The following is a 72,089-nucleotide window of genomic DNA, read 5'->3' on the forward strand; positions in this document are numbered from 1 at the left end:
TCACGGGCCCAGCCACTCCGCGGCATGTAGGATCTTCCCGGACCGGGGCATGAACCCGCGTCCCCTGCATCGGCAGGTGGACTCTCAACCACTGCGCCACCAGGGAAGCCCAATATTCTGATTTTCTATTAAATATTTTTTATTCACTTTTAAGATCACAGTTAAAGTACTTTAGCAGGTTATACACATGACTTACACGTGCAACTTTTAGAAATATCAAATTAAGTATAAGATTTTGAGGAAAGAAATTATATAAACGTGTATATTGACTTTTACTACACATACATCTAAGAAAGCAATAATTCTGTTGTACCATTAAGTGGAAATCATTTCTTACATGGCATGTTTACACCAACTCTAAAGAGAACCAAGCCAATTTCTGAAAGCAAGAAAAATGAGCAATTCGGTCATGCTGAAAACTGTCAACAGACTTAAGACCTGGTGGTCAAATGAAGCTGTGGTTAATTTATAACAGGTAAGTAAGCAATTCAAACCTATGGGAAAAGTTCATAATCTGGTAATGTGGACTCTCAGGTGGTTTTTATTCCTTTTCGACAGATTCCTGAGAGCAAGCCATGAATGCTAAGGAAATGAGAAACATGTTGCCGAGCATGTGCTGAGCTCCAGATCACAAACCTCCCCCACCCCAGCTCTGCCGCTACGAGCTGACACACTAAAGGGAGGTGTCAGTGGACGTGAGCACTCCCCTGAGGCCGCCAGGGGAGGTCATGGTTAGTCCACGAAACGCGTGCCTCTGTGATTTAGGTTAGAGCTTGTGAGGTAAGACGTGTGGTGCGGTGCAGTGGGAGGGTGTGGAGGCATGGAATTAGGTCCTTGCTCCTCGGTAACCAGTTCTGGCCCAAGTTATTAGAAAATCTCTGGAAAGAGTAGTAATGTTCACAGGAACTAATTCTGTGCATAAAGATCAACTTAAGGAATTGACAAACCATTAGCCAGACTCATCAAGAAAAAAAGGGAGAAGACTCAAATCAATAGAATTAGAAATGAAAAAGGAGAAGTAACAACTGACGCTGCAGAAATACAAAAGATCATGAGAGATTACTACAAGCAACTCGATGCCAATAAAATGGACAACCTGGAAGAAATGGACAAATTCTTAGAAATGCACAACCTGCCAAGACTGAATCAGGAAGAAATAGAAAATATGAATAGACCAATCACAAGCCCTGAAATTGAAACTGTGATTCAAAATCTTCCAACAAACAAAAGCCCAGGACCAGATGGCTTCACAGGCGAATTCGATCAAACATTTAGAGAAGAGCTAACACCCATCCTTCTCAAACTCTTCCAAACAATTTCAGAGGAAGGAACACTCCCAAACTCATTCTACGAGGTCACCATCACCTTGATACCAAAACCAGGCAAGGATGTCCCAAAGAAAGAAAACGACAGGCCAATATCACTGATGAACATAGATGCAAAAATCCTCAACAAAATCCTAGCAAACAGAATCCAACAGCACATTAAAAGGATCATACACCATGATCAAGTGGGGTTTATTCCAGGAATGCAAGGATTACTCAATATACGCAAATCAATCAATGTGATACACCATATTAACAAATTGAAGGAGAAAAACCATATGATCATCTCAATAGATGCAGAGAAAGCTTTTGACAAAATTCAACACCCATTTATGATAAAAACCCTGCAGAAAGTAGGCATAGAGGGAACTTTCCTCAACCTAATCAAGGCCATATATGACAAACCCACAGCCAACATTGTCCTCAATGGTGGAAAACTGAAACCATTTCCACTAAGATCAAGAACAAGACAAGGTTGCCCACTCTCACCACTCTTATTCAACCTACTTTTGGAAGTTTTAGCCACAGCAATCAGAGAAGGAAAGGAAATAAAAGGAATCCAAATCGGAAAAGAAGAAGTAAAGCTGTCACTGTTTGCAGATGACATGATACTATACATAGAGAATCCTAAAGATGCTACCAGAAAACTACTAGAGCTAATCAATGAATTTGGTAAAGTAGCAGGATACAAAATTAATGCACAGAAATCTCTGGCATTCCTCTACACTAATGATGAAACATCTGAAAATGAAATCAAGAAAACACTCCCATTTACCACTGCATCAAAAAGAATAAAATATCTAGGAATAAACCTACCTAAGGAGACAAAAGACCTGTATGCAGACAATTATAAGACACTGATGAAAGAGATTAAAGATGATACAAATAGATGGAGAGATATACCATGCTTCTGGATTGGAAGAATCAATATTGTGAAAATGACTCTACTACCCAAAGCAATCTACAGATTCAATGCAATCCCTATCAAACTACCACTGGCATTTTTCACAGAACTAGAACAAAAAATTTCAAAATTTGTTTGGAAAAACAAAAGACCCCGAATAGCCAAAGCAATCTTGAGAACCAAAAACGGAGCTGGAGGAATCAGGCTCCCTGACTTCAGACTATACTACAAAGCTACAGTAATCAAGACAGTGTGGTACTGGCATAAAAACAGAAAGATAGATCAATGGAACAGGATAGAAAGCCCAGAGACCAACCCATGCACGTAAGGTCAACTTATCTTTGATAAAGGAGGCAGGAATGTACAGTGGAGAAAGGACAGCCTCTTCAATAAGTGGTGCTGGGAAAACTGGACAGGGACATGTAAAAGTATGAGATTAGATCATTCCCTAACACCATACACAAAAATAAGCTCAAAATGGATTAAAGACCTAAATGTAAGGCCAGAAACTATCAAACTCTTAGAGGAAAACATAGGCAGAACACTCTATGACATAAATCACAGCAAGATCCTTTTGGACCCACCTCCTAGAGAAATGGAAATAAAAACAAAGATAAACAAATGGGACCTCATGAAACTTCAAAGCTTTTGCACAGCAAAGGAAACCATAAACAAGACCAAAAGACAACCCTCAGCATGGGAGAAAATATTTGCAAATGAAGCAACTGACAAAGGATTAATCTCCACAATTTATAAGCAGCTCATGCAGCTCAATAGCAAAAAAACAAACAACCCAATCCAAAAATGGGCAGAAGACTTAAATAGGCATTTCTCCAAAGAAGATATACAGACTGCCAACAAACACATGAAAGGATGCTCAACATCATTAATCATGAGAGAAATGCACATCAAAACTACAATGAGATATCATCTCACACCAGTCAGAATCGCCATCATCAAGAAATCTAGATACAATAAATGCTGGAGAGGGTGTGGAGAAAAGGGAACCCTCTTGCACTGCTGGTGGGAATGTGAATTGGTACAGCCACTATGGAGAACAGTATGGAGGTTCCTTAGAAAACTAAAAATAGAACTACCATATGACCCAGCAATCCCACTACGAGGCATATACCCTGAGAAAACCATAATTCAAAAAGAGACATGTACCAAAATGTTCATTGCAGCTCTATTCACAATAGCCCGGAGATAGAAACAACCTAAGTGTCCATCATCCGATGAATGGATAAAGAAGATGTGGCACATATATACAATGGAATATTACTCAGCCAGAAAAAGAAACGAAACTGAGCTATTTGTAATGAGGTGGATAGACCTAGAGTCTGTCATACAGAGTGAAGTAAGTCAGAAAGAGAAAGACAAATACCGTATGCTAACACATATATATGGAATTAAAAAAAATGTCACGAAGAACCTAGGGGTAAAACGGGCATAAAGACACAGACCTACTTGAGAATGGACTTGAGGATATGGGGAGGGGGAAGGGTAGGCTGTGACAAAGCGAAAGAGAGGCATGGACATATATACACTACCAAACGTAAGGTAGATAGACAGTGGGAAGCAGCCGCAGAGCACAGGGAGATCAGCTCGGTGCTTTGTGACCGCCTGGAGGGGTGGGATGGGGAGGGTGGGAGGGAGGGAGATGCATGAGGGAAGGGATGTGGGAACAGATGTATATGTATGACTGATTCACTTTGTTAGTAAGCAGAAACTAATAAAAAATTTAAAAATTAATTAATTAATTAATTAATTTAAAAGATCAACTTCAGGGCAGGATCAATTTTGACCACTGACTGCAACAAGGAAACAGTGGCCACCGAACTTCTAAGTACAAGGTTTCCTCTTTTCCGTTATTAGTATAAATCATACTACCACAAATAAAATTTGGCCAGGAGAGGAAACTTTTTGTATGTGTGAAGAAAATGTATGTTTATATTTTTAAGGAAAGCGTAGCACAAACAGATGGAGGTGTATGAGGGGAATCAAATGTACTTGTCTTGTTGTTCACTCTTTTGGTGCTTCTTTTTCTAAAATGTAAGATAATGTCCCCAGTGAAAAGGACAAGGTCATTTCATATGGGGTATAATAAACTTCATTATCACTTCCAAACTACATAAAAGCAAAGCAGTCCATCAGACTCTGAATACATCACCAGACATATCTGGTAAGATGAACTGAACCACTGTTTCTTTTTTTATTGTAAGTATGATGTTAGTCAATCTAAATAAGATAACTGTAAAACAAAAAATCCCCAAACTCAAAGAAACACAAAATCCAAATCTAATTCTTTGGGAATGCTTGTATAAATAAAAGCAACACCTAATTAACAATTAGTACACTCTTTATAAGGTGCAAAACAAGATCCTATGTGGGGAAAGCTCAATTTGAATTCCCACCTAGCAGTCACTCTGAATACTTTATAGGTCAAATGTAATAAGAGCATTTGCTTCTACTGCCCATTTTCAGCAATACATTGTTCTCTCCGGAGAAGGTGGTTTGGGAAGTCAAAACACTGCAGTGGAAAACAGTGGCACTGACGGTAGAAGCAAAAAAAGACAAACCTTTGAAACAGGACTTACTGGACTTAACCGTTAAAGCCGAGGTAGCCCATTAGGATTGGCCTTATCTGAGGGCTCTGTGGAGCAGTGCAATCAAAGGTGAACCTTCTCACAGCATCACGTACACCCCGACTTTCCCTTTACAAATGATGACTCCAGGCCTTGCACGACTTCCTTCCTTTTCCCCCAAGAAGCGGCGATGCTTCCCCTTTGCTGTATGGATGCTGGCCTCCAGCCTCCAGCTGCTGGTCTCCAGAACACTTAGGATTCATACAGTACTTTAGCAGGCAGCATGGTCCCACTGCTTCACATTAATGCCAAATGTCAAACTTGGAACAGAGTTACTTGATATTCCCCATCCCTCCCCCGGAACTGTCTAAACAAAACATGTCATTCAGTTTTCAGCTTACTCCTAGTGCTGTATTGATTTATAATCTGCTTGAGATTTTACATAGGTGCAAACACTTCCAGAGGATGAGCCAAGGACTACAGAGTGCAAACAAACTTTTCTATGACTCAGGCAGAGTAGCATCTGACTTGATAAGAGAGTGACAGGGATTACACAAGTTGGATTCTAAATAACCAGACCCGTTCAGATGCTCCTTTTTGTTCATAGTGTTCCATCCCTTTTTTTCTCTGCAGCAGTTTGAATGGCAGGAACTATAATAACAGTGATAACGTGGGAATGAGTTGAGCGTGGCTTTGACGGGGCACTGGTAGAAAGCTCATCTGACGGAATTAAATAAATATATTTTCGGGGGGGCAAAGACTGTCAGAATTACAATGGTATGATATATCCTTTTAAAAAAGAGGGCTTTAAAGAATTCACCATTTTGATCTAAAATCTGGGACCTAACCTAGTTTGGGGATAAGAACCTGTGTCTTCAAAGTGGCTGTGGGACCTTTTGCCTTTTCCTGGCCTCATTACAGTTATCCAAACAAATAAACACTTAAGAAGGGCGTCTTACAGTATTTTCTCTCTTTCACTCAGCTTCTTAGAGCTGCAGCTTCAGTAACTATAATATACTCTACACACTTCAAAATTACATAGGAAAATACCCAGAATAACTAAATAAATAAAAGGCTAAAGAAGACTGGAACAGTACTGTGTCTCCATCTGAGACTAAATCATCCACTTCCAGCAACACAGAGAAGGGCTAGGACAATTTTGTTCAAAAGATTTATATACAGGTTTGAATCTAGAAATTAAGGTAAAAGCATAAATATTGAGAATTTCAACTAGATTCAGAATGGTTTCAGAAAGATATGATACAACAATTTAGAATAAAACAAAGGCAGAAGAGCATCATATTTGGGTTTGCTTGAGATATACATAAGGTGCAACAACTTTTTCTCTTGAGGATGCTTGTGGGACAAATGTTAGTGTAGATGGTGTTTGCTGGCAGATTAAGGTACACACCATAGCAATATGATTTTCCAAAATAAAAAAGAATGAGAGAAGTGAAATGAAAATGATAAATGGGGGAGGGTACTACATGTTGGTCTGCAATATGTGTGCTCACAAATGTTGTTACCTGAAAATACCAACACCCCTCTCCAGTGGATTCAGGGCATGAGAAAAGCACTATGTTTGAAATCAAGACATTACTCAGAGAAATGACAAGGTGAGTGTCTAAAAGACTATAAAGCTTTGCAGGATTTCTGCTACTCTCAGTGCCTAACCGCTTAAAAATTAAGCATGTCTACAAGAAGGTGGGTTTTTTTTTTTCTAAAGTATCTGAAAACAGTCGTATCCAGTAGGTTGCCCTCCACCCCGACCCCTGCCTAAGGGAAAAGCCACTGAGGTTTAGGAAAAGCAGATCAAGTAAGATATATTAATCACATAGAAAAAAGTCATCTTTTGTTTTGCTTCTTTTTAAAAAAGGTCCCATGAATATACAGCACTCTGTTAAGGAACTCTAGTGAAATGTAATCAGAGGACTGGAGGAGAGGGCACTGGCAAAAATAGACCTATTCTAACATGTTCTAGAGGATAACAAGTTAGTGCCATTGTCAAGGTGCATGTTCTGCACCAAACAACTTTTTTTGTTGATTTTATTTTTTTTTTTTGGATTTTAGCTAATTATAATTTTTAAATCACTGCTAGCAAGTGGTCCAGAAACTCCAACAGCCACCAACACTGGGACCCAGCAATGTTCAAACATTCACTTTGTGTTTCGAAATTTAGAAAATATGAATACAACAGCATCATAGTAAAAATATCATGCTAAAATCTGGGGTTGCTCACCTGATTTATTTCTGTGTGAATGGGGCTAAGCTTCTGCCTCTGATTAACCTTGCTTACTAGTTCCTTCTTCCTCCATGCCCACAAGGAATATGCATTTTTGAGGACACCGTTCCAATGCCCTGATGCCCTCTTTACCTGCTTTGAAAAAAAAAAAAGCCCAAATCTCTCTGTTCTTTTTCAATTCTGTTAGTATGTTGTACATAGTTTCCAGCAGCGAAACTGAAGTAACATCTACAACCGTGAAAAGCTAAACCTAGTCAGTACTAATAGAGTCAGTTTTTGGTATGGCTATTAGGTCAAATTACGATTAGAAAAAAAATCATCATTACAATTCAGTCAAGTATAAATAAGATAGCTAGATAAAACCTTGTAAACTGTCACCATTTAGAGATCTAATTCAAAAGTTTCAACCTTGAACTAACACTATCAAAATTCCGCCAGTTTGAAAACCAGTAAAAATTATTGCTGGAATCCAATACTTAAAATTTGGTAGTTTGTGCTGTGATGCAAGAGTGGGGAAATACTTTGTGCTATGGAACAAATACCCTGTAAAATCTGTAGCCGCCGACTAATTTTGATTTATCACTTTGCATCTGTTGCTAAGAAACAAGATACTGTGAACGGCAGGTGATGGAGTCAATATGTTGAATGTTCTAAGCCAGTTAATCCAGTTGCACTGGCATATGTATAGTTGGTTTTATGTTCAAAAGCAACAAAACATGAAAAGGAAACAGGAAACTTGCAGGTGGATCTATAACCGCGAGTCCCACTCTGGTCAGGCACACCTCCCTCATCAATACCTCCGTAACCACAAAAACTCAAAATGGCTCTAAAAACCTGCAGTGCCAATTACGCTGTGCATAGCAATTGCTACCCGTCCAGTCTGTCTGGGATGGATGTAAAAGGGCTGTAGCTCAAAGACCACACAAAGTGAGTGTGTCTTCAATGTGTTCTGAATAGTGAAGTAATACTAAGGTCACTTCTGAATACTATTTTTCTTTTTTTGTCTGTATGAACGATCCATTGGTCACTCAGACCCTTGTGTAAAAATAAAAGAATCCTCAAGGCATGAAAACATCAGTAATCTGTAATCTGCTGGACTCTTCCCCTGTCTGGGAAAATATTCGCCACAATTTGACCCAAGCAAATTCTTCTTGGTCACTCAAGGCTAAGAAACAATTTCTGCTTGTAAGAACTGTAATTTTTCTTCTTCTCTCTCTTTCTCTTTTTGCCAGCAAACTACCACTCTCTTGGCAAATATAAAAGTGCAGAATATATGGACCACAAGGCCGAGCATACACCGCTAACAGCGGTACATCTGCCTGCCCGTGCTGTTTGGGAGTCTCTGGAAGAGGCTTTTTAATATTATTCTACAATATAAATGTAGGTATAACCTATTATATAAACCATCTTAGAACATAAACCTCCACGTACAAAAAAGACCAAGAATATCTAATAATAACTAGTGCAGTGTGTCAGTTTTTGTTTTTTTGCTGTTTGTTTTTGTTTTGAAAGAATAACTAGGTAATATATGAAACTAGTTTCACACTCTCTGGTTGGTAAAAGAGACGCTGGATGAGCTACAGTAAAGGCAGCCTTTTACCAAGTTACCACCTATTACCATCAAAAGCCTTCAATAGAAAGCAAAGCTCTAGGATCATCCCATTTCTGCTCATTATCAGACAGACAACATCACCCTCAAAGACTCTGGGTTCTGAAAGAACAAACTGGCCCAGGGTGCCAACTTCTGCTTCAAGTGAATCTGGGCCGTGTAGGGCAACAAGCCCTTGTTTGCTGTCTGTATTTGCCACCACATGGACTCACTCGCATCTCTCAATAAAGACAAGGCTAGGGTAGTAGGTAAAGCACAATGGTTTACAAGTAAAGGGTGCTTCACTGGTCGGCGCAAGAAATAAGTACAGGAGTCTGGGGCATTTCTTTTGGCTGTCCATCATGGGTGAGCGGAGTTGATCTCTGACTTCTATGCATGTTCCATGGCGGCCACTTCGGCCAGCACAGCGAGGCTGAAGAACGCAGACACGGCGGGCATCTCCGGGGTGCTGCTCCGCGTCTCCGTGGACTCTCGGTTGTGTGAGCGTTCGTCATTGCAGCCTGTCTCGGTCACCTTCACAAGACTCCTCTGCAGTTGTTCCTTTGGTTTGTCATCCAAAGTACCTCCTGCTGGTGATACCCGGCCATCTGCTGTCCTGACAAGGTGTGTGATCTTGGTTTTCCTGGCTTTTCTCTTTTGACTGCCCACCAAGGGCTCTTGCGCCGTTGTTGGCTCTGGAGTGTTGCGAATGGATGGGGCATTTTTAACCTTATAAGCAGGCTCTGTGGTGTTTCTGTCTTCTGAAAATATGGCTTCTGTAGGGTGAATGGCAGCCAAGAAGAGTTGCTTGTTTGACCATTTATCCCCACTTCCTTTTTCCGGAACATTAGGCTTCTCCTTGTTGTGCTTGTATTTGCTGACAATTTTGTGGAATAAGTTCTTTTTCTGAGACTGGAAAGGACCTTTGCTGGTTTTGGTCGGTTCTGAGCACATATGTCCGGTCTTCTTCTTTTTTCTTGGGACAGGTACACATTTCTGGTCAAATGTAACAGGACTATACTGAGGGAGGCTGTTGAATTTCTTTTCAAATTCTTCATCCAGCTTTGCTGAGCCAAGGAGAGAGTCTTCCTCTGGCTTTGTCTTCTTGAACTTCTTGCTTCCACTGGTCCCACTCTGGTGAAACGTCCAGCTTTCTTCATGCCAACACTCTTCATGATCAGAGGACTTTCCTTTTCCTGACCTTCGTTTCCCTCTGCCAACATTAGCTCGCAGAGAGGTGAGCATACCCTCAGACACCAGGGTTTTATAAAGAGCACCTTTGCAAGACCTCTCAGATTTCCGGGAGCCACAAGTCTCTATTTTTCTGTGACACTCACTGTCCTCAGGCTTGGCCTGTCCCGATAGACTGGGTGGTAATGCATCCTCCGTAGGGGTCAAAGGTTCTGCTTTTATACCCTCTGGGACCTCACCAGAAATGTTCTTGCTGGCAGAAATACTGATAAAATCTTGAGGTCTTGACTCTTTGGTGGTGTCTGAGGATTTCTCCTTTGACATTTTCTTCTCTCTTGATTTCACTCTCTTCTTTGGTGGCTTGGCATCCAAAATGCTTCCCTTGCCACTCGAGGATGTATGGACCTGCTTGCGAGGGGTATCTCCAAGCTTCTCGATGCCCCAGTCTCCCTTTGCAACAGCTTCAATGGTGTACATGACACTCTCGATATCAGATTCCGAGGACTGCCTCTTTTGGCAAGTCTTCTTGGGTGTGGATTTATCATTTCCATGTCGATCCATTTTGGTTTTCTTCTTTTCCTTTTTTAGCTTTTCTGGTTTGCTTAATGCTGTGGGATCCTCGATGATCCTAATGCCATGAGGATGGCACATGTGATCCTTTCTACTGGGAACATCGCTTATTATTGTCTTGCTACTGCCAGAGTAAGAAAAATCAGGGAAGTGACTACCTTTTTGATCTTCCTCTAATTCTTCCTTTTTAATTGCTTTAGGAGCTTCCATTTTTATACCCATTATATCATCCATTCGCAGCTCCTCAAAATTTCTTAATTCCTTAGAATCTCTTACATTTTCCTTAGCTGATTTTTCAAATTCTGCTTCTTTCTGGAACCTGGCTTCATCTATTTTCTCCATTTTCATTTCTCTTTCTTCCTTGCCCTTCTCCAGTTCTTGAATTCTTCCGCCATCTGATTCTTTGGCTTCTATGAGCTTTGATTCTTCCATTTTCACCCCCTCTGATGCCAGGCACATCTCTGCCAGTTGAAAGAGTGCAGACTTTCCACAGCGTTTTACAGGTTCAGCACCACCCAACTGTGAAGTCTTCGAACAAATCTCTGCAAACTGAAACAAGGCTGATGCTTGACATTGTTTTGACGGAACATCGGGGTGGGAGGTACCTGAAGATATCTCGGCAAACTGAGATAATGGTGACTTCTGACGCAATTCAGAGGATTCTGAAACATCAGGCCTGCAAGTGCCAGAGGATATCTCTGGTGTACCAAGAACATGTTCTCCAGCTAAAAGCAGCATGCTCAGGCCTCCCATTTGAGTAGGATCGGCCATCCCAAAGTTAAGCTGAGGCATTTCTTCAGGCTTTGTTTTCTTGGGGCTTGGCGAGGCTCTTGAAGAGTCAGATGGGAAGGCCCATAGTTTCTCCCGTGGATTGACAGTGGATGTTGGGGAACTCACAGGCTTGTCTGTGGTAGCACACCATTTGTAGCCAGGATTTGCTTTCATAAATGCATGTTTATACTCCTTGGCCATGTCTGTGTATTTCTGCTTTTCCTTTGGATCGAGAACAGCCCACCAATCAGCTAGTATCTTGGTAGCACCTCGGTTATCAAGCCTGGGGTGTTCCTGACGTACAAGAGAGCGATGACGTTTGCAAAATAAGAGAAATGCATTCATTGGTCTCCGGGCTCGCTGTTCTGGTGATTCATCATCTTCAGTTTCACCATCTTGCTCTAGACCAGCGGCCCCAAGGAGTTGAACCTTATCAATATCCTCCTCTTCGTCTTCCTCTTCTTCCTCTTCTGAAAAGTCAAGAAGTTTCTTTGCTAGCAATGGATGCCACTGAAGGCACTTTCGTTTTGGTCGTTTTCCAGGTCCTTCTCCTTCTGCGGAATAATCTTTATTTCTATGACTGCCTTTCATGACTCTGACCGGTCAAGTCAAGACTTTCCATCGTGAGTTCAATGGAACATCAGAACTTCCAGCTTCTGTGATGCAGCAGAATTCCAGGAAGGCAAACGGAAAGTACACAGGGAGGAAGATGAACTGCAGCAAAGCCTGTGTCATATGATAGTGACCGCGCGGGTTCGCCGGGCGCGAGGGCGTGTGTGTGGCCCGCCCTCAGCGGCCAGTCAGGGCTTCTCTATGGGAAAGTGGAGAGAGAGGAGCTCGCAGAGCCACTCTGCCTCCGCTTCACTGTACACTCCAATATTCTGATGTTTAAAGAGGGACTCTCGTAACCAATAAGGACCTACTCTATAGCACAGGGAACTATACTCAATATTTTGTAATAACCTATAATGGAAAAGAATCTGAAGAAGAATATATATATATGAATCACTGTGCTGTACACCTAAAACTAACACAACATTGTAAATCAACTATACTTCAACTTAAATGATTAATTAATTAATCTAATTAAATACAAGTTCTTCCCTAAAAAAATAAGAATGACTCTCAACTCTTCTAAACATATAAAATATTTTCTTAAACCTTAATCCACCCACTCCTGACACGTTAGGACCTGAGGCAAGACTGCGCTGGGCTGGAGGCTGAGGCCCTGCCCTCCAGCTCTGGGTCTGCCCCGTGTCCTGTAGGGCCTTGCTTACGGGACGGAACGTGGACGCCCAGCCACGTAGCCAAGCTCCCGCCTCCCCTGCTGCACACAGATGAGCTTGGCCCCCTGGGGCCTGCAAGTGTCACATCTGTGGCTGGGCTCGTCTTCTAGACCATGGTCGTCACCTGGAAGCTTCTTAGAAATGCAGAATCTCAGGTCCCACCCAGACCTACTGAACAGTAGTCTACTTTTTCATAAAATCTCTAGGTGACTTATGTGCAAGTTAGAGCTTGAGAGCCTTTGCTCTCACGTGGGAGGCTGAGGTCAGAGGCACCCAACTCTTAAGTTTAAGAGACTCCCTGTTAAAATGCTTTGTTCGTCTTCTGACCTCTGAAGGACTTGAGAAGATTCTGGCCAATGATCAGTTCTGTTCAATTCCTTGTTGGACTTACGGTACATTCCAAACTATAGCTGATTTTTCCTCTTATACATTTCATTTTTTTCGGTCAGGTAATTTTCCTTAAGCTGTTTTCTTAGTTGGAATGCACCCCACCCACCCTACTCTGTCAATATCACCTGCATCAGGGTGGCCACCTCTTCCGTGAAGCCCACCGCAATACCCCCAAGGAAGAGCTTCCGTTCTGACCCCATCCTCCTTAGTTGAAAACTCTGGTAGCCCATTCACTGGGTCTGCTCTGGTTATACAACTGAATCCTCCATGAGACAATCAGCTCCCTGACATAGGAGCTGAGTCCCATTCAGATTTAGATTCTCCATTACCCATAGCTGAGTCTATCAGATTTTAAATACACATGTGAAATTAAATCTGCCTCTCTTAAGTTTATTTTTGTGGCTCCTGCAATTCTCTGCTTGTGCCAGAAAGGAGATTAAAATAGCCCTGCAATTTTAATGAAGGTGGGTTTTACTCCTGGGTCTTACCACATTTAGGAAAGTGTATACATTTTGTACTTTCATGCAAAATTGTGCTTGGCACCGACCTGGTGGTCACGAAGGGACGCAAGGGTGTTCTTCGATGAGAATTCTTGGGCAGCTGGGTCTAGTTCTGTTAGTGAACAGTATTCAAATGGAGGAATTGCTTTAGCTTGGAAAGTAGACCTCAGATATAGGAGGAACAGAGCAGAAGAAAAAGGAACTTATGAAAAACGGAATACAGAAGTGTAAAGGAAAGGTAAATTTCTATGACTGGCCCAGTCTTCTGATTCTCCGTGTCCATAGATCATAACTGGGGAATCACAGGGGTGCAGAGAAGGGGCAGGAACTTGCAACGGGGAGTCTGTGCTCTAGTTTTGGCTCTTCTGCTAATTAACTGAGCACCTGAGAAACTCACTAAACATTTGTGGGTCTCTGTTGTCACATCTGAAATATGAATAGTTGGTCAATGCTTCTTAACCAGAGAAGAAAGCTAGAAAAATGGGGGGGGGGAGGGTAGGGGGTCTTGTTTAAAGACACGTGGCCAGGTGGGACACCCAGAAATGCGTATTTGCTGGGTTTGTGATGGGCCCCAAGTATGAGGTGCCTTTCTGATATTCAGTTCTGGTTAAGCATCAGTAAATCAGATGCTCTCTTAACATTCCTTCTAGCTCAAATATTCCCCGATTTCATGACTACCAGCCCCGTAGTGAATGCATGGTTAGGAGTCTACGTGTCTGGCAGACACTGCTGGTTGTACCCCTCTTCCTTTAGGAACAAAACCCAAAGTTTTTGCTCCGCACACGCCTCCCAGAATAACTATTACATTTCCCAGCTTTCCTTTCGGTATGTCCGTGGACTAAATTCTGGCCAAAGGGAAGTGGTGAGTGTAGGTTCTGGGAGCACTCTTAAAAGACAGAGGTGTGCCCTCTTGCTTCTTCTTGCTGACAGGCATGCATAGATGATAGTGGAAGATGGGCCAGCTGGGTCAGTGCTGGACATGGGAGCTGCCATAGGAGATGGGAGGGAACCAAGACAGTGTGGCCTGGGTCCAGGACACCAGGGAGTCGTGTCAGGAGGGAACTTCCTACCCCCAGGCTTCCTTTATGTGTGAGAGAAAGACATTATCTTCTAGTTAAAGTAACTGCAATTTTGCTCTTACTCTTTCTTTCAGCCAAACCCATCTTAAACTAAAACAATATGGAGCATGGAAAAGACTTTACGGACTCCAGTTATGCTTCCCAATCTTCATGTCAGCACAAATTAAATGTCTGTTTACTGTGGCTTCTTGTTTTCTACTTCTTTAAGTGTAGTATGTTTATAAGACAGAGAATACTATTGTCTTTTACAGAGAGCACTTCTTTCACAGCCAAAAATTGATGGAGAGGTATCACAATTTTAGGAAGCACAGTTTTCTTTTTATGATTTTATCTTATTCTCTACAAACATATATTATTTCCTTAGCATATGCCATATATATATATATATATATATATATATATATATATATATATATAATTTTTGCCCTCAAAAATGGTCAGTCACCAGTAATTTTGTGTGAAATTTGGTAGGACCTGAACTACAGTGAAATACCAAGAACTGCCATTTAAATTACATATTATTGCTAATAATTGTTATGATTGGCAATAAGCAAACATGTGGTGTTGAGTTTTTTAAACGCTTCTACATTTTTTTTGAAAGTTTGGGCTTTGACAAGAGCTCATTAGGAAAACACCTTTAATTCTTTTCCTTCTTATTTATAGTTGAACAAAAACGCACACCTCCACACACCATATATGTATACAATAATGGAATTTGTTTCTTGTGAACTTGCATTTAGCCTGTGAAAATTACCTTTAATGACTTTGAAAGATATTGTGCTTTCTGCACATTTTAAGTTTCTCATGGGGGACAGGGATGAGGGGCAGTGATGGGAGGATGGTGAAAGAAAAATTATATATATACATATACATATATATATATATATATATGTATATATATATATATATATATATATAAAATTCAGGGCATAAGACCTGCAAAATCCTGGGATTAAAAGTCATGTGAATAATCGTTTCCATTTCCAAACCTCTCTTAATAAAGAATGGTAAAATGCCAGAGTAGATATTTCAGGCTATTTAATAAAACTCTCTTTCTCTGTCTCTCTGTCTCCTTTCTCTCATACACACACACACACACACAGCACACCCCAAAACAAACTCATTCTCACATACAGAATAGAAACTAAACCAAATCAAACCATAGAGAAAGATGATTGGGTGGGGAAAGGAAACGGGGACTCTTATGAAGAGCTCTCTCTGTTTACCTTCATTCCTCTCATCCGGGTCAGTGTAGATGGAAGCCAGAGTAGAGAGGGAAAAGATAACAAAAGCCAATAAAATGAATGCCATTTCCAGGTTGGTAAACGGAAGCTCCATGAAAGACCACAAACTTCTTCGCCTGCAATAGAAAGCAGACACTGGCTTAGTATACCCTGGTCCAGAGAGAACTTGTTGAGTAATTATTTATTGTAGAATGAGACTTACTAAGACTTTTTAAGATACTTCTGTGCACCTGGAACAACACACCTGGCACCAGCAGAAATGGAGGGTGCTCTCGTTTTTTGAAATTTGGCATCAGTCTTGGTGTAATTGAACTTAGACTTTGCTGTGTAGATTGGAGGAGAACATGGGAGTCTGAAGGTCAGAGTCAATTTATGTTTTATGAGTTTTTTGGACAAAACCCTGGGAGTAAAGATAGAGTATATTTCATATCATGAAGGAAAAAATAATGTTGGTTTCTATCTCACTGACCACACCCAGGTTCAGAGTAATGTTCTTGTGCCTGAAGTTATCCAGTGTTTGCCAACCAGGTGATAAATCTACAATGGAAGCAATTTTTAGTGAAGAAACCATAGTCTTCAGAGTAGCTGGATCAAACTCAACTCAAATAAAGAAAAATGTGTTAACAATTCAACCATGAGAACTTCCAATCTCAGACTCGAAAAAGGAGAGCTCATGTGTCTAGAAAGGAAAGCATAGTTCCATTGGGGGGAAAGGATAACATCTAGTTGGAAATAACCTCTGTCTTTCTGTCTTTCAATGTTTACTACATAAATGGAAAATATTTAAAACACTGCAGACATATGTGGGAATGTTATAATTTTAAGAAGACCCAAAGAAAGAGATTTCACATCTTTCCCCTGCAACTCATTCCAAATTCTTTATTTACTGTCTATTTTAGGGAAATAACTTATTGGGGTCTTTCACCTAAGGGCTCAGTCTCCTTTAAATATATTTTTTAAATGACTTCGTCATACCCTGTAGTTGAGAGACAAGATTTGAGGTGGGAGTTAGGCTTGCTCTCTTTCCTAGTTGCAGTCTTCCAGCGTTGCTATAGCAGAACAGAGGTGGGTGAGGGGATAATAAGTTCTTTAAAATCTGCTGGTTTTGAACAGATTTCTGATTCTTTTTTTTTTCTTTTGGACATACTTCTTACAATTGACAATAGTTTGGGGGATATTGATCAGAAGTCTGTAGCTTTTCGTAGGTTTGTAGGACAGAAAATTAGACATGGAATTTATGTGTCATAGGTATGCACATTTTAAGATATGAAGAATACTACCGGGGCTTCCCTGGTGGTGCAGTGGTTGAGAATCCACCTGTCAATGCAGGGGACACGGGTTCGAGCCCTGGTCTGGGAAGATCCCACATGCCGTGGAGCAACTAGGCCCGTGAGCCACAACTACTGAGCCTGCGCGTCTGGAGCTTGTGTTCCACACCAAGAGAGGCTGTGACAGTGAGAGGCCCGCGCACCGTGATGAAGAGAGGCCCCTGCTTGCCGCAACTAGAGAAAGCCACGCACAGAAACGAAGACCCAACACAGACAAAAATAAATTAATTAAATTAAAAAAAAAAAAGAATACTACCAAGGGGGTTAAGATGTATCTTGGAAATTTTTCACATCAGTGCACATTGGTCGAGCTTATTCTGGTTACTGGAAGCTGAGCATTCTAGAGTATGGCTCTACTGTCATTTAACCACTCATATTGATGGGAATTTGGGTTCCTTCTAATTTTTTGTCATTGCCAACAATGCAGCGGAAAATATTTTTTTGTAAATATAAATTTGCACACAGGTACACATATCTCTAGGAAAGATTTATAGAAGTAGAACTGCTGGATGTATAAACTTTTGAAATGTTCCTTCACAAATTTCCCTGAAATTTACAACCTTCTCAGTACTATATGTAAAGAACTGGTTCCCAAATCCTTCCTCAACACTCCCTCTTCCGGTTTTCCCCCCCAATTTGAAGTTAAAAATACTATCTCATGTTTAAATTGGCTTTTCCCTGATTTCTAGTGAGGTGGAACATTTTTTTATGTGTTGATTTATTATTTATACAGTTTGCTCTGTGAATAACTTGTCTTTATCTTTTGCCCAGTTTTAAACTGGGCATTTGTAATTTTCTCACTGATTTGTAGACACTCATTATAAACTTTGGATAAAAAATTCCCTTCAGGGCTTCCCTGGTGGTGCAGTGTTTGAGAGTCCGCCTGCCGATGCAGGGGACGCGGGTTCGTCCCTAGGTGAAGTAGGTGAAGCTTCCTTGCCCAGTCAAGATTTCTGTTGGGCTACATGTTTTTCTACAGTGACTGATTTCTGTTCTTATTTGGACTCATATTTGCAAAGAAGCACTATATGTTATGTTTCAACTTTAACTTTTAAAATACATCATATGGTCCAGAACAAAAGCAATGTTCTTCAGTACCTCTGAATGGTCAAATGTAGATGATCTATGTAAATTCAGTTAGGGATCAAAATAGCCAGACTTCTTCCAGTGAGAAGAACTGAACTGACAGTCTTTGAAAATCTTTCTCTGGAGACTTCTTACAGTAACAGGGAAAAATGTGGGTTCTTGGTCAGTTTCTCAATAAATACAATTTCCTGAAATATCTCAGGGCTTTGTCATACCTTATACCCTTTTCAACAAAGAAAGTTGTCTTAACTATTCCCTTATAAAAAGGCATAGAGTAAGAGAATTGAGAATGTTAATTACAAATGAGATAGTGGATTTACAAACTATTAAGAGCTGCAGAACTCTTGCAATACTAAAATATTCTGAGTTTTTTTTTATTTTTTATTTTTTTGCGGTACGCGGGCCTCTCACTGCTGTGGCCTCTCCCGTTGTGGAGCACGGGCTCCGGACGCGTAGGCTCAGCAGCCATGGCTCACGGGCCCAGCCACTCCGCGGCATGTAGGATCTTCCCGGACCGGGGCACGAACCCGCGTCCCCTGCATCGGCAGGTGGACTCTCAACCACTGCGCCACCAGGGAAGCCCAATATTCTGATTTTCTATTAAATATTTTTTATTCAGTTTTAAGATCACAGTTAAAGTACTTTAGCAGGTTATACACATGACTTACATGTGCAACTTTTAGAAATATCAAATTAAGTATAAGATTTTGAGGAAAGAAATTATATAAACGTGTATATTGACTTTTACTACACATACATCTAAGAAAGCAATAATTCTGTTGTACCATTAAGTGGAAATCATTTATTACAAGGCATGTTTACACCAACTCTAAAGAGAACCAAGCCAATTTCTGAAAGCAAGAAAAATGAGCAATTCGGTCATGCTGAAAACTGTCAACAGACTTAAGACCTGGTGGTCAAATGAAGCTGTGGTTAATTTATAATAGGTAAGTAAGCAATTCAAACCTATGGGAAAAGTTCATAATCTGGTAATGTGGACTCTCAGGTGGTTTTTATTCCTTTTCGACAGATTCCTGAGAGCAAGCCATGAATGCTAAGGAAATGAGAAACATGTTGCCGAGCATGTGCTGAGCTCCAGATCACAAACCTCCCCCACCCCAGCTCTGCCGCTACGAGCTGACACACTAAAGGGAGGTGTCAGTGGACGTGAGCACTCCCCTGAGGCCGCCAGGGGAGGTCATGGTTAGTCCACGAAACGCGTGCCTCTGTGATTTAGGTTAGAGCTTGTGAGGTAAGACGTGTGGTGCGGTGCAGTGGGAGGGTGTGGAGGCATGGAATTAGGTCCTTGCTCCTCGGTAACCAGTTCTGGCCCAAGTTATTAGAAAATCTCTGGAAAGAGTAGTAATGTTCACAGGAACTAATTCTGTGCATAAAGATCAACTTAAGGAATTGACAAACCATTAGCCAGACTCATCAAGAAAAAAAGGGAGAAGACTCAAATCAATAGAATTAGAAATGAAAAAGGAGAAGTAACAACTGACGCTGCAGAAATACAAAAGATCATGAGAGATTACTACAAGCAACTCGATGCCAATAAAATGGACAACCTGGAAGAAATGGACAAATTCTTAGAAATGCACAACCTGCCAAGACTGAATCAGGAAGAAATAGAAAATATGAATAGACCAATCACAAGCCCTGAAATTGAAACTGTGATTCAAAATCTTCCAACAAACAAAAGCCCAGGACCAGATGGCTTCACAGGCGAATTCGATCAAACATTTAGAGAAGAGCTAACACCCATCCTTCTCAAACTCTTCCAAACAATTTCAGAGGAAGGAACACTCCCAAACTCATTCTACGAGGTCACCATCACCTTGATACCAAAACCAGGCAAGGATGTCCCAAAGAAAGAAAACGACAGGCCAATATCACTGATGAACATAGATGCAAAAATCCTCAACAAAATCCTAGCAAACAGAATCCAACAGCACATTAAAAGGATCATACACCATGATCAAGTGGGGTTTATTCCAGGAATGCAAGGATTACTCAATATACGCAAATCAATCAATGTGATACACCATATTAACAAATTGAAGGAGAAAAACCATATGATCATCTCAATAGATGCAGAGAAAGCTTTTGACAAAATTCAACACCCATTTATGATAAAAACCCTGCAGAAAGTAGGCATAGAGGGAACTTTCCTCAACCTAATCAAGGCCATATATGACAAACCCACAGCCAACATTGTCCTCAATGGTGGAAAACTGAAACCATTTCCACTAAGATCAAGAACAAGACAAGGTTGCCCACTCTCACCACTCTTATTCAACCTACTTTTGGAAGTTTTAGCCACAGCAATCAGAGAAGGAAAGGAAATAAAAGGAATCCAAATCGGAAAAGAAGAAGTAAAGCTGTCACTGTTTGCAGATGACATGATACTATACATAGAGAATCCTAAAGATGCTACCAGAAAACTACTAGAGCTAATCAATGAATTTGGTAAAGTAGCAGGATACAAAATTAATGCACAGAAATCTCTGGCATTCCTCTACACTAATGATGAAACATCTGAAAATGAAATCAAGAAAACACTCCCATTTACCACTGCATCAAAAAGAATAAAATATCTAGGAATAAACCTACCTAAGGAGACAAAAGACCTGTATGCAGACAATTATAAGACACTGATGAAAGAGATTAAAGATGATACAAATAGATGGAGAGATATACCATGCTTCTGGATCGGAAGAATCAATATTGTGAAAATGACTCTACTACCCAAAGCAATCTACAGATTCAATGCAATCCCTATCAAACTACCACTGGCATTTTTCACAGAACTAGAACAAAAAATTTCAAAATTTGTTTGGAAAAACAAAAGACCCCGAATAGCCAAAGCAATCTTGAGAACCAAAAACGGAGCTGGAGGAATCAGGCTCCCTGACTTCAGACTATACTACAAAGCTACAGTAATCAAGACAGTGTGGTACTGGCATAAAAACAGAAAGATAGATCAATGGAACAGGATAGAAAGCCCAGAGACCAACCCATGCACGTAAGGTCAACTTATCTTTGATAAAGGAGGCAGGAATGTACAGTGGAGAAAGGACAGCCTCTTCAATAAGTGGTGCTGGGAAAACTGGACAGGGACATGTAAAAGTATGAGATTAGATCATTCCCTAACACCATACACAAAAATAAGCTCAAAATGGATTAAAGACCTAAATGTAAGGCCAGAAACTATCAAACTCTTAGAGGAAAACATAGGCAGAACACTCTATGACATAAATCACAGCAAGATCCTTTTGGACCCACCTCCTAGAGAAATGGAAATAAAAACAAAGATAAACAAATGGGACCTCATGAAACTTCAAAGCTTTTGCACAGCAAAGGAAACCATAAACAAGACCAAAAGACAACCCTCAGCATGGGAGAAAATATTTGCAAATGAAGCAACTGACAAAGGATTAATCTCCACAATTTATAAGCAGCTCATGCAGCTCAATAGCAAAAAAACAAACAACCCAATCCAAAAATGGGCAGAAGACTTAAATAGGCATTTCTCCAAAGAAGATATACAGACTGCCAACAAACACATGAAAGGATGCTCAACATCATTAATCATTAGAGAAATGCACATCAAAACTACAATGAGATATCATCTCACACCAGTCAGAATCGCCATCATCAAGAAATCTAGATACAATAAATGCTGGAGAGGGTGTGGAGAAAAGGGAACCCTCTTGCACTGCTGGTGGGAATGTGAATTGGTACAGCCACTATGGAGAACAGTATGGAGGTTCCTTAGAAAACTAAAAATAGAACTACCATATGACCCAGCAATCCCACTACGAGGCATATACCCTGAGAAAACCATAATTCAAAAAGAGACATGTACCAAAATGTTCATTGCAGCTCTATTCACAATAGCCCGGAGATAGAAACAACCTAAGTGTCCATCATCCGATGAATGGATAAAGAAGATGTGGCACATATATACAATGGAATATTACTCAGCCAGAAAAAGAAACGAAACTGAGCTATTTGTAATGAGGTGGATAGACCTAGAGTCTGTCATACAGAGTGAAGTAAGTCAGAAAGAGAAAGACAAATACCGTATGCTAACACATATATATGGAATTAAAAAAAATGTCACGAAGAACCTAGGGGTAAAACGGGCATAAAGACACAGACCTACTTGAGAATGGACTTGAGGATATGGGGAGGGGGAAGGGTAGGCTGTGACAAAGCGAAAGAGAGGCATGGACATATATACACTACCAAACGTAAGGTAGATAGACAGTGGGAAGCAGCCGCAGAGCACAGGGAGATCAGCTCGGTGCTTTGTGACCGCCTGGAGGGGTGGGATGGGGAGGGTGGGAGGGAGGGAGATGCATGAGGGAAGGGATGTGGGAACAGATGTATATGTATGACTGATTCACTTTGTTAGTAAGCAGAAACTAATAAAAAATTTAAAAATTAATTAATTAATTAATTAATTAAAAAGATCAACTTCAGGGCAGGATCAATTTTGACCACTGACTGCAACAAGGAAACAGTGGCCACCGAACTTCTAAGTACAAGGTTTCCTCTTTTCCGTTATTAGTATAAATCATACCACCACAAATAAAATTTGGCCAGGAGAGGAAACTTTTTGTATGTGTGAAGAAAATGTATATTGATATTTTTAAGGAAAGCGTAGCACAAACAGATGGAGGTGTATGAGGGGAATCAAATGTACTTGTCTTGTTGTTCACTCTTTTGGTGCTTCTTTTTCTAAAATGTAAGATAATGTCCCCAGTGAAAAGGACAAGGTCATTTCATATGGGGTATAATAAACTTCATTATCACTTCCAAACTACATAAAAGCAAAGCAGTCCATCAGACTCTGAATACATCACCAGACATATCTGGTAAGATGAACTGAACCACTGTTTCTTTTTTTATTGTAAGTATGATGTTAGTCAATCTAAATAAGATAACTGTAAAACAAAAAATCCCCAAACTCAAAGAAACACAAAATCCAAATCTAATTCTTTGGGAATGCTTGTATAAATAAAAGCAACACCTAATTAACAATTAGTACACTCTTTATAAGGTGCAAAACAAGATCCTATGTGGGGAAAGCTCAATTTGAATTCCCACCTAGCAGTCACTCTGAATACTTTATAGGTCAAATGTAATAAGAGCATTTGCTTCTACTGCCCATTTTCAGCAATACATTGTTCTCTCCGGAGAAGGTGGTTTGGGAAGTCAAAACACTGCAGTGGAAAACAGTGGCACTGACGGTAGAAGCAAAAAAAGACAAACCTTTGAAACAGGACTTACTGGACTTAACCGTTAAAGCCGAGGTAGCCCATTAGGATTGGCCTTATCTGAGGGCTCTGTGGAGCAGTGCAATCAACGGTGAACCTTCTCACAGCATCACGTACACCCCGACTTTCCCTTTACAAATGATGACTCCAGGCCTTGCACGACTTCCTTCCTTTTCCCCCAAGAAGCGGCGATGCTTCCCCTTTGCTGTATGGATGCTGGCCTCCAGCCTCCAGCTGCTGGTCTCCAGAACACTTAGGATTCATACAGTACTTTAGCAGGCAGCATGGTCCCACTGCTTCACATTAATGCCAAATGTCAAACTTGGAACAGAGTTACTTGATATTCCCCATCCCTCCCCCGGAACTGTCTAAACAAAACATGTCATTCAGTTTTCAGCTTACTCCTAGTGCTGTATTGATTTATAATCTGCTTGAGATTTTACATAGGTGCAAACACTTCCAGAGGATGAGCCAAGGACTACAGAGTGCAAACAAACTTTTCTATGACTCAGGCAGAGTAGCATCTGACTTGATAAGAGAGTGACAGGGATTACACAAGTTGGATTCTAAATAACCAGACCCGTTCAGATGCTCCTTTTTGTTCATAGTGTTCCATCCCTTTTTTTCTCTGCAGCAGTTTGAATGGCAGGAACTATAATAACAGTGATAACGTGGGAATGAGTTGAGCATGGCTTTGAGGGGGCACTGGTAGAAAGCTCATCTGACGGAATTAAATAAATATATTTTCGGGGGGGCAAAGACTGTCAGAATTACAATGGTATGATATATCCTTTTAAAAAAGAGGGCTTTAAAGAATTCACCATTTTGATCTAAAATCTGGGACCTAACCTAGTTTGGGGATAAGAACCTGTGTCTTCAAAGTGGCTGTGGGACCTTTTGCCTTTTCCTGGCCTCATTACAGTTATCCAAACAAATAAACACTTAAGAAGGGCGTCTTACAGTATTTTCTCTCTTTCACTCAGCTTCTTAGAGCTGCAGCTTCAGTAACTATAATATACTCTACACACTTCAAAATTACATAGGAAAATACCCAGAATAACTAAATAAATAAAAGGCTAAAGAAAACTGGAACAGTACTGTGTCTCCATCTGAGACTAAATCATCCACTTCCAGCAACACAGAGAAGGGCTAGGACAATTTTGTTCAAAAGATTTATATACAGGTTTGAATCTAGAAATTAAGGTAAAAGCATAAATATTGAGAATTTCAACTAGATTCAGAATGGTTTCAGAAAGATATGATACAACAATTTAGAATAAAACAAAGGCAGAAGAGCATCATATTTGGGTTTGCTTGAGATATACATAAGGTGCAACAACTTTTTCTCTTGAGGATGCTTGTGGGACAAATGTTAGTGTAGATGGTGTTTGCTGGCAGATTAAGGTACACACCATAGCAATATGATTTTCCAAAATAAAAAAGAATGAGAGAAGTGAAATGAAAATGATAAATGGGGGAGGGTACTACATGTTGGTCTGCAATATGTGTGCTCACAAATGTTGTTACCTGAAAATACCAACACCCCTCTCCAGTGGATTCAGGGCATGAGAAAAGCACTATGTTTGAAATCAAGACATTACTCAGAGAAATGACAAGGTGAGTGTCTAAAAGACTATAAAGCTTTGCAGGATTTCTGCTACTCTCAGTGCCTAACCGCTTAAAAATTAAGCATGTCTACAAGAAGGTGGGTTTTTTTTTTTTTCTAAAGTATCTGAAAACAGTCGTATCCAGTAGGTTGCCCTCCACCCCGACCCCTGCCTAAGGGAAAAGCCACTGAGGTTTAGGAAAAGCAGATCAAGTAAGATATATTAATCACATAGAAAAAAGTCATCTTTTGTTTTGCTTCTTTTTAAAAAAGGTCCCATGAATATACAGCACTCTGTTAAGGAACTCTAGTGAAATGTAATCAGAGGACTGGAGGAGAGGGCACTGGCAAAAATAGACCTATTCTAACATGTTCTAGAGAATAACAAGTTAGTGCCATTGTCAAGGTGCATGTTCTGCACCAAACAATTTTTGTTGTTGGTTTTATTTTTTTTTTGGATTTTAGCTAATTATAATTTTTAAATCACTGCTAGCAAGTGGTCCAGAAACTCCAACAGCCACCAACACTGGGACCCAGCAATTTTCAAACATTCACTTTGTGTTTCGAAATTTAGAAAATATGAATACAACAGCATCATAGTAAAAATATCATGCTAAAATCTGGGGTTGCTCACCTGATTTATTTCTGTGTGAATGGGGCTAAGCTTCTGCCTCTGATTAACCTTGCTTACTAATTCCTTCTTCCTCCATGCCCACAAGGAATATGCATTTTTGAGGACACCGTTCCAATGCCCTGATGCCCTCTTTACCTGCTTTGAAAAAAAAAGAAAAAGCCCAAATCTCTCTGTTCTTTTTCAATTCTGTTAGTATGTGGTACATAGTTTCCAGCACCGAAACTGAAGTAACATCTACAACCGTGAAAAGCTAAACCTAGTCAGGACGAATAGAGTCATTTTTTGTATGGCTATTAGGTCAAATTACGATTAGAAAAAAAATCATCATTACAATTCAGTCAAGTATAAATAAGATAGCTAGATAAAACCTTGTAAACTGTCACCATTTAGAGATCTAATTCAAAAGTTTCAAACTTGAACTAACACTATCAAAATTCCGCCAGTTTGAAAACCAGTAAAAATTATTGCTGGAATCCAATACTTAAAATTTGGTAGTTTGTGCTGTGATGCAAGAGTGGGGAAATACTTTGTGCTATGGAACAAATACCCTGTAAAATCTGTAGCCGCCGACTAATTTTGATTTATCACTTTGCATCTGTTGCTAAGAAACAAGATACTGTGAACGTCAGGTGATGGAGTCAATATGTTGAATGTTCTAAGCCAGTTAATCCAGTTGCACTGGCATATGTATAGTTGGTTTTATGTTCAAAAGCAACAAAACATGAAAAGGAAACAGGAAACTTGCAGGTGGATCTATAACCGCGAGTCCCACTCTGGTCAGGCACACCTCCCTCATCAATACCTCCGTAACCACAAAAACTCAAAATGGCTCTAAAAACCTGCAGTGCCAATTACGCTGTGCATAGCAATTGCTACCCGTCCAGTCTGTCTGGGATGGATGTAAAAGGGCTGTAGCTCAAAGACCACACAAAGTGAGTGTGTCTTCAATGTGTTCTGAATAGTGAAGTAATACTAAGGTCACTTCTGAATACTATTTTTCTTTTTTTGTCTGTATGAACGATCCATTGGTCACTCAGACCCTTGTGTAAAAATAAAAGAATCCTCAAGGCATGAAAACATCAGTAATCTGTAATCTGCTGGACTCTTCCCCTGTCTGGGAAAATATTCGCCACAATTTGACCCAAGCAAATTCTTCTTGGTCACTCAAGGCTAAGAAAAAATTTCTGCTTGTAAGAACTGTAATTTTTCTTCTTCTCTCTCTTTCTCTTTTTGCCAGCAAACTACCACTCTCTTGGCAAATATAAAAGTGCAGAATATATGGACCACAAGGCCGAGCATACACCGCTAACAGCGGTACATCTGCCTGCCCGTGCTGTTTGGGAGTCTCTGGAAGAGGCTTTTTAATATTATTCTACAATATAAATGTAGGTATAACCTATTATATAAACCATCTTAGAACATAAACCTCCACGTACAAAAAAGACCAAGAATATCTAATAATAACTAGTGCAGTGTGTCAGTTTTTGTTTTTTTGCTGTTTGTTTTTGTTTTGAAAGAATAACTAGGTAATATATGAAACTAGTTTCACACTCTCTGGTTGGTAAAAGAGACGCTGGATGAGCTACAGTAAAGGCAGCCTTTTACCAAGTTACCACCTATTACCATCAAAAGCCTTCAATAGAAAGCAAAGCTCTAGGATCATCCCATTTCTGCTCATTATCAGACAGACAACATCACCCTCAAAGACTCTGGGTTCTGAAAGAACAAACTGGCCCAGGGTGCCAACTTCTGCTTCAAGTGAATCTGGGCCGTGTAGGGCAACAAGCCCTTGTTTGCTGTCTGTATATGCCACCACATGGACTCACTCGCATCTCTCAATAAAGACAAGGCTAGGGTAGTAGGTAAAGCACAATGGTTTACAAGTAAAGGGCGCTTCACTGGTCAGCGCAAGAAATAAGTACAGGAGTCTGGGGCATTTCTTTTGGCTGTCCATCATGGGTGAGCGGAGTTGATCTCTGACTTCTATGCATGTTCCATGGCGGCCACTTCGGCCAGCACAGCGAGGCTGAAGAACGCAGACACGGCGGGCATCTCCGGGGTGCTGCTCCACGTCTCCGTGGCCTCTTGGTTGTGTGAGCGTTCGTCATTGCAGCCTGTCTCGGTCACCTTCACAAGACTCCTCTGCAGTTGTTCCTTTGGTTTGTCATCCAAAGTACCTCCTGCTGGTGATACCCGGCCATCTGCTGTCCTGACAAGGTGTGTGATCTTGGTTTTCCTGGCTTTTCTCTTTTGACTGCCCACCAAGGGCTCTTGCGCCGTTGTTGGCTCTGGAGTGTTGCGAATGGATGGGGCATTTTTAACCTTATAAGCAGGCTCTGTGGTGTTTCTGTCTTCTGAAAATATGGCTTCTGTAGGGTGAATGGCAGCCAAGAAGAGTTGCTTGTTTGACCATTTATCCCCACTTCCTTTTTCCGGAACATTAGGCTTCTCCTTGTTGTGCTTGTATTTGCTGACAATTTTGTGGAATAAGTTCTTTTTCTGAGACTGGAAAGGACCTTTGCTGGTTTTGGTCGGTTCTGAGCACATATGTCCGGTCTTCTTCTTTTTTCTTGGGACAGGTACACATTTCTGGTCAAATGTAACAGGACTATACTGAGGGAGGCTGTTGAATTTCTTTTCAAATTCTTCATCCAGCTTTGCTGAGCCAAGGAGAGAGTCTTCCTCTGGCTTTGTCTTCTTGAACTTCTTGCTTCCACTGGTCCCACTCTGGTGAAATGTCCAGCTTTCTTCATGCCAACACTCTTCATGATCAGAGGACTTTCCTTTTCCTGACCTTCGTTTCCCTCTGCCAACATTAGCTCGCAGAGAGGTGAGCATACCCTCAGACACCAGGGTTTTATAAAGAGCACCTTTGCAAGACCTCTCAGATTTCCGGGAGCCACAAGTCTCTATTTTTCTGTGACACTCACTGTCCTCAGGCTTGGCCTGTCCCGATAGACTGGGTGGTAATGCATCCTCCGTAGGGGTCAAAGGTTCTGCTTTTATACCCTCTGGGACCTCACCAGAAATGTTCTTGCTGGCAGAAATACTGATAAAATCTTGAGGTCTTGACTCTTTGGTGGTGTCTGAGGATTTCTCCTTTGACATTTTCTTCTCTCTTGATTTCACTCTCTTCTTTGGTGGCTTGGCATCCAAAATGCTTCCCTTGCCACTCAAGGATGTATGGACCTGCTTGCGAGGGGTATCTCCAAGCTTCTCGATGCCCCAGTCTCCCTTTGCAACAGCTTCAATGGTGTACATGACACTCTCGATATCAGATTCCGAGGACTGCCTCTTTTGGCAAGTCTTCTTGGGTGTGGATTTATCATTTCCATGTCGATCCATTTTGGTTTTCTTCTTTTCCTTTTTTAGCTTTTCTGGTTTGCTTAATGCTGTGGGATCCTCGATGATCCTAATGCCATGAGGATGGCACATGTGATCCTTTCTACTGGGAACATCGCTTATTATTGTCTTGCTACTGCCAGAGTAAGAAAAATCAGGGAAGTGACTACCTTTTTGATCTTCCTCTAATTCTTCCTTTTTAATTGCTTTAGGAGCTTCCATTTTTATACCCATTATATCATCCATTCACAGCTCCTCAAAATTTCTTAATTCCTTAGAATCTCTTACATTTTCCTTAGCTGATTTTTCAAATTCTGCTTCTTTCTGGAACCTGGCTTCATCTATTTTCTCCATTTTCATTTCTCTTTCTTCCTTGCCCTTCTCCAGTTCTTGAATTCTCCCGCCATCTGATTCTTTGGCTTTTATGAGCTTTGATTCTTCCATTTTCACCCCCTCTGATGCCAGGCACATCTCTGCCAGTTGAAAGAGTGCAGACTTTCCACAGCGTTTTACAGGTTCAGCACCGCCCAACTGTGAAGTCTTCGAACAAATCTCTGCAAACTGAAACAAGGCTGATGCTTGACATTGTTTTGACAGAACATCAGGGTGGGAGGTACCTGAAGATATCTCGGCAAACTGAGATAATGGTGACTTCTGACGCAATTCAGAGGATTCTGAAACATCAGGCCTGCAAGTGCCAGAGGATATCTCTGGTGTACCAAGAACATGTTCTCCAGCTAAAAGCAGCATGCTCAGGCCTCCCATTTGAGTAGGATCGGCCATCCCAAAGTTAAGCTGAGGCATTTCTTCAGGCTTTGTTTTCTTGGGGCTTGGCAAGGCTCTTGAAGAGTCAGATGGGAAGGCCCATAGTTTCTCCCGTGGATTGACAGTGGATGTTGGGGATCTCACAGGCTTGTTTGTGGTAGCACACCATTTGTAGCCAGGATTTGCTTTCATAAATGCATGTTTATACTCCTTGGCCATGTCTGTGTATTTCTGCTTTTCCTTTGGATCGAGAACAGCCCACCAATCAGCTAGTATCTTGGTAGCACCTCGGTTATCAAGCCTGGGGTGTTCCTGACGTACAAGAGAGCGATGACGTTTGCAAAATAAGAGAAATGCATTCATTGGTCTCCGGGCTCGCTGTTCTGGTGATTCATCATCTTCAGTTTCACCATCTTGCTCTAGACCAGCGGCCCCAAGAAGTTGAACCTTATCAATATCCTCCTCTTCGTCTTCCTCTTCTTCCTCTTCTGAAAAGTCAAGACGTTTCTTTGCTAGCAATGGATGCCACTGAAGGCACTTTCGTTTTGGTCGTTTTCCAGCTCCTTCTCCTTCTGCGGAATAATCTTTATTTCTATGACTGCCTTTCATGACTCTGACCGGTCAAGTCAAGACTTTCCATCGTGAGTTCAATGGAACATCAGAACTTCCAGCTTCTGTGATGCAGCAGAATTCCAGGAAGGCAAACGGAAAGTACACAGGGAGGAAGATGAACTGCAGCAAAGCCTGTGTCATATGATAGTGACCGCGCGGGTTCGCCGGGCGCGAGGGCGTGTGTGTGGCCCGCCCTCAGCGGCCAGTCAGGGCTTCTCTATGGGAAAGTGGAGAGAGAGGAGCTCGCAGAGCCACTCTGCCTCCGCTTCACTGTACACTCCAATATTCTGATGTTTAAAGAGGGACTCTCGTAACCAATAAGGACCTACTCTATAGCACAGGGAACTATACTCAATATTTTGTAATAACCTATAATGGAAAAGAATCTGAAGAAGAATATATATATATGAATCACTGTGCTGTACACCTAAAACTAACACAACATTGTAAATCAACTATACTTCAACTTAAATGATTAATTAATTAATCTAATTAAATACAAGTTCTTCCCTAAAAAAATAAGAATGACTCTCAACTCTTCTAAACATATAAAATATTTTCTTAAACCTTAATCCACCCACTCCTGACACGTTAGGACCTGAGGCAAGACTGCGCTGGGCTGGAGGCTGAGGCCCTGCCCTCCAGCTCTGGGTCTGCCCCGTGTCCTGTAGGGCCTTGCTTACGGGACGGAACGTGGACGCCCAGCCACGTAGCCAAGCTCCCGCCTCCCCTGCTGCACACAGATGAGCTTGGCCCCCTGGGGCCTGCAAGTGTCACATCTGTGGCTGGGCTCGTCTTCTAGACCATGGTCGTCACCTGGAAGCTTCTTAGAAATGCAGAATCTCAGGTCCCACCCAGACCTACTGAACAGTAGTCTACTTTTTCATAAAATCTCTAGGTGACTTATGTGCAAGTTAGAGCTTGAGAGCCTTTGCTCTCACGTGGGAGGCTGAGGTCAGAGGCACCCAACTCTTAAGTTTAAGAGACTCCCTGTTAAAATGCTTTGTTCGTCTTCTGACCTCTGAAGGACTTGAGAAGATTCTGGCCAATGATCAGTTCTGTTCAATTCCTTGTTGGACTTACGGTACATTCCAAACTATAGCTGATTTTTCCTCTTATACATTTCATTTTTTTCGGTCAGGTAATTTTCCTTAAGCTGTTTTCTTAGTTGGAATGCACCCCACCCACCCTACTCTGTCAATATCACCTGCATCAGGGTGGCCACCTCTTCCGTGAAGCCCACCGCAATACCCCCAAGGAAGAGCTTCCGTTCTGACCCCATCCTCCTTAGTTGAAAACTCTGGTAGCCCATTCACTGGGTCTGCTCTGGTTATACAACTGAATCCTCCATGAGACAATCAGCTCCCTGACATAGGAGCTGAGTCCCATTCAGATTTAGATTCTCCATTACCCATAGCTGAGTCTATCAGATTTTAAATACACATGTGAAATTAAATCTGCCTCTCTTAAGTTTATTTTTGTGGCTCCTGCAATTCTCTGCTTGTGCCAGAAAGGAGATTAAAATAGCCCTGCAATTTTAATGAAGGTGGGTTTTACTCCTGGGTCTTACCACATTTAGGAAAGTGTATACATTTTGTACTTTCATGCAAAATTGTGCTTGGCACCGACCTGGTGGTCACGAAGGGACGCAAGGGTGTTCTTCGATGAGAATTCTTGGGCAGCTGGGTCTAGTTCTGTTAGTGAACAGTATTCAAATGGAGGAATTGCTTTAGCTTGGAAAGTAGACCTCAGATATAGGAGGAACAGAGCAGAAGAAAAAGGAACTTATGAAAAACGGAATACAGAAGTGTAAAGGAAAGGTAAATTTCTATGACTGGCCCAGTCTTCTGATTCTCCGTGTCCATAGATCATAACTGGGGAATCACAGGGGTGCAGAGAAGGGGCAGGAACTTGCAACGGGGAGTCTGTGCTCTAGTTTTGGCTCTTCTGCTAATTAACTGAGCACCTGAGAAACTCACTAAACATTTGTGGGTCTCTGTTGTCACATCTGAAATATGAATAGTTGGTCAATGCTTCTTAACCAGAGAAGAAAGCTAGAAAAATGGGGGGGGGAGGGTAGGGGGTCTTGTTTAAAGACACGTGGCCAGGTGGGACACCCAGAAATGCGTATTTGCTGGGTTTGTGATGGGCCCCAAGTATGAGGTGCCTTTCTGATATTCAGTTCTGGTTAAGCATCAGTAAATCAGATGCTCTCTTAACATTCCTTCTAGCTCAAATATTCCCCGATTTCATGACTACCAGCCCCGTAGTGAATGCATGGTTAGGAGTCTACGTGTCTGGCAGACACTGCTGGTTGTACCCCTCTTCCTTTAGGAACAAAACCCAAAGTTTTTGCTCCGCACACGCCTCCCAGAATAACTATTACATTTCCCAGCTTTCCTTTCGGTATGTCCGTGGACTAAATTCTGGCCAAAGGGAAGTGGTGAGTGTAGGTTCTGGGAGCACTCTTAAAAGACAGAGGTGTGCCCTCTTGCTTCTTCTTGCTGACAGGCATGCATAGATGATAGTGGAAGATGGGCCAACTGGGTCAGTGCTGGACATGGGAGCTGCCATAGGAGATGGGAGGGAACCAAGACAGTGTGGCCTGGGTCCAGGACACCAGGGAGTCGTGTCAGGAGGGAACTTCCTACCCCCAGGCTTCCTTTATGTGTGAGAGAAAGACATTATCTTCTAGTTAAAGTAACTGCAATTTTGCTCTTACTCTTTCTTTCAGCCAAACCCATCTTAAACTAAAACAATATGGAGCATGGAAAAGACTTTACGGACTCCAGTTATGCTTCCCAATCTTCATGTCAGCACAAATTAAATGTCTGTTTACTGTGGCTTCTTGTTTTCTACTTCTTTAAGTGTAGTATGTTTATAAGACAGAGAATACTATTGTCTTTTACAGAGAGCACTTCTTTCACAGCCAAAAATTGATGGAGAGGTATCACAATTTTAGGAAGCACAGTTTTCTTTTTATGATTTTATCTTATTCTCTACAAACATATATTATTTCCTTAGCATATGCCATATATATATATATATATATATATATATATATATATATATATATATAATTTTTGCCCTCAAAAATGGTCAGTCACCAGTAATTTTGTGTGAAATTTGGTAGGACCTGAACTACAGTGAAATACCAAGAACTGCCATTTAAATTACATATTATTGCTAATAATTGTTATGATTGGCAATAAGCAAACATGTGGTGTTGAGTTTTTTAAACGCTTCTACATTTTTTTTGAAAGTTTGGGCTTTGACAAGAGCTCATTAGGAAAACACCTTTAATTCTTTTCCTTCTTATTTATAGTTGAACAAAAACGCACACCTCCACACACCATATATGTATACAATAATGGAATTTGTTTCTTGTGAACTTGCATTTAGCCTGTGAAAATTACCTTTAATGACTTTGAAAGATATTGTGCTTTCTGCACATTTTAAGTTTCTCATGGGGGACAGGGATGAGGGGCAGTGATGGGAGGATGGTGAAAGAAAAATTATATATATACATATACATATATATATATATATATATGTATATATATATATATATATATATATATAAAATTCAGGGCATAAGACCTGCAAAATCCTGGGATTAAAAGTCATGTGAATAATCGTTTCCATTTCCAAACCTCTCTTAATAAAGAATGGTAAAATGCCAGAGTAGATATTTCAGGCTATTTAATAAAACTCTCTTTCTCTGTCTCTCTGTCTCCTTTCTCTCATACACACACACACACACACAGCACACCCCAAAACAAACTCATTCTCACATACAGAATAGAAACTAAACCAAATCAAACCATAGAGAAAGATGATTGGGTGGGGAAAGGAAACGGGGACTCTTATGAAGAGCTCTCTCTGTTTACCTTCATTCCTCTCATCCGGGTCAGTGTAGATGGAAGCCAGAGTAGAGAGGGAAAAGATAACAAAAGCCAATAAAATGAATGCCATTTCCAGGTTGGTAAACGGAAGCTCCATGAAAGACCACAAACTTCTTCGCCTGCAATAGAAAGCAGACACTGGCTTAGTATACCCTGGTCCAGAGAGAACTTGTTGAGTAATTATTTATTGTAGAATGAGACTTACTAAGACTTTTTAAGATACTTCTGTGCACCTGGAACAACACACCTGGCACCAGCAGAAATGGAGGGTGCTCTCGTTTTTTGAAATTTGGCATCAGTCTTGGTGTAATTGAACTTAGACTTTGCTGTGTAGATTGGAGGAGAACATGGGAGTCTGAAGGTCAGAGTCAATTTATGTTTTATGAGTTTTTTGGACAAAACCCTGGGAGTAAAGATAGAGTATATTTCATATCATGAAGGAAAAAATAATGTTGGTTTCTATCTCACTGACCACACCCAGGTTCAGAGTAATGTTCTTGTGCCTGAAGTTATCCAGTGTTTGCCAACCAGGTGATAAATCTACAATGGAAGCAATTTTTAGTGAAGAAACCATAGTCTTCAGAGTAGCTGGATCAAACTCAACCCAAATAAAGAAAAATGTGTTAACAATTCAACCATGAGAACTTCCAATCTCAGACTCGAAAAAGGAGAGCTCATGTGTCTAGAAAGGAAAGCATAGTTCCATTGGGGGGAAAGGATAACATCTAGTTGGAAATAACCTCTGTCTTTCTGTCTTTCAATGTTTACTACATAAATGGAAAATATTTAAAACACTGCAGACATATGTGGGAATGTTATAATTTTAAGAAGACCCAAAGAAAGAGATTTCACATCTTTCCCCTGCAACTCATTCCAAATTCTTTATTTACTGTCTATTTTAGGGAAATAACTTATTGGGGTCTTTCACCTAAGGGCTCAGTCTCCTTTAAATATATTTTTTAAATGACTTCGTCATACCCTGTAGTTGAGAGACAAGATTTGAGGTGGGAGTTAGGCTTGCTCTCTTTCCTAGTTGCAGTCTTCCAGCGTTGCTATAGCAGAACAGAGGTGGGTGAGGGGATAATAAGTTCTTTAAAATCTGCTGGTTTTGAACAGATTTCTGATTCTTTTTTTTTTCTTTTGGACATACTTCTTACAATTGACAATAGTTTGGGGGATATTGATCAGAAGTCTGTAGCTTTTCGTAGGTTTGTAGGACAGAAAATTAGACATGGAATTTATGTGTCATAGGTATGCACATTTTAAGATATGAAGAATACTACCGGGGCTTCCCTGGTGGTGCAGTGGTTGAGAATCCACCTGTCAATGCAGGGGACACGGGTTCGAGCCCTGGTCTGGGAAGATCCCACATGCCTTGGAGCAACTAGGCCCGTGAGCCACAACTACTGAGCCTGCGCGTCTGGAGCTTGTGTTCCACACCAAGAGAGGCTGTGACAGTGAGAGGCCCGCGCACCGTGATGAAGAGAGGCCCCTGCTTGCCGCAACTAGAGAAAGCCACGCACAGAAACGAAGACCCAACACAGACAAAAATAAATTAATTAAATTAAAAAAAAACAAAGAATACTACGAAGGGGGTTAAGATGTATCTTGGAAATTTTTCACATCAGTGCACATTGGTCGAGCTTATTCTGGTTACTGGAAGCTGAGCATTCTAGAGTATGGCTCTACTGTCATTTAACCACTCATATTGATGGGAATTTGGGTTCCTTCTAATTTTTTGTCATTGCCAACAATGCAGCGGAAAATATTTTTTTGTAAATATAAATTTGCACACAGGTACACATATCTCTAGGAAAGATTTATAGAAGTAGAACTGCTGGATGTATAAACTTTTGAAATGTTCCTTCACAAATTTCCCTGAAATTTACAACCTTCTCAGTACTATATGTAAAGAACTGGTTCCCAAATCCTTCCTCAACACTCCCTCTTCCGGTTTTCCCCCCCAATTTGAAGTTAAAAATACTATCTCATGTTTAATTTGGCTTTTCCCTGATTTCTAGTGAGGTGGAACATTTTTTTATGTGTTGATTTATTATTTATACAGTTTGCTCTGTGAATAACTTGTCTTTATCTTTTGCCCAGTTTTAAACTGGGCATTTGTAATTTTCTCACTGATTTGTAGACACTCATTATAAACTTTGGATAAAAAATTCCCTTCAGGGCTTCCCTGGTGGTGCAGTGTTTGAGAGTCCGCCTGCCGATGCAGGGGACGCGGGTTCGTCCCTAGGTGAAGTAGGTGAAGCTTCCTTGCCCAGTCAAGATTTCTGTTGGGCTACATGTTTTTCTACAGTGACTGATTTCTGTTCTTATTTGGACTCATATTTGCAAAGAAGCACTATATGTTATGTTTCAACTTTAACTTTTAAAATACATCATATGGTCCAGAACAAAAGCAATGTTCTTCAGTACCTCTGAATGGTCAAATGTAGATGATCTATGTAAATTCAGTTAGGGATCAAAATAGCCAGACTTCTTCCAGTGAGAAGAACTGAACTGACAGTCTTTGAAAATCTTTCTCTGGAGACTTCTTACAGTAACAGGGAAAAATGTGGGTTCTTGGTCAGTTTCTCAATAAATACAATTTCCTGAAATATCTCAGGGCTTTGTCATACCTTATACCCTTTTCAACAAAGAAAGTTGTCTTAACTATTCCCTTATAAAAAGGCATAGAGTAAGAGAATTGAGAATGTTAATTACAAATGAGATAGTGGATTTACAAACTATTAAGAGCTGCAGAACTCTTGCAATACTAAAATATTCTGAGTTTTTTTTATTTTTTATTTTTTTGCGGTACGCGGGCCTCTCACTGCTGTGGCCTCTCCCGTTGTGGAGCACGGGCTCCGGACGCGTAGGCTCAGCAGCCATGGCTCACGGGCCCAGCCACTCCGCGGCATGTAGGATCTTCCCGGACCGGGGCACGAACCTGCGTCCCCTGCATCGGCAGGTGGACTCTCAACCACTGCGCCACCAGGGAAGCCCAATATTCTGATTTTCTATTAAATATTTTTTATTCACTTTTAAGATCACAGTTAAAGTACTTTAGCAGGTTATACACATGACTTACATGTGCAACTTTTAGAAATATCAAATTAAGTATAAGATTTTGAGGAAAGAAATTATATAAACGTGTATATTGACTTTTACTACACATACATCTAAGAAAGCAATAATTCTGTTGTACCATTAAGTGGAAATCATTTCTTACATGGCATGTTTACACCAACTCTAAAGAGAACCAAGCCAATTTCTGAAAGCAAGAAAAATGAGCAATTCGGTCATGCTGAAAACTGTCAACAGACTTAAGACCTGGTGGTCAAATGAAGCTGTGGTTAATTTATAACAGGTAAGTAAGCAATTCAAACCTATGGGAAAAGTTCATAATCTGGTAATGTGGACTCTCAGGTGGTTTTTATTCCTTTTCGACAGATTCCTGAGAGGAAGCCATGAATGCTAAGGAAATGAGAAACATGTTGCCGAGCATGTGCTGAGCTCCAGATCACAAACCTCCCCCACCCCAGCTCTGCCGCTACGAGCTGACACACTAAAGGGAGGTGTCAGTGGACGTGAGCACTCCCCTGAGGCCGCCAGGGGAGGTCATGGTTAGTCCACGAAACGCGTGCCTCTGTGATTTAGGTTAGAGCTTGTGAGGTAAGACGTGTGGTGCGGTGCAGTGGGAGGGTGTGGAGGCATGGAATTAGGTCCTTGCTCCTCGGTAACCAGTTCTGGCCCAAGTTATTAGAAAATCTCTGGAAAGAGTAGCAATGTTCACAGGAACTAATTCTGTGCATAAAGATCAACTTAAGGAATTGACAAACCATTAGCCAGACTCATCAAGAAAAAAAGGGAGAAGACTCAAATCAATAGAATTAGAAATGAAAAAGGAGAAGTAACAACTGACGCTGCAGAAATACAAAAGATCATGAGAGATTACTACAAGCAACTCGATGCCAATAAAATGGACAACCTGGAAGAAATGGACAAATTCTTAGAAATGCACAACCTGCCAAGACTGAATCAGGAAGAAATAGAAAATATGAATAGACCAATCACAAGCCCTGAAATTGAAACTGTGATTCAAAATCTTCCAACAAACAAAAGCCCAGGACCAGATGGCTTCACAGGCGAATTCGATCAAACATTTAGAGAAGAGCTAACACCCATCCTTCTCAAACTCTTCCAAACAATTTCAGAGGAAGGAACACTCCCAAACTCATTCTACGAGGTCACCATCACCTTGATACCAAAACCAGGCAAGGATGTCCCAAAGAAAGAAAACGACAGGCCAATATCACTGATGAACATAGATGCAAAAATCCTCAACAAAATCCTAGCAAACAGAATCCAACAGCACATTAAAAGGATCATACACCATGATCAAGTGGGGTTTATTCCAGGAATGCAAGGATTACTCAATATACGCAAATCAATCAATGTGATACACCATATTAACAAATTGAAGGAGAAAAACCATATGATCATCTCAATAGATGCAGAGAAAGCTTTTGACAAAATTCAACACCCATTTATGATAAAAACCCTGCAGAAAGTAGGCATAGAGGGAACTTTCCTCAACCTAATCAAGGCCATATATGACAAACCCACAGCCAACATTGTCCTCAATGGTGGAAAACTGAAACCATTTCCACTAAGATCAAGAACAAGACAAGGTTGCCCACTCTCACCACTCTTATTCAACCTACTTTTGGAAGTTTTAGCCACAGCAATCAGAGAAGGAAAGGAAATAAAAGGAATCCAAATCGGAAAAGAAGAAGTAAAGCTGTCACTGTTTGCAGATGACATGATACTATACATAGAGAATCCTAAAGATGCTACCAGAAAACTACTAGAGCTAATCAATGAATTTGGTAAAGTAGCAGGATACAAAATTAATGCACAGAAATCTCTGGCATTCCTCTACACTAATGATGAAACATCTGAAAATGAAATCAAGAAAACACTCCCATTTACCACTGCATCAAAAAGAATAAAATATCTAGGAATAAACCTACCTAAGGAGACAAAAGACCTGTATGCAGACAATTATAAGACACTGATGAAAGAGATTAAAGATGATACAAATAGATGGAGAGATATACCATGCTTCTGGATTGGAAGAATCAATATTGTGAAAATGACTCTACTACCCAAAGCAATCTACAGATTCAATGCAATCCCTATCAAACTACCACTGGCATTTTTCACAGAACTAGAACAAAAAATTTCAAAATTTGTTTGGAAAAACAAAAGACCCCGAATAGCCAAAGCAATCTTGAGAACCAAAAACGGAGCTGGAGGAATCAGGCTCCCTGACTTCAGACTATACTACAAAGCTACAGTAATCAAGACAGTGTGGTACTGGCATAAAAACAGAAAGATAGATCAATGGAACAGGATAGAAAGCCCAGAGACCAACCCATGCACGTAAGGTCAACTTATCTTTGATAAAGGAGGCAGGAATGTACAGTGGAGAAAGGACAGCCTCTTCAATAAGTGGTGCTGGGAAAACTGGACAGGGACATGTAAAAGTATGAGATTAGATCATTCCCTAACACCATACACAAAAATAAGCTCAAAATGGATTAAAGACCTAAATGTAAGGCCAGAAACTATCAAACTCTTAGAGGAAAACATAGGCAGAACACTCTATGACATAAATCACAGCAAGATCCTTTTGGACCCACCTCCTAGAGAAATGGAAATAAAAACAAAGATAAACAAATGGGACCTCATGAAACTTCAAAGCTTTTGCACAGCAAAGGAAACCATAAACAAGACCAAAAGACAACCCTCAGCATGGGAGAAAATATTTGCAAATGAAGCAACTGACAAAGGATTAATCTCCACAATTTATAAGCAGCTCATGCAGCTCAATAGCAAAAAAACAAACAACCCAATCCAAAAATGGGCAGAAGACTTAAATAGGCATTTCTCCAAAGAAGATATACAGACTGCCAACAAACACATGAAAGGATGCTCAACATCATTAATCATTAGAGAAATGCACATCAAAACTACAATGAGATATCATCTCACACCAGTCAGAATCGCCATCATCAAGAAATCTAGAAACAATAAATGCTGGAGAGGGTGTGGAGAAAAGGGAACACTCTTGCACTGCTGGTGGGAATGTGAATTGGTACAGCCACTATGGAGAACAGTATGGAGGTTCCTTAGAAAACTAAAAATAGAACTACCATATGACCCAGCAATCCCACTACGAGGCATATACCCTGAGAAAACCATAATTCAAAAAGAGACATGTACCAAAATGTTCATTGCAGCTCTATTCACAATAGCCCGGAGATAGAAACAACCTAAGTGTCCATCATCCGATGAATGGATAAAGAAGATGTGGCACATATATACAATGGAATATTACTCAGCCAGAAAAAGAAACGAAACTGAGCTATTTGTAATGAGGTGGATAGACCTAGAGTCTGTCATACAGAGTGAAGTAAGTCAGAAAGAGAAAGACAAATACCGTATGCTAACACATATATATGGAATTTAAAAAAATGTCACGAAGAACCTAGGGGTAAAACGGGCATAAAGACACAGACCTACTTGAGAATGGACTTGAGGATATGGGGAGGGGGAAGGGTAGGCTGTGACAAAGCGAAAGAGAGGCATGGACATATATACACTACCAAACGTAAGGTAGATAGACAGTGGGAAGCAGCCGCAGAGCACAGGGAGATCAGCTCGGTGCTTTGTGACCGCCTGGAGGGGTGGGATGGGGAGGGTGGGAGGGAGGGAGATGCATGAGGGAAGGGATGTGGGAACAGATGTATATGTATGACTGATTCACTTTGTTAGTAAGCAGAAACTAATAAAAAATTTAAAAATTAATTAATTAATTAATTAATTAAAAAGATCAACTTCAGGGCAGGATCAATTTTTGACCACTGACTGCAACAAGGAAACAGTGGCCACCGAACTTCTAAGTACAAGGTTTCCTCTTTTCCGTTATTAGTATAAATCATACCACCACAAATAAAATTTGGCCAGGAGAGGAAACTTTTTGTATGTGTGAAGAAAATGTATGTTTATATATATATATTTTTTTTCTTTTTGCGGTACGCGGGCCTCTCACTGTTGTGGCCTCTCCCGTTGCGGAGCACAGGCTCCGGATGCGCAGGCCCAGCGGCCATGGCTCACGGGCCCAGCCGCTCCGCGGCATATGGGATCCTCCCAGACCAGGGCACGAACCCGTATCCCCTGCATCGGCAGGCGGACTCTCAACCACTGCGCCACCAGGGAGGCCCTATGTTTATATTTTTAAGGAAAGCGTAGCACAAACAGATGGAGGTGTATGAGGGGAATCAAATGTACTTGTCTTGTTGTTCACTCTTTTGGTGCTTCTTTTTCTAAAATGTAAGATAATGTCCCCAGTGAAAAGGACAAGGTCATTTCATATGGGGTATAATAAACTTCATTATCACTTCCAAACTACATAAAAGCAAAGCAGTCCATCAGACTCTGAATACATCACCAGACATATCTGGTAAGATGAACTGAACCACTGTTTCTTTTTTTATTGTAAGTATGATGTTAGTCAATCTAAATAAGATAACTGTAAAACAAAAAATCCCCAAACTCAAAGAAACACAAAATCCAAATCTAATTCTTTGGGAATGCTTGTATAAATAAAAGCAACACCTAATTAACAATTAGTACACTCTTTATAAGGTGCAAAACAAGATCCTATGTGGGGAAAGCTCAATTTGAATTCCCACCTAGCAGTCACTCTGAATACTTTATAGGTCAAATGTAATAAGAGCATTTGCTTCTACTGCCCATTTTCAGCAATACATTGTTCTCTCCGGAGAAGGTGGTTTGGGAAGTCAAAACACTGCAGTGGAAAACAGTGGCACTGACGGTAGAAGCAAAAAGAGACAAACCTTTGAAACAGGACTTACTGGACTTAACCGTTAAAGCCGAGGTAGCCCATTAGGATTGGCCTTATCTGAGGGCTCTGTGGAGCAGTGCAATCAACGGTGAACTTTCTCACAGCATCACGTACACCCCGACTTTCCCTTTACAAATGATGACTCCAGGCCTTGCACGACTTCCTTCCTTTTCCCCCAAGAAGCGGCGATGCTTCCCCTTTGCTGTATGGATGCTGGCCTCCAGCCTCCAGCTGCTGGTCTCCAGAACACTTAGGATTCATACAGTACTTTAGCAGGCAGCATGGTCCCACTGCTTCACATTAATGCCAAATGTCAAACTTGGAACAGAGTTACTTGATATTCCCCATCCCTCCCCCGGAACTGTCTAAACAAAACATGTCATTCAGTTTTCAGCTTACTCCTAGTGCTGTATTGATTTATAATCTGCTTGAGATTTTACATAGGTGCAAACACTTCCAGAGGATGAGCCAAGGACTACAGAGTGCAAACAAACTTTTCTATGACTCAGGCAGAGTAGCATCTGACTTGATAAGAGAGTGACAGGGATTACACAAGTTGGATTCTAAATAACCAGACCCGTTCAGATGCTCCTTTTTGTTCATAGTGTTCCATCCCTTTTTTTCTCTGCAGCAGTTTGAATGGCAGGAACTATAATAACAGTGATAACGTGGGAATGAGTTGAGCATGGCTTTGAGGGGGCACTGGTAGAAAGCTCATCTGACGGAATTAAATAAATATATTTTCGGGGGGGCAAAGACTGTCAGAATTACAATGGTATGATATATCCTTTTAAAAAAGAGGGCTTTAAAGAATTCACCATTTTGATCTAAAATCTGGGACCTAACCTAGTTTGGGGATAAGAACCTGTGTCTTCAAAGTGGCTGTGGGACCTTTTGCCTTTTCCTGGCCTCATTACAGTTATCCAAACAAATAAACACTTAAGAAGGGCGTCTTACAGTATTTTCTCTCTTTCACTCAGCTTCTTAGAGCTGCAGCTTCAGTAACTATAATATACTCTACACACTTCAAAATTACATAGGAAAATACCCAGAATAACTAAATAAATAAAAGGCTAAAGAAAACTGGAACAGTACTGTGTCTCCATCTGAGACTAAATCATCCACTTCCAGCAACACAGAGAAGGGCTAGGACAATTTTGTTCAAAAGATTTATATACAGGTTTGAATCTAGAAATTAAGGTAAAAGCATAAATATTGAGAATTTCAACTAGATTCAGAATGGTTTCAGAAAGATATGATACAACAATTTAGAATAAAACAAAGGCAGGGGCCTCCCTGGTGGCGCAGTGGTTGAGAGTCCGCCTGCCGATGCAGGGGATACGGGTTCGTGCCCCGGTCTGGGAGGATCCCATATGCCGCGGAGCGGCTGGGCCCGTGAGCCATGGCCGCTGGGCCTGCGCATCCGGAGCCTGTGCTCCGCAACGGGAGAGGCCACAACAGTGAGAGGCCCGCATACAGCAAAAAGGAAAAAAAAAAAAAAAAAAACAAAGGCAGAAGAGCATCATATTTGGGTTTGCTTGAGATATACATAAGGTGCAACAACTTTTTCTCTTGAGGATGCTTGTGGGACAAATGTTAGTGTAGATGGTGTTTGCTGGCAGATTAAGGTACACACCATAGCAATATGATTTTCCAAAATAAAAAAGAATGAGAGAAGTGAAATGAAAATGATAAATGGGGGAGGGTACTACATGTTGGTCTGCAATATGTGTGCTCACAAATGTTGTTACCTGAAAATACCAACACCCCTCTCCAGTGGATTCAGGGCATGAGAAAAGCACTATGTTTGAAATCAAGACATTACTCAGAGAAATGACAAGGTGAGTGTCTAAAAGACTATAAAGCTTTGCAGGATTTCTGCTACTCTCAGTGCCTAACCGCTTAAAAATTAAGCATGTCTACAAGAAGGTGGGTTTTTTTTTTTTCTAAAGTATCTGAAAACAGTCGTATCCAGTAGGTTGCCCTCCACCCCGACCCCTGCCTAAGGGAAAAGCCACTGAGGTTTAGGAAAAGCAGATCAAGTAAGATATATTAATCACATAGAAAAAAGTCATCTTTTGTTTTGCTTCTTTTTAAAAAAGGTCCCATGAATATACAGCACTCTGTTAAGGAACTCTAGTGAAATGTAATCAGAGGACTGGAGGAGAGGGCACTGGCAAAAATAGACCTATTCTAACATGTTCTAGAGAATAACAAGTTAGTGCCATTGTCAAGGTGCATGTTCTGCACCAAACAATTTTTGTTGTTGGTTTTATTTTTTTTTTGGATTTTAGCTAATTATAATTTTTAAATCACTGCTAGCAAGTGGTCCAGAAACTCCAACAGCCACCAACACTGGGACCCAGCAATTTTCAAACATTCACTTTGTGTTTCGAAATTTAGAAAATATGAATACAACAGCATCATAGTAAAAATATCATGCTAAAATCTGGGGTTGCTCACCTGATTTATTTCTGTGTGAATGGGGCTAAGCTTCTGCCTCTGATTAACCTTGCTTACTAGTTCCTTCTTCCTCCATGCCCACAAGGAATTTTTGAGGACACCGTTCCAATGCCCTGATGCCCTCTTTACCTGCTTTGAAAAAAAAAAAAAAAGCCCAAATCTCTCTGTTCTTTTTCAATTCTGTTAGTATGTGGTACATAGTTTCCAGCACCGAAACTGAAGTAACATCTACAACCGTGAAAAGCTAAACCTAGTCAGTACGAATAGAGTCATTTTTTGTATGGCTATTAGGTCAAATTACGATTAGAAAAAAAATCATCATTACAATTCAGTCAAGTATAAATAAGATAGCTAGATAAAACCTTGTAAACTGTCACCATTTAGAGATCTAATTCAAAAGTTTCAAACTTGAACTAACACTATCAAAATTCCGCCAGTTTGAAAACCAGTAAAAATTATTGCTGGAATCCAATACTTAAAATTTGGTAGTTTGTGCTGTGATGCAAGAGTGGGGAAATACTTTGTGCTATGGAACAAATACCCTGTAAAATCTGTAGCCGCCGACTAATTTTGATTTATCACTTTGCATCTGTTGCTAAGAAACAAGATACTGTGAACGGCAGGTGATGGAGTCAATATGTTGAATGTTCTAAGCCAGTTAATCCAGTTGCACTGGCATATGTATAGTTGGTTTTATGTTCAAAAGCAACAAAACATGAAAAGGAAACAGGAAACTTGCAGGTGGATCTATAACCGCGAGTCCCACTCTGGTCAGGCACACCTCCCTCATCAATACCTCCGTAACCACAAAAACTCAAAATGGCTCTAAAAACCTGCAGTGCCAATTACGCTGTGCATAGCAATTGCTACCCGTCCAGTCTGTCTGGGATGGATGTAAAAGGGCTGTAGCTCAAAGACCACACAAAGTGAGTGTGTCTTCAATGTGTTCTGAATAGTGAAGTAATACTAAGGTCACTTCTGAATACTATTTTTCTTTTTTTGTCTGTATGAACGATCCATTGGTCACTCAGACCCTTGTGTAAAAATAAAAGAATCCTCAAGGCATGAAAACATCAGTAATCTGTAATCTGCTGGACTCTTCCCCTGTCTGGGAAAATATTCGCCACAATTTGACCCAAGCAAATTCTTCTTGGTCACTCAAGGCTAAGAAAAAATTTCTGCTTGTAAGAACTGTAATTTTTCTTCTTCTCTCTCTTTCTCTTTTTGCCAGCAAACTACCACTCTCTTGGCAAATATAAAAGTGCAGAATATATGGACCACAAGGCCGAGCATACACCGCTAACAGCGGTACATCTGCCTGCCCGTGCTGTTTGGGAGTCTCTGAAATTGAAACTGTGATTCAAAATCTTCCAACAAACAAAAGCCCAGGACCAGATGGCTTCACAGGCGAATTCGATCAAACATTTAGAGAAGAGCTAACACCCATCCTTCTCAAACTCTTCCAAACAATTTCAGAGGAAGGAACACTCCCAAACTCATTCTACGAGGTCACCATCACCTTGATACCAAAACCAGGCAAGGATGTCCCAAAGAAAGAAAACGACAGGCCAATATCACTGATGAACATAGATGCAAAAATCCTCAACAAAATCCTAGCAAACAGAATCCAACAGCACATTAAAAGGATCATACACCATGATCAAGTGGGGTTTATTCCAGGAATGCAAGGATTACTCAATATACGCAAATCAATCAATGTGATACACCATATTAACAAATTGAAGGAGAAAAACCATATGATCATCTCAATAGATGCAGAGAAAGCTTTTGACAAAATTCAACACCCATTTATGATAAAAACCCTGCAGAAAGTAGGCATAGAGGGAACTTTCCTCAACCTAATCAAGGCCATATATGACAAACCCACAGCCAACATTGTCCTCAATGGTGGAAAACTGAAACCATTTCCACTAAGATCAAGAACAAGACAAGGTTGCCCACTCTCACCACTCTTATTCAACCTACTTTTGGAAGTTTTAGCCACAGCAATCAGAGAAGGAAAGGAAATAAAAGGAATCCAAATCGGAAAAGAAGAAGTAAAGCTGTCACTGTTTGCAGATGACATGATACTATACATAGAGAATCCTAAAGATGCTACCAGAAAACTACTAGAGCTAATCAATGAATTTGGTAAAGTAGCAGGATACAAAATTAATGCACAGAAATCTCTGGCATTCCTCTACACTAATGATGAAACATCTGAAAATGAAATCAAGAAAACACTCCCATTTACCACTGCATCAAAAAGAATAAAATATCTAGGAATAAACCTACCTAAGGAGACAAAAGACCTGTATGCAGACAATTATAAGACACTGATGAAAGAGATTAAAGATGATACAAATAGATGGAGAGATATACCATGCTTCTGGATTGGAAGAATCAATATTGTGAAAATGACTCTACTACCCAAAGCAATCTACAGATTCAATGCAATCCCTATCAAACTACCACTGGCATTTTTCACAGAACTAGAACAAAAAATTTCAAAATTTGTTTGGAAAAACAAAAGACCCCGAATAGCCAAAGCAATCTTGAGAACCAAAAACGGAGCTGGAGGAATCAGGCTCCCTGACTTCAGACTATACTACAAAGCTACAGTAATCAAGACAGTGTGGTACTGGCATAAAAACAGAAAGATAGATCAATGGAACAGGATAGAAAGCCCAGAGACCAACCCATGCACGTAAGGTCAACTTATCTTTGATAAAGGAGGCAGGAATGTACAGTGGAGAAAGGACAGCCTCTTCAATAAGTGGTGCTGGGAAAACTGGACAGGGACATGTAAAAGTATGAGATTAGATCATTCCCTAACACCATACACAAAAATAAGCTCAAAATGGATTAAAGACCTAAATGTAAGGCCAGAAACTATCAAACTCTTAGAGGAAAACATAGGCAGAACACTCTATGACATAAATCACAGCAAGATCCTTTTGGACCCACCTCCTAGAGAAATGGAAATAAAAACAAAGATAAACAAATGGGACCTCATGAAACTTCAAAGCTTTTGCACAGCAAAGGAAACCATAAACAAGACCAAAAGACAACCCTCAGCATGGGAGAAAATATTTGCAAATGAAGCAACTGACAAAGGATTAATCTCCACAATTTATAAGCAGCTCATGCAGCTCAATAGCAAAAAAACAAACAACCCAATCCAAAAATGGGCAGAAGACTTAAATAGGCATTTCTCCAAAGAAGATATACAGACTGCCAACAAACACATGAAAGGATGCTCAACATCATTAATCATGAGAGAAATGCACATCAAAACTACAATGAGATATCATCTCACACCAGTCAGAATCGCCATCATCAAGAAATCTAGATACAATAAATGCTGGAGAGGGTGTGGAGAAAAGGGAACCCTCTTGCACTGCTGGTGGGAATGTGAATTGGTACAGCCACTATGGAGAACAGTATGGAGGTTCCTTAGAAAACTAAAAATAGAACTACCATATGACCCAGCAATCCCACTACGAGGCATATACCCTGAGAAAACCATAATTCAAAAAGAGACATGTACCAAAATGTTCATTGCAGCTCTATTCACAATAGCCCGGAGATAGAAACAACCTAAGTGTCCATCATCCGATGAATGGATAAAGAAGATGTGGCACATATATACAATGGAATATTACTCAGCCAGAAAAAGAAACGAAACTGAGCTATTTGTAATGAGGTGGATAGACCTAGAGTCTGTCATACAGAGTGAAGTAAGTCAGAAAGAGAAAGACAAATACCGTATGCTAACACATATATATGGAATTAAAAAAAATGTCACGAAGAACCTAGGGGTAAAACGGGCATAAAGACACAGACCTACTTGAGAATGGACTTGAGGATATGGGGAGGGGGAAGGGTAGGCTGTGACAAAGCGAAAGAGAGGCATGGACATATATACACTACCAAACGTAAGGTAGATAGACAGTGGGAAGCAGCCGCAGAGCACAGGGAGATCAGCTCGGTGCTTTGTGACCGCCTGGAGGGGTGGGATGGGGAGGGTGGGAGGGAGGGAGATGCATGAGGGAAGGGATGTGGGAACAGATGTATATGTATGACTGATTCACTTTGTTAGTAAGCAGAAACTAATAAAAAATTTAAAAATTAATTAATTAATTAATTAATTAAAAAGATCAACTTCAGGGCAGGATCAATTTTGACCACTGACTGCAACAAGGAAACAGTGGCCACCGAACTTCTAAGTACAAGGTTTCCTCTTTTCCGTTATTAGTATAAATCATACTACCACAAATAAAATTTGGCCAGGAGAGGAAACTTTTTGTATGTGTGAAGAAAATGTATGTTTATATTTTTAAGGAAAGCGTAGCACAAACAGATGGAGGTGTATGAGGGGAATCAAATGTACTTGTCTTGTTGTTCACTCTTTTGGTGCTTCTTTTTCTAAAATGTAAGATAATGTCCCCAGTGAAAAGGACAAGGTCATTTCATATGGGGTATAATAAACTTCATTATCACTTCCAAACTACATAAAAGCAAAGCAGTCCATCAGACTCTGAATACATCACCAGACATATCTGGTAAGATGAACTGAACCACTGTTTCTTTTTTTATTGTAAGTATGATGTTAGTCAATCTAAATAAGATAACTGTAAAACAAAAAATCCCCAAACTCAAAGAAACACAAAATCCAAATCTAATTCTTTGGGAATGCTTGTATAAATAAAAGCAACACCTAATTAACAATTAGTACACTCTTTATAAGGTGCAAAACAAGATCCTATGTGGGGAAAGCTCAATTTGAATTCCCACCTAGCAGTCACTCTGAATACTTTATAGGTCAAATGTAATAAGAGCATTTGCTTCTACTGCCCATTTTCAGCAATACATTGTTCTCTCCGGAGAAGGTGGTTTGGGAAGTCAAAACACTGCAGTGGAAAACAGTGGCACTGACGGTAGAAGCAAAAAAAGACAAACCTTTGAAACAGGACTTACTGGACTTAACCGTTAAAGCCGAGGTAGCCCATTAGGATTGGCCTTATCTGAGGGCTCTGTGGAGCAGTGCAATCAAAGGTGAACCTTCTCACAGCATCACGTACACCCCGACTTTCCCTTTACAAATGATGACTCCAGGCCTTGCACGACTTCCTTCCTTTTCCCCCAAGAAGCGGCGATGCTTCCCCTTTGCTGTATGGATGCTGGCCTCCAGCCTCCAGCTGCTGGTCTCCAGAACACTTAGGATTCATACAGTACTTTAGCAGGCAGCATGGTCCCACTGCTTCACATTAATGCCAAATGTCAAACTTGGAACAGAGTTACTTGATATTCCCCATCCCTCCCCCGGAACTGTCTAAACAAAACATGTCATTCAGTTTTCAGCTTACTCCTAGTGCTGTATTGATTTATAATCTGCTTGAGATTTTACATAGGTGCAAACACTTCCAGAGGATGAGCCAAGGACTACAGAGTGCAAACAAACTTTTCTATGACTCAGGCAGAGTAGCATCTGACTTGATAAGAGAGTGACAGGGATTACACAAGTTGGATTCTAAATAACCAGACCCGTTCAGATGCTCCTTTTTGTTCATAGTGTTCCATCCCTTTTTTTCTCTGCAGCAGTTTGAATGGCAGGAACTATAATAACAGTGATAACGTGGGAATGAGTTGAGCATGGCTTTGAGGGGGCACTGGTAGAAAGCTCATCTGACGGAATTAAATAAATATATTTTCGGGGGGGCAAAGACTGTCAGAATTACAATGGTATGATATATCCTTTTAAAAAAGAGGGCTTTAAAGAATTCACCATTTTGATCTAAAATCTGGGACCTAACCTAGTTTGGGGATAAGAACCTGTGTCTTCAAAGTGGCTGTGGGACCTTTTGCCTTTTCCTGGCCTCATTACAGTTATCCAAACAAATAAACACTTAAGAAGGGCGTCTTACAGTATTTTCTCTCTTTCACTCAGCTTCTTAGAGCTGCAGCTTCAGTAACTATAATATACTCTACACACTTCAAAATTACATAGGAAAATACCCAGAATAACTAAATAAATAAAAGGCTAAAGAAGACTGGAACAGTACTGTGTCTCCATCTGAGACTAAATCATCCACTTCCAGCAACACAGAGAAGGGCTAGGACAATTTTGTTCAAAAGATTTATATACAGGTTTGAATCTAGAAATTAAGGTAAAAGCATAAATATTGAGAATTTCAACTAGATTCAGAATGGTTTCAGAAAGATATGATACAACAATTTAGAATAAAACAAAGGCAGAAGAGCATCATATTTGGGTTTGCTTGAGATATACATAAGGTGCAACAACTTTTTCTCTTGAGGATGCTTGTGGGACAAATGTTAGTGTAGATGGTGTTTGCTGGCAGATTAAGGTACACACCATAGCAATATGATTTTCCAAAATAAAAAAGAATGAGAGAAGTGAAATGAAAATGATAAATGGGGGAGGGTACTACATGTTGGTCTGCAATATGTGTGCTCACAAATGTTGTTACCTGAAAATACCAACACCCCTCTCCAGTGGATTCAGGGCATGAGAAAAGCACTATGTTTGAAATCAAGACATTACTCAGAGAAATGACAAGGTGAGTGTCTAAAAGACTATAAAGCTTTGCAGGATTTCTGCTACTCTCAGTGCCTAACCGCTTAAAAATTAAGCATGTCTACAAGAAGGTGGGTTTTTTTTTTTCTAAAGTATCTGAAAACAGTCGTATCCAGTAGGTTGCCCTCCACCCCGACCCCTGCCTAAGGGAAAAGCCACTGAGGTTTAGGAAAAGCAGATCAAGTAAGATATATTAATCACATAGAAAAAAGTCATCTTTTGTTTTGCTTCTTTTTAAAAAAGGTCCCATGAATATACAGCACTCTGTTAAGGAACTCTAGTGAAATGTAATCAGAGGACTGGAGGAGAGGGCACTGGCAAAAATAGACCTATTCTAACATGTTCTAGAGGATAACAAGTTAGTGCCATTGTCAAGGTGCATGTTCTGCACCAAACAACTTTTTTTGTTGATTTTATTTATTTTTTTTGGATTTTAGCTAATTATAATTTTTAAATCACTGCTAGCAAGTGGTCCAGAAACTCCAACAGCCACCAACACTGGGACCCAGCAATGTTCAAACATTCACTTTGTGTTTCGAAATTTAGAAAATATGAATACAACAGCATCATAGTAAAAATATCATGCTAAAATCTGGGGTTGCTCACCTGATTTATTTCTGTGTGAATGGGGCTAAGCTTCTGCCTCTGATTAACCTTGCTTACTAGTTCCTTCTTCCTCCATGCCCACAAGGAATATGCATTTTTGAGGACACCGTTCCAATGCCCTGATGCCCTCTTTACCTGCTTTGAAAAAAAAAAAAGCCCAAATCTCTCTGTTCTTTTTCAATTCTGTTAGTATGTTGTACATAGTTTCCAGCAGCGAAACTGAAGTAACATCTACAACCGTGAAAAGCTAAACCTAGTCAGTACTAATAGAGTCAGTTTTTGGTATGGCTATTAGGTCAAATTACGATTAGAAAAAAAATCATCATTACAATTCAGTCAAGTATAAATAAGATAGCTAGATAAAACCTTGTAAACTGTCACCATTTAGAGATCTAATTCAAAAGTTTCAACCTTGAACTAACACTATCAAAATTCCGCCAGTTTGAAAACCAGTAAAAATTATTGCTGGAATCCAATACTTAAAATTTGGTAGTTTGTGCTGTGATGCAAGAGTGGGGAAATACTTTGTGCTATGGAACAAATACCCTGTAAAATCTGTAGCCGCCGACTAATTTTGATTTATCACTTTGCATCTGTTGCTAAGAAACAAGATACTGTGAACGGCAGGTGATGGAGTCAATATGTTGAATGTTCTAAGCCAGTTAATCCAGTTGCACTGGCATATGTATAGTTGGTTTTATGTTCAAAAGCAACAAAACATGAAAAGGAAACAGGAAACTTGCAGGTGGATCTATAACCGCGAGTCCCACTCTGGTCAGGCACACCTCCCTCATCAATACCTCCGTAACCACAAAAACTCAAAATGGCTCTAAAAACCTGCAGTGCCAATTACGCTGTGCATAGCAATTGCTACCCGTCCAGTCTGTCTGGGATGGATGTAAAAGGGCTGTAGCTCAAAGACCACACAAAGTGAGTGTGTCTTCAATGTGTTCTGAATAGTGAAGTAATACTAAGGTCACTTCTGAATACTATTTTTCTTTTTTTGTCTGTATGAACGATCCATTGGTCACTCAGACCCTTGTGTAAAAATAAAAGAATCCTCAAGGCATGAAAACATCAGTAATCTGTAATCTGCTGGACTCTTCCCCTGTCTGGGAAAATATTCGCCACAATTTGACCCAAGCAAATTCTTCTTGGTCACTCAAGGCTAAGAAAAAATTTCTGCTTGTAAGAACTGTAATTTTTCTTCTTCTCTCTCTTTCTCTTTTTGCCAGCAAACTACCACTCTCTTGGCAAATATAAAAGTGCAGAATATATGGACCACAAGGCCGAGCATACACCGCTAACAGCGGTACATCTGCCTGCCCGTGCTGTTTGGGAGTCTCTGGAAGAGGCTTTTTAATATTATTCTACAATATAAATGTAGGTATAACCTATTATATAAACCATCTTAGAACATAAACCTCCACGTACAAAAAAGACCAAGAATATCTAATAATAACTAGTGCAGTGTGTCAGTTTTTGTTTTTTTGCTGTTTGTTTTTGTTTTGAAAGAATAACTAGGTAATATATGAAACTAGTTTCACACTCTCTGGTTGGTAAAAGAGACGCTGGATGAGCTACAGTAAAGGCAGCCTTTTACCAAGTTACCACCTATTACCATCAAAAGCCTTCAATAGAAAGCAAAGCTCTAGGATCATCCCATTTCTGCTCATTATCAGACAGACAACATCACCCTCAAAGACTCTGGGTTCTGAAAGAACAAACTGGCCCAGGGTGCCAACTTCTGCTTCAAGTGAATCTGGGCCGTGTAGGGCAACAAGCCCTTGTTTGCTGTCTGTATTTGCCACCACATGGACTCACTCGCATCTCTCAATAAAGACAAGGCTAGGGTAGTAGGTAAAGCACAATGGTTTACAAGTAAAGGGTGCTTCACTGGTCGGCGCAAGAAATAAGTACAGGAGTCTGGGGCATTTCTTTTGGCTGTCCATCATGGGTGAGCGGAGTTGATCTCTGACTTCTATGCATGTTCCATGGCGGCCACTTCGGCCAGCACAGCGAGGCTGAAGAACGCAGACACGGCGGGCATCTCCGGGGTGCTGCTCCGCGTCTCCGTGGACTCTCGGTTGTGTGAGCGTTCGTCATTGCAGCCTGTCTCGGTCACCTTCACAAGACTCCTCTGCAGTTGTTCCTTTGGTTTGTCATCCAAAGTACCTCCTGCTGGTGATACCCGGCCATCTGCTGTCCTGACAAGGTGTGTGATCTTGGTTTTCCTGGCTTTTCTCTTTTGACTGCCCACCAAGGGCTCTTGCGCCGTTGTTGGCTCTGGAGTGTTGCGAATGGATGGGGCATTTTTAACCTTATAAGCAGGCTCTGTGGTGTTTCTGTCTTCTGAAAATATGGCTTCTGTAGGGTGAATGGCAGCCAAGAAGAGTTGCTTGTTTGACCATTTATCCCCACTTCCTTTTTCCGGAACATTAGGCTTCTCCTTGTTGTGCTTGTATTTGCTGACAATTTTGTGGAATAAGTTCTTTTTCTGAGACTGGAAAGGACCTTTGCTGGTTTTGGTCGGTTCTGAGCACATATGTCCGGTCTTCTTCTTTTTTCTTGGGACAGGTACACATTTCTGGTCAAATGTAACAGGACTATACTGAGGGAGGCTGTTGAATTTCTTTTCAAATTCTTCATCCAGCTTTGCTGAGCCAAGGAGAGAGTCTTCCTCTGGCTTTGTCTTCTTGAACTTCTTGCTTCCACTGGTCCCACTCTGGTGAAACGTCCAGCTTTCTTCATGCCAACACTCTTCATGATCAGAGGACTTTCCTTTTCCTGACCTTCGTTTCCCTCTGCCAACATTAGCTCGCAGAGAGGTGAGCATACCCTCAGACACCAGGGTTTTATAAAGAGCACCTTTGCAAGACCTCTCAGATTTCCGGGAGCCACAAGTCTCTATTTTTCTGTGACACTCACTGTCCTCAGGCTTGGCCTGTCCCGATAGACTGGGTGGTAATGCATCCTCCGTAGGGGTCAAAGGTTCTGCTTTTATACCCTCTGGGACCTCACCAGAAATGTTCTTGCTGGCAGAAATACTGATAAAATCTTGAGGTCTTGACTCTTTGGTGGTGTCTGAGGATTTCTCCTTTGACATTTTCTTCTCTCTTGATTTCACTCTCTTCTTTGGTGGCTTGGCATCCAAAATGCTTCCCTTGCCACTCGAGGATGTATGGACCTGCTTGCGAGGGGTATCTCCAAGCTTCTCGATGCCCCAGTCTCCCTTTGCAACAGCTTCAATGGTGTACATGACACTCTCGATATCAGATTCCGAGGACTGCCTCTTTTGGCAAGTCTTCTTGGGTGTGGATTTATCATTTCCATGTCGATCCATTTTGGTTTTCTTCTTTTCCTTTTTTAGCTTTTCTGGTTTGCTTAATGCTGTGGGATCCTCGATGATCCTAATGCCATGAGGATGGCACATGTGATCCTTTCTACTGGGAACATCGCTTATTATTGTCTTGCTACTGCCAGAGTAAGAAAAATCAGGGAAGTGACTACCTTTTTGATCTTCCTCTAATTCTTCCTTTTTAATTGCTTTAGGAGCTTCCATTTTTATACCCATTATATCATCCATTCGCAGCTCCTCAAAATTTCTTAATTCCTTAGAATCTCTTACATTTTCCTTAGCTGATTTTTCAAATTCTGCTTCTTTCTGGAACCTGGCTTCATCTATTTTCTCCATTTTCATTTCTCTTTCTTCCTTGCCCTTCTCCAGTTCTTGAATTCTTCCGCCATCTGATTCTTTGGCTTCTATGAGCTTTGACTCTTCCATTTTCACCCCCTCTGATGCCAGGCACATCTCTGCCAGTTGAAAGAGTGCAGACTTTCCACAGCGTTTTACAGGTTCAGCACCACCCAACTGTGAAGTCTTCGAACAAATCTCTGCAAACTGAAACAAGGCTGATGCTTGACATTGTTTTGACGGAACATCGGGGTGGGAGGTACCTGAAGATATCTCGGCAAACTGAGATAATGGTGACTTCTGACGCAATTCAGAGGATTCTGAAACATCAGGCCTGCAAGTGCCAGAGGATATCTCTGGTGTACCAAGAACATGTTCTCCAGCTAAAAGCAGCATGCTCAGGCCTCCCATTTGAGTAGGATCGGCCATCCCAAAGTTAAGCTGAGGCATTTCTTCAGGCTTTGTTTTCTTGGGGCTTGGCGAGGCTCTTGAAGAGTCAGATGGGAAGGCCCATAGTTTCTCCCGTGGATTGACAGTGGATGTTGGGGAACTCACAGGCTTGTCTGTGGTAGCACACCATTTGTAGCCAGGATTTGCTTTCATAAATGCATGTTTATACTCCTTGGCCATGTCTGTGTATTTCTGCTTTTCCTTTGGATCGAGAACAGCCCACCAATCAGCTAGTATCTTGGTAGCACCTCGGTTATCAAGCCTGGGGTGTTCCTGACGTACAAGAGAGCGATGACGTTTGCAAAATAAGAGAAATGCATTCATTGGTCTCCGGGCTCGCTGTTCTGGTGATTCATCATCTTCAGTTTCACCATCTTGCTCTAGACCAGCGGCCCCAAGGAGTTGAACCTTATCAATATCCTCCTCTTCGTCTTCCTCTTCTTCCTCTTCTGAAAAGTCAAGAAGTTTCTTTGCTAGCAATGGATGCCACTGAAGGCACTTTCGTTTTGGTCGTTTTCCAGGTCCTTCTCCTTCTGCGGAATAATCTTTATTTCTATGACTGCCTTTCATGACTCTGACCGGTCAAGTCAAGACTTTCCATCGTGAGTTCAATGGAACATCAGAACTTCCAGCTTCTGTGATGCAGCAGAATTCCAGGAAGGCAAACGGAAAGTACACAGGGAGGAAGATGAACTGCAGCAAAGCCTGTGTCATATGATAGTGACCGCGCGGGTTCGCCGGGCGCGAGGGCGTGTGTGTGGCCCGCCCTCAGCGGCCAGTCAGGGCTTCTCTATGGGAAAGTGGAGAGAGAGGAGCTCGCAGAGCCACTCTGCCTCCGCTTCACTGTACACTCCAATATTCTGATGTTTAAAGAGGGACTCTCGTAACCAATAAGGACCTACTCTATAGCACAGGGAACTATACTCAATATTTTGTAATAACCTATAATGGAAAAGAATCTGAAGAAGAATATATATATATGAATCACTGTGCTGTACACCTAAAACTAACACAACATTGTAAATCAACTATACTTCAACTTAAATGATTAATTAATTAATCTAATTAAATACAAGTTCTTCCCTAAAAAAATAAGAATGACTCTCAACTCTTCTAAACATATAAAATATTTTCTTAAACCTTAATCCACCCACTCCTGACACGTTAGGACCTGAGGCAAGACTGCGCTGGGCTGGAGGCTGAGGCCCTGCCCTCCAGCTCTGGGTCTGCCCCGTGTCCTGTAGGGCCTTGCTTACGGGACGGAACGTGGACGCCCAGCCACGTAGCCAAGCTCCCGCCTCCCCTGCTGCACACAGATGAGCTTGGCCCCCTGGGGCCTGCAAGTGTCACATCTGTGGCTGGGCTCGTCTTCTAGACCATGGTCGTCACCTGGAAGCTTCTTAGAAATGCAGAATCTCAGGTCCCACCCAGACCTACTGAACAGTAGTCTACTTTTTCATAAAATCTCTAGGTGACTTATGTGCAAGTTAGAGCTTGAGAGCCTTTGCTCTCACGTGGGAGGCTGAGGTCAGAGGCACCCAACTCTTAAGTTTAAGAGACTCCCTGTTAAAATGCTTTGTTCGTCTTCTGACCTCTGAAGGACTTGAGAAGATTCTGGCCAATGATCAGTTCTGTTCAATTCCTTGTTGGACTTACGGTACATTCCAAACTATAGCTGATTTTTCCTCTTATACATTTCATTTTTTTCGGTCAGGTAATTTTCCTTAAGCTGTTTTCTTAGTTGGAATGCACCCCACCCACCCTACTCTGTCAATATCACCTGCATCAGGGTGGCCACCTCTTCCGTGAAGCCCACCGCAATACCCCCAAGGAAGAGCTTCCGTTCTGACCCCATCCTCCTTAGTTGAAAACTCTGGTAGCCCATTCACTGGGTCTGCTCTGGTTATACAACTGAATCCTCCATGAGACAATCAGCTCCCTGACATAGGAGCTGAGTCCCATTCAGATTTAGATTCTCCATTACCCATAGCTGAGTCTATCAGATTTTAAATACACATGTGAAATTAAATCTGCCTCTCTTAAGTTTATTTTTGTGGCTCCTGCAATTCTCTGCTTGTGCCAGAAAGGAGATTAAAATAGCCCTGCAATTTTAATGAAGGTGGGTTTTACTCCTGGGTCTTACCACATTTAGGAAAGTGTATACATTTTGTACTTTCATGCAAAATTGTGCTTGGCACCGACCTGGTGGTCACGAAGGGACGCAAGGGTGTTCTTCGATGAGAATTCTTGGGCAGCTGGGTCTAGTTCTGTTAGTGAACAGTATTCAAATGGAGGAATTGCTTTAGCTTGGAAAGTAGACCTCAGATATAGGAGGAACAGAGGAGAAGAAAAAGGAACTTATGAAAAACGGAATACAGAAGTGTAAAGGAAAGGTAAATTTCTATGACTGGCCCAGTCTTCTGATTCTCCGTGTCCATAGATCATAACTGGGGAATCACAGGGGTGCAGAGAAGGGGCAGGAACTTGCAACGGGGAGTCTGTGCTCTAGTTTTGGCTCTTCTGCTAATTAACTGAGCACCTGAGAAACTCACTAAACATTTGTGGGTCTCTGTTGTCACATCTGAAATATGAATAGTTGGTCAATGCTTCTTAACCAGAGAAGAAAGCTAGAAAAATGGGGGGGGGGGAGGGTAGGGGGTCTTGTTTAAAGACACGTGGCCAGGTGGGACACCCAGAAATGCGTATTTGCTGGGTTTGTGATGGGCCCCAAGTATGAGGTGCCTTTCTGATATTCAGTTCTGGTTAAGCATCAGTAAATCAGATGCTCTCTTAACATTCCTTCTAGCTCAAATATTCCCCGATTTCATGACTACCAGCCCCGTAGTGAATGCATGGTTAGGAGTCTACGTGTCTGGCAGACACTGCTGGTTGTACCCCTCTTCCTTTAGGAACAAAACCCAAAGTTTTTGCTCCGCACACGCCTCCCAGAATAACTATTACATTTCCCAGCTTTCCTTTCGGTATGTCCGTGGACTAAATTCTGGCCAAAGGGAAGTGGTGAGTGTAGGTTCTGGGAGCACTCTTAAAAGACAGAGGTGTGCCCTCTTGCTTCTTCTTGCTGACAGGCATGCATAGATGATAGTGGAAGATGGGCCAGCTGGGTCAGTGCTGGACATGGGAGCTGCCATAGGAGATGGGAGGGAACCAAGACAGTGTGGCCTGGGTCCAGGACACCAGGGAGTCGTGTCAGGAGGGAACTTCCTACCCCCAGGCTTCCTTTATGTGTGAGAGAAAGACATTATCTTCTAGTTAAAGTAACTGCAATTTTGCTCTTACTCTTTCTTTCAGCCAAACCCATCTTAAACTAAAACAATATGGAGCATGGAAAAGACTTTACGGACTCCAGTTATGCTTCCCAATCTTCATGTCAGCACAAATTAAATGTCTGTTTACTGTGGCTTCTTGTTTTCTACTTCTTTAAGTGTAGTATGTTTATAAGACAGAGAATACTATTGTCTTTTACAGAGAGCACTTCTTTCACAGCCAAAAATTGATGGAGAGGTATCACAATTTTAGGAAGCACAGTTTTCTTTTTATGATTTTATCTTATTCTCTACAAACATATATTATTTCCTTAGCATATGCCATATATATATATATATATATATATATATATATATATATATATATATAATTTTTGCCCTCAAAAATGGTCAGTCACCAGTAATTTTGTGTGAAATTTGGTAGGACCTGAACTACAGTGAAATACCAAGAACTGCCATTTAAATTACATATTATTGCTAATAATTGTTATGATTGGCAATAAGCAAACATGTGGTGTTGAGTTTTTTAAACGCTTCTACATTTTTTTTGAAAGTTTGGGCTTTGACAAGAGCTCATTAGGAAAACACCTTTAATTCTTTTCCTTCTTATTTATAGTTGAACAAAAACGCACACCTCCACACACCATATATGTATACAATAATGGAATTTGTTTCTTGTGAACTTGCATTTAGCCTGTGAAAATTACCTTTAATGACTTTGAAAGATATTGTGCTTTCTGCACATTTTAAGTTTCTCATGGGGGACAGGGATGAGGGGCAGTGATGGGAGGATGGTGAAAGAAAAATTATATATATACATATACATATATATATATATATATATGTATATATATATATATATATATATATAAAATTCAGGGCATAAGACCTGCAAAATCCTGGGATTAAAAGTCATGTGAATAATCGTTTCCATTTCCAAACCTCTCTTAATAAAGAATGGTAAAATGCCAGAGTAGATATTTCAGGCTATTTAATAAAACTCTCTTTCTCTGTCTCTCTGTCTCCTTTCTCTCATACACACACACACACACACAGCACACCCCAAAACAAACTCATTCTCACATACAGAATAGAAACTAAACCAAATCAAACCATAGAGAAAGATGATTGGGTGGGGAAAGGAAACGGGGACTCTTATGAAGAGCTCTCTCTGTTTACCTTCATTCCTCTCATCCGGGTCAGTGTAGATGGAAGCCAGAGTAGAGAGGGAAAAGATAACAAAAGCCAATAAAATGAATGCCATTTCCAGGTTGGTAAACGGAAGCTCCATGAAAGACCACAAACTTCTTCGCCTGCAATAGAAAGCAGACACTGGCTTAGTATACCCTGGTCCAGAGAGAACTTGTTGAGTAATTATTTATTGTAGAATGAGACTTACTAAGACTTTTTAAGATACTTCTGTGCACCTGGAACAACACACCTGGCACCAGCAGAAATGGAGGGTGCTCTCGTTTTTTGAAATTTGGCATCAGTCTTGGTGTAATTGAACTTAGACTTTGCTGTGTAGATTGGAGGAGAACATGGGAGTCTGAAGGTCAGAGTCAATTTATGTTTTATGAGTTTTTTGGACAAAACCCTGGGAGTAAAGATAGAGTATATTTCATATCATGAAGGAAAAAATAATGTTGGTTTCTATCTCACTGACCACACCCAGGTTCAGAGTAATGTTCTTGTGCCTGAAGTTATCCAGTGTTTGCCAACCAGGTGATAAATCTACAATGGAAGCAATTTTTAGTGAAGAAACCATAGTCTTCAGAGTAGCTGGATCAAACTCAACCCAAATAAAGAAAAATGTGTTAACAATTCAACCATGAGAACTTCCAATCTCAGACTCGAAAAAGGAGAGCTCATGTGTCTAGAAAGGAAAGCATAGTTCCATTGGGGGGAAAGGATAACATCTAGTTGGAAATAACCTCTGTCTTTCTGTCTTTCAATGTTTACTACATAAATGGAAAATATTTAAAACACTGCAGACATATGTGGGAATGTTATAATTTTAAGAAGACCCAAAGAAAGAGATTTCACATCTTTCCCCTGCAACTCATTCCAAATTCTTTATTTACTGTCTATTTTAGGGAAATAACTTATTGGGGTCTTTCACCTAAGGGCTCAGTCTCCTTTAAATATATTTTTTAAATGACTTCGTCATACCCTGTAGTTGAGAGACAAGATTTGAGGTGGGAGTTAGGCTTGCTCTCTTTCCTAGTTGCAGTCTTCCAGCGTTGCTATAGCAGAACAGAGGTGGGTGAGGGGATAATAAGTTCTTTAAAATCTGCTGGTTTTGAACAGATTTCTGATTCTTTTTTTTTTCTTTTGGACATACTTCTTACAATTGACAATAGTTTGGGGGATATTGATCAGAAGTCTGTAGCTTTTCGTAGGTTTGTAGGACAGAAAATTAGACATGGAATTTATGTGTCATAGGTATGCACATTTTAAGATATGAAGAATACTACCGGGGCTTCCCTGGTGGTGCAGTGGTTGAGAATCCACCTGTCAATGCAGGGGACACGGGTTCGAGCCCTGGTCTGGGAAGATCCCACATGCCGTGGAGCAACTAGGCCCGTGAGCCACAACTACTGAGCCTGCGCGTCTGGAGCTTGTGTTCCACACCAAGAGAGGCTGTGACAGTGAGAGGCCCGCGCACCGTGATGAAGAGAGGCCCCTGCTTGCCGCAACTAGAGAAAGCCACGCACAGAAACGAAGACCCAACACAGACAAAAATAAATTAATTAAATTAAAAAAAAAAAAGAATACTACCAAGGGGGTTAAGATGTATCTTGGAAATTTTTCACATCAGTGCACATTGGTCGAGCTTATTCTGGTTACTGGAAGCTGAGCATTCTAGAGTATGGCTCTACTGTCATTTAACCACTCATATTGATGGGAATTTGGGTTCCTTCTAATTTTTTGTCATTGCCAACAATGCAGCGGAAAATATTTTTTTGTAAATATAAATTTGCACACAGGTACACATATCTCTAGGAAAGATTTATAGAAGTAGAACTGCTGGATGTATAAACTTTTGAAATATTCCTTCACAAATTTCCCTGAAATTTACAACCTTCTCAGTACTATATGTAAAGAACTGGTTCCCAAATCCTTCCTCAACACTCCCTCTTCCGGTTTTCCCCCCCAATTTGAAGTTAAAAATACTATCTCATGTTTAAATTGGCTTTTCCCTGATTTCTAGTGAGGTGGAACATTTTTTTATGTGTTGATTTATTATTTATACAGTTTGCTCTGTGAATAACTTGTCTTTATCTTTTGCCCAGTTTTAAACTGGGCATTTGTAATTTTCTCACTGATTTGTAGACACTCATTATAAACTTTGGATAAAAAATTCCCTTCAGGGCTTCCCTGGTGGTGCAGTGTTTGAGAGTCCGCCTGCCGATGCAGGGGACGCGGGTTCGTCCCTAGGTGAAGTAGGTGAAGCTTCCTTGCCCAGTCAAGATTTCTGTTGGGCTACATGTGTTTCTACAGTGACTGATTTCTGTTCTTATTTGGACTCATATTTGCAAAGAAGCACTATATGTTATGTTTCAACTTTAACTTTTAAAATACATCATATGGTCCAGAACAAAAGCAATGTTCTTCAGTACCTCTGAATGGTCAAATGTAGATGATCTATGTAAATTCAGTTAGGGATCAAAATAGCCAGACTTCTTCCAGTGAGAAGAACTGAACTGACAGTCTTTGAAAATCTTTCTCTGGAGACTTCTTACAGTAACAGGGAAAAATGTGGGTTCTTGGTCAGTTTCTCAATAAATACAATTTCCTGAAATATCTCAGGGCTTTGTCATACCTTATACCCTTTTCAACAAAGAAAGTTGTCTTAACTATTCCCTTATAAAAAGGCATAGAGTAAGAGAATTGAGAATGTTAATTACAAATGAGATAGTGGATTTACAAACTATTAAGAGCTGCAGAACTCTTGCAATACTAAAATATTCTGAGTTTTTTTTTATTTTTTATTTTTTTGCGGTACGCGGGCCTCTCACTGCTGTGGCCTCTCCCGTTGTGGAGCACGGGCTCCGGACGCGTAGGCTCAGCAGCCATGGCTCACGGGCCCAGCCACTCCGCGGCATGTAGGATCTTCCCGGACCGGGGCACGAACCCGCGTCCCCTGCATCGGCAGGTGGACTCTCAACCACTGCGCCACCAGGGAAGCCCAATATTCTGATTTTCTATTAAATATTTTTTATTCAGTTTTAAGATCACAGTTAAAGTACTTTAGCAGGTTATACACATGACTTACATGTGCAACTTTTAGAAATATCAAATTAAGTATAAGATTTTGAGGAAAGAAATTATATAAACGTGTATATTGACTTTTACTACACATACATCTAAGAAAGCAATAATTCTGTTGTACCATTAAGTGGAAATCATTTATTACAAGGCATGTTTACACCAACTCTAAAGAGAACCAAGCCAATTTCTGAAAGCAAGAAAAATGAGCAATTCGGTCATGCTGAAAACTGTCAACAGACTTAAGACCTGGTGGTCAAATGAAGCTGTGGTTAATTTATAATAGGTAAGTAAGCAATTCAAACCTATGGGAAAAGTTCATAATCTGGTAATGTGGACTCTCAGGTGGTTTTTATTCCTTTTCGACAGATTCCTGAGAGCAAGCCATGAATGCTAAGGAAATGAGAAACATGTTGCCGAGCATGTGCTGAGCTCCAGATCACAAACCTCCCCCACCCCAGCTCTGCCGCTACGAGCTGACACACTAAAGGGAGGTGTCAGTGGACGTGAGCACTCCCCTGAGGCCGCCAGGGGAGGTCATGGTTAGTCCACGAAACGCGTGCCTCTGTGATTTAGGTTAGAGCTTGTGAGGTAAGACGTGTGGTGCGGTGCAGTGGGAGGGTGTGGAGGCATGGAATTAGGTCCTTGCTCCTCGGTAACCAGTTCTGGCCCAAGTTATTAGAAAATCTCTGGAAAGAGTAGTAATGTTCACAGGAACTAATTCTGTGCATAAAGATCAACTTAAGGAATTGACAAACCATTAGCCAGACTCATCAAGAAAAAAAGGGAGAAGACTCAAATCAATAGAATTAGAAATGAAAAAGGAGAAGTAACAACTGACGCTGCAGAAATACAAAAGATCATGAGAGATTACTACAAGCAACTCGATGCCAATAAAATGGACAACCTGGAAGAAATGGACAAATTCTTAGAAATGCACAACCTGCCAAGACTGAATCAGGAAGAAATAGAAAATATGAATAGACCAATCACAAGCCCTGAAATTGAAACTGTGATTCAAAATCTTCCAACAAACAAAAGCCCAGGACCAGATGGCTTCACAGGCGAATTCGATCAAACATTTAGAGAAGAGCTAACACCCATCCTTCTCAAACTCTTCCAAACAATTTCAGAGGAAGGAACACTCCCAAACTCATTCTACGAGGTCACCATCACCTTGATACCAAAACCAGGCAAGGATGTCCCAAAGAAAGAAAACGACAGGCCAATATCACTGATGAACATAGATGCAAAAATCCTCAACAAAATCCTAGCAAACAGAATCCAACAGCACATTAAAAGGATCATACACCATGATCAAGTGGGGTTTATTCCAGGAATGCAAGGATTACTCAATATACGCAAATCAATCAATGTGATACACCATATTAACAAATTGAAGGAGAAAAACCATATGATCATCTCAATAGATGCAGAGAAAGCTTTTGACAAAATTCAACACCCATTTATGATAAAAACCCTGCAGAAAGTAGGCATAGAGGGAACTTTCCTCAACCTAATCAAGGCCATATATGACAAACCCACAGCCAACATTGTCCTCAATGGTGGAAAACTGAAACCATTTCCACTAAGATCAAGAACAAGACAAGGTTGCCCACTCTCACCACTCTTATTCAACCTACTTTTGGAAGTTTTAGCCACAGCAATCAGAGAAGGAAAGGAAATAAAAGGAATCCAAATCGGAAAAGAAGAAGTAAAGCTGTCACTGTTTGCAGATGACATGATACTATACATAGAGAATCCTAAAGATGCTACCAGAAAACTACTAGAGCTAATCAATGAATTTGGTAAAGTAGCAGGATACAAAATTAATGCACAGAAATCTCTGGCATTCCTCTACACTAATGATGAAACATCTGAAAATGAAATCAAGAAAACACTCCCATTTACCACTGCATCAAAAAGAATAAAATATCTAGGAATAAACCTACCTAAGGAGACAAAAGACCTGTATGCAGACAATTATAAGACACTGATGAAAGAGATTAAAGATGATACAAATAGATGGAGAGATATACCATGCTTCTGGATTGGAAGAATCAATATTGTGAAAATGACTCTACTACCCAAAGCAATCTACAGATTCAATGCAATCCCTATCAAACTACCACTGGCATTTTTCACAGAACTAGAACAAAAAATTTCAAAATTTGTTTGGAAAAACAAAAGACCCCGAATAGCCAAAGCAATCTTGAGAACCAAAAACGGAGCTGGAGGAATCAGGCTCCCTGACTTCAGACTATACTACAAAGCTACAGTAATCAAGACAGTGTGGTACTGGCATAAAAACAGAAAGATAGATCAATGGAACAGGATAGAAAGCCCAGAGACCAACCCATGCACGTAAGGTCAACTTATCTTTGATAAAGGAGGCAGGAATGTACAGTGGAGAAAGGACAGCCTCTTCAATAAGTGGTGCTGGGAAAACTGGACAGGGACATGTAAAAGTATGAGATTAGATCATTCCCTAACACCATACACAAAAATAAGCTCAAAATGGATTAAAGACCTAAATGTAAGGCCAGAAACTATCAAACTCTTAGAGGAAAACATAGGCAGAACACTCTATGACATAAATCACAGCAAGATCCTTTTGGACCCACCTCCTAGAGAAATGGAAATAAAAACAAAGATAAACAAATGGGACCTCATGAAACTTCAAAGCTTTTGCACAGCAAAGGAAACCATAAACAAGACCAAAAGACAACCCTCAGCATGGGAGAAAATATTTGCAAATGAAGCAACTGACAAAGGATTAATCTCCACAATTTATAAGCAGCTCATGCAGCTCAATAGCAAAAAAACAAACAACCCAATCCAAAAATGGGCAGAAGACTTAAATAGGCATTTCTCCAAAGAAGATATACAGACTGCCAACAAACACATGAAAGGATGCTCAACATCATTAATCATGAGAGAAATGCACATCAAAACTACAATGAGATATCATCTCACACCAGTCAGAATCGCCATCATCAAGAAATCTAGATACAATAAATGCTGGAGAGGGTGTGGAGAAAAGGGAACCCTCTTGCACTGCTGGTGGGAATGTGAATTGGTACAGCCACTATGGAGAACAGTATGGAGGTTCCTTAGAAAACTAAAAATAGAACTACCATATGACCCAGCAATCCCACTACGAGGCATATACCCTGAGAAAACCATAATTCAAAAAGAGACATGTACCAAAATGTTCATTGCAGCTCTATTCACAATAGCCCGGAGATAGAAACAACCTAAGTGTCCATCATCCGATGAATGGATAAAGAAGATGTGGCACATATATACAATGGAATATTACTCAGCCAGAAAAAGAAACGAAACTGAGCTATTTGTAATGAGGTGGATAGACCTAGAGTCTGTCATACAGAGTGAAGTAAGTCAGAAAGAGAAAGACAAATACCGTATGCTAACACATATATATGGAATTAAAAAAAATGTCACGAAGAACCTAGGGGTAAAACGGGCATAAAGACACAGACCTACTTGAGAATGGACTTGAGGATATGGGGAGGGGGAAGGGTAGGCTGTGACAAAGCGAAAGAGAGGCATGGACATATATACACTACCAAACGTAAGGTAGATAGACAGTGGGAAGCAGCCGCAGAGCACAGGGAGATCAGCTCGGTGCTTTGTGACCGCCTGGAGGGGTGGGATGGGGAGGGTGGGAGGGAGGGAGATGCATGAGGGAAGGGATGTGGGAACAGATGTATATGTATGACTGATTCACTTTGTTAGTAAGCAGAAACTAATAAAAAATTTAAAAATTAATTAATTAATTAATTAATTAAAAAGATCAACTTCAGGGCAGGATCAATTTTGACCACTGACTGCAACAAGGAAACAGTGGCCACCGAACTTCTAAGTACAAGGTTTCCTCTTTTCCGTTATTAGTATAAATCATACCACCACAAATAAAATTTGGCCAGGAGAGGAAACTTTTTGTATGTGTGAAGAAAATGTATGTTTATATTTTTAAGGAAAGCGTAGCACAAACAGATGGAGGTGTATGAGGGGAATCAAATGTACTTGTCTTGTTGTTCACTCTTTTGGTGCTTCTTTTTCTAAAATGTAAGATAATGTCCCCAGTGAAAAGGACAAGGTCATTTCATATGGGGTATAATAAACTTCATTATCACTTCCAAACTACATAAAAGCAAAGCAGTCCATCAGACTCTGAATACATCACCAGACATATCTGGTAAGATGAACTGAACCACTGTTTCTTTTTTTATTGTAAGTATGATGTTAGTCAATCTAAATAAGATAACTGTAAAACAAAAAATCCCCAAACTCAAAGAAACACAAAATCCAAATCTAATTCTTTGGGAATGCTTGTATAAATAAAAGCAACACCTAATTAACAATTAGTACACTCTTTATAAGGTGCAAAACAAGATCCTATGTGGGGAAAGCTCAATTTGAATTCCCACCTAGCAGTCACTCTGAATACTTTATAGGTCAAATGTAATAAGAGCATTTGCTTCTACTGCCCATTTTCAGCAATACATTGTTCTCTCCGGAGAAGGTGGTTTGGGAAGTCAAAACACTGCAGTGGAAAACAGTGGCACTGACGGTAGAAGCAAAAAAAGACAAACCTTTGAAACAGGACTTACTGGACTTAACCGTTAAAGCCGAGGTAGCCCATTAGGATTGGCCTTATCTGAGGGCTCTGTGGAGCAGTGCAATCAACGGTGAACCTTCTCACAGCATCACGTACACCCCGACTTTCCCTTTACAAATGATGACTCCAGGCCTTGCACGACTTCCTTCCTTTTCCCCCAAGAAGCGGCGATGCTTCCCCTTTGCTGTATGGATGCTGGCCTCCAGCCTCCAGCTGCTGGTCTCCAGAACACTTAGGATTCATACAGTACTTTAGCAGGCAGCATGGTCCCACTGCTTCACATTAATGCCAAATGTCAAACTTGGAACAGAGTTACTTGATATTCCCCATCCCTCCCCCGGAACTGTCTAAACAAAACATGTCATTCAGTTTTCAGCTTACTCCTAGTGCTGTATTGATTTATAATCTGCTTGAGATTTTACATAGGTGCAAACACTTCCAGAGGATGAGCCAAGGACTACAGAGTGCAAACAAACTTTTCTATGACTCAGGCAGAGTAGCATCTGACTTGATAAGAGAGTGACAGGGATTACACAAGTTGGATTCTAAATAACCAGACCCGTTCAGATGCTCCTTTTTGTTCATAGTGTTCCATCCCTTTTTTTCTCTGCAGCAGTTTGAATGGCAGGAACTATAATAACAGTGATAACGTGGGAATGAGTTGAGCATGGCTTTGAGGGGGCACTGGTAGAAAGCTCATCTGACGGAATTAAATAAATATATTTTCGGGGGGGCAAAGACTGTCAGAATTACAATGGTATGATATATCCTTTTAAAAAAGAGGGCTTTAAAGAATTCACCATTTTGATCTAAAATCTGGGACCTAACCTAGTTTGGGGATAAGAACCTGTGTCTTCAAAGTGGCTGTGGGACCTTTTGCCTTTTCCTGGCCTCATTACAGTTATCCAAACAAATAAACACTTAAGAAGGGCGTCTTACAGTATTTTCTCTCTTTCACTCAGCTTCTTAGAGCTGCAGCTTCAGTAACTATAATATACTCTACACACTTCAAAATTACATAGGAAAATACCCAGAATAACTAAATAAATAAAAGGCTAAAGAAGACTGGAACAGTACTGTGTCTCCATCTGAGACTAAATCATCCACTTCCAGCAACACAGAGAAGGGCTAGGACAATTTTGTTCAAAAGATTTATATACAGGTTTGAATCTAGAAATTAAGGTAAAAGCATAAATATTGAGAATTTCAACTAGATTCAGAATGGTTTCAGAAAGATATGATACAACAATTTAGAATAAAACAAAGGCAGAAGAGCATCATATTTGGGTTTGCTTGAGATATACATAAGGTGCAACAACTTTTTCTCTTGAGGATGCTTGTGGGACAAATGTTAGTGTAGATGGTGTTTGCTGGCAGATTAAGGTACACACCATAGCAATATGATTTTCCAAAATAAAAAAGAATGAGAGAAGTGAAATGAAAATGATAAATGGGGGAGGGTACTACATGTTGGTCTGCAATATGTGTGCTCACAAATGTTGTTACCTGAAAATACCAACACCCCTCTCCAGTGGATTCAGGGCATGAGAAAAGCACTATGTTTGAAATCAAGACATTACTCAGAGAAATGACAAGGTGAGTGTCTAAAAGACTATAAAGCTTTGCAGGATTTCTGCTACTCTCAGTGCCTAACCGCTTAAAAATTAAGCATGTCTACAAGAAGGTGGGTTTTTTTTTTTCTAAAGTATCTGAAAACAGTCGTATCCAGTAGGTTGCCCTCCACCCCGACCCCTGCCTAAGGGAAAAGCCACTGAGGTTTAGGAAAAGCAGATCAAGTAAGATATATTAATCACATAGAAAAAAGTCATCTTTTGTTTTGCTTCTTTTTAAAAAAGGTCCCATGAATATACAGCACTCTGTTAAGGAACTCTAGTGAAATGTAATCAGAGGACTGGAGGAGAGGGCACTGGCAAAAATAGACCTATTCTAACATGTTCTAGAGGATAACAAGTTAGTGCCATTGTCAAGGTGCATGTTCTGCACCAAACAACTTTTTTTGTTGATTTTATTTATTTTTTTTGGATTTTAGCTAATTATAATTTTTAAATCACTGCTAGCAAGTGGTCCAGAAACTCCAACAGCCACCAACACTGGGACCCAGCAATGTTCAAACATTCACTTTGTGTTTCGAAATTTAGAAAATATGAATACAACAGCATCATAGTAAAAATATCATGCTAAAATCTGGGGTTGCTCACCTGATTTATTTCTGTGTGAATGGGGCTAAGCTTCTGCCTCTGATTAACCTTGCTTACTAGTTCCTTCTTCCTCCATGCCCACAAGGAATATGCATTTTTGAGGACACCGTTCCAATGCCCTGATGCCCTCTTTACCTGCTTTGAAAAAAAAAAAAGCCCAAATCTCTCTGTTCTTTTTCAATTCTGTTAGTATGTTGTACATAGTTTCCAGCAGCGAAACTGAAGTAACATCTACAACCGTGAAAAGCTAAACCTAGTCAGTACTAATAGAGTCAGTTTTTGGTATGGCTATTAGGTCAAATTACGATTAGAAAAAAAATCATCATTACAATTCAGTCAAGTATAAATAAGATAGCTAGATAAAACCTTGTAAACTGTCACCATTTAGAGATCTAATTCAAAAGTTTCAACCTTGAACTAACACTATCAAAATTCCGCCAGTTTGAAAACCAGTAAAAATTATTGCTGGAATCCAATACTTAAAATTTGGTAGTTTGTGCTGTGATGCAAGAGTGGGGAAATACTTTGTGCTATGGAACAAATACCCTGTAAAATCTGTAGCCGCCGACTAATTTTGATTTATCACTTTGCATCTGTTGCTAAGAAACAAGATACTGTGAACGGCAGGTGATGGAGTCAATATGTTGAATGTTCTAAGCCAGTTAATCCAGTTGCACTGGCATATGTATAGTTGGTTTTATGTTCAAAAGCAACAAAACATGAAAAGGAAACAGGAAACTTGCAGGTGGATCTATAACCGCGAGTCCCACTCTGGTCAGGCACACCTCCCTCATCAATACCTCCGTAACCACAAAAACTCAAAATGGCTCTAAAAACCTGCAGTGCCAATTACGCTGTGCATAGCAATTGCTACCCGTCCAGTCTGTCTGGGATGGATGTAAAAGGGCTGTAGCTCAAAGACCACACAAAGTGAGTGTGTCTTCAATGTGTTCTGAATAGTGAAGTAATACTAAGGTCACTTCTGAATACTATTTTTCTTTTTTTGTCTGTATGAACGATCCATTGGTCACTCAGACCCTTGTGTAAAAATAAAAGAATCCTCAAGGCATGAAAACATCAGTAATCTGTAATCTGCTGGACTCTTCCCCTGTCTGGGAAAATATTCGCCACAATTTGACCCAAGCAAATTCTTCTTGGTCACTCAAGGCTAAGAAACAATTTCTGCTTGTAAGAACTGTAATTTTTCTTCTTCTCTCTCTTTCTCTTTTTGCCAGCAAACTACCACTCTCTTGGCAAATATAAAAGTGCAGAATATATGGACCACAAGGCCGAGCATACACCGCTAACAGCGGTACATCTGCCTGCCCGTGCTGTTTGGGAGTCTCTGGAAGAGGCTTTTTAATATTATTCTACAATATAAATGTAGGTATAACCTATTATATAAACCATCTTAGAACATAAACCTCCACGTACAAAAAAGACCAAGAATATCTAATAATAACTAGTGCAGTGTGTCAGTTTTTGTTTTTTTGCTGTTTGTTTTTGTTTTGAAAGAATAACTAGGTAATATATGAAACTAGTTTCACACTCTCTGGTTGGTAAAAGAGACGCTGGATGAGCTACAGTAAAGGCAGCCTTTTACCAAGTTACCACCTATTACCATCAAAAGCCTTCAATAGAAAGCAAAGCTCTAGGATCATCCCATTTCTGCTCATTATCAGACAGA

At 40.6% G+C, this 72,089-nt stretch overlaps 4 protein-coding genes across 4 annotated transcripts in view; all 4 read right to left on the minus strand.

Moving 5' to 3' along the window:
* Nucleotides 1-8,829: 8,829 nt before the first annotated feature.
* Nucleotides 8,830-11,767, minus strand: LOC309793206 (HMG box transcription factor BBX-like; the record flags this gene model as incomplete). Its single annotated transcript, XM_082603578.1, is given in 2 exon segments — nt 8,830-9,046; nt 9,048-11,767. Coding segments are annotated over 2 exon segments (2,820 nt in total). The 3' UTR covers nt 8,830-8,946.
* Nucleotides 11,768-27,509: 15,742 nt separating this feature from the next.
* Nucleotides 27,510-30,755, minus strand: LOC309792370 (HMG box transcription factor BBX-like; the record flags this gene model as incomplete). The annotated part of the gene is given in 3 exon segments (XM_082601953.1): nt 27,510-27,609; nt 27,611-29,202; nt 29,206-30,755. Coding segments are annotated over 3 exon segments (2,817 nt in total). The 5' UTR covers nt 30,331-30,755.
* A 22,859-nt stretch (nt 30,756-53,614) lies between these two features.
* On the minus strand, nt 53,615-56,552 carry LOC309812424 (HMG box transcription factor BBX-like; the record flags this gene model as incomplete). The annotated part of the gene is given in 2 exon segments (XM_082636183.1): nt 53,615-53,831; nt 53,833-56,552. Coding segments are annotated over 2 exon segments (2,820 nt in total). The 3' UTR covers nt 53,615-53,731.
* A 15,082-nt stretch (nt 56,553-71,634) lies between these two features.
* Nucleotides 71,635-72,089, minus strand: part of LOC309812430 (HMG box transcription factor BBX-like) — a gene marked incomplete at its 5' end in the record, with an annotated part of 3,482 nt that continues 3,027 nt past the window's right edge. Inside the window, 1 exon segment of the mRNA XM_082636198.1 lies at nt 71,635-72,089. This exon segment is cut by the window's right edge and continues 306 nt beyond it.

This window comes from Mesoplodon mirus (assembly GCF_964341445.2).
Source record: "Mesoplodon mirus genome assembly, chromosome: 2".
NCBI lineage: Eukaryota > Metazoa > Chordata > Mammalia > Artiodactyla > Ziphiidae > Mesoplodon > Mesoplodon mirus.